Below are 72,089 nucleotides of genomic sequence, written 5' to 3'. Positions count from 1 at the left end.
AATTTTTCGGAAATCTTTTTTTTTATTCAGTAATAAAAAAATCTGAAACCTTGTAGAACATTTGACTGGGAGTAACTGTAAGATACTATTACTTGCCTATTAATTTATTTGGGTAGCTGAGTAGCTGAAGATACTATTACTCGCCTATTAATTTATTTGGGTGATGCATTTTGGTAGGAGTACCTAAAAATCATTCTTTCAACGCATGAATTTTTACAAAATAGGTTTATTATAGGAAGTTTCAGATAGCTACGAATTACATATTCTGGTTGCAGTTGAAAATCGAAATAGTGAACTTGCGCCTTCGATTTTTCTCCTATTTTTAACGTGCGCAACTGGTGTAGATGATGGGCAAGTTGATTCTCTAACATGTACACAAGATGCGCATTAGTTGCTCACTCTGCAAATAGGGAAAAAACGAAAGGCGCAAGTTCAATAGTTCGATTTTCAACTTCAACCATAATAACTTTCGTGAACACACTAACTAGTTTTGATGTCAATTTTGAGACATGAGCTACGCACGGTGGTTACAAACACTAAAAAGATGGTTAGAATTATTTTGTGGTTTTCAAAGATGTTTCGTGATAAAGTCACTTCAGCAAAGTTTTATTGAACTTGATTACCCATCAAAATTGAGTTCCTACTTTGAGACAACTTTTTCTTATTAAACAACAAAAAATATTTTTTCTTCGACCTTGTAGGGTTACTGTGCCCTAATCCATCTTAGCACATCTAATCATTCCACCCATTTGACCACATTAGTTAGAGCAGTATCTGCTCTCTCTATTCAATGCAATAGCTCAAATAGGACGAATAAGAGTGCTTCCAGCACACCTCTTTCTCTTATTCTCTTTCTCTTGTTCTTCCCTTGCTTTCCGTCCCCATCTATTACGTCACCATTTAGTTCTCGTCTCGGTGAGCCGTTTAGATCCTGATTCCATGAGCTTCAGTTTCCGTAAACCCTTTAGCTCCCACCTTTATCACGATCTAGTCCGATAGTTCCGGGCGGTGAACTCATACTACTCCGAGTGAGAGTTTCTTGCCGGAGGAACTCCTCTATCACCGAAATTGATGCACGTTTTCTTGAGCCATTTAGACTCCAGTTTACTCGAGTCTACTCGGATATTTTATGGCGGTGGAACCACCCTACTTCGACTGAAAGATACCCTGGCGGCGGAATTCCTCTCGGTCCCGATGTCTGTCTCGTGAGTCAATTTTCTCCCAGCTCTGTGACGATGTAGTCGGTTAGTCCACAGCGGTGGAACTACCCTACTCTCACTTCACCTACGGTGGATTTGTCCCGATTTCCGATGCTCGTTTTCGTGAGCCATTGAACCGCCTCATCACGATCTACTCGATCTAGTCCCCGCAAGTTAACATGGCCTACTCAACGGGCCAGCCAGTAGGTGCCGATGTCTGTCCAGCGATTTCGGGTGGAACATAGCTTTTGGTGGAATTTTTCCCTAAGCTGATTTTTTGTTTCACGGCACCTTTCTAGTCGGTCTTTCTACTTTGATGGTTTCTTCGTTCACTTCCTCTGCAGCTCGGAAAGTACACTCGTAACTACTCTATTGACATCATTCCAGATCGACGATATTGTCAACTGTCACACCAGGGATACCCCTTCGAACCTTGAGCATTCGAAGACCATGTGTTCCGGTGTCTCTTGCAAGTTCACACACTCCAGGCAAACGGGTGACGAAGCATGTCCAAACCGATGCAGGTACTTCCGGAAGCATCCGTGCCCGGACAAAAACTGCATTATAAATGAGTTCACTTCTCCGTGCTATATACCCAAACCGACACATTTGGGATAAGTCGATGGGTCGGTTTCCTTTCTCCGCGTTATCCTACTCTTGCTGCCACTAACCAGTGAGTCCGCTCCGACCAGTCTCCTTGCGTTACGTGTATTGCTAAGCTGGTAGCATTCCAGGTCTGCAGCCAGAGTGATGCAGATGGGGTTAATCCCGCCTCCGACGATATCGTTCTGTACGCACTGGCGACACGAACAGCTATTACGCTAAACGTGCCTGTCAACTTCGTCCGGTTCCACTTTGAGCTCAGCGCCGCAGTCCAGGCCGGTATGTCATACCTCAGTATTGAGGATGAGACACGCCAGGAGACGTCTCGTGCTGCATCTTGCTCCTCTGTTATTCGGCATAGGTAGTTGACATGGTTATTGTAATTTAACCGATCGTCGACCATCATACCTAGGTGCTTCAGCGAACGCATCGATGGGATAGATTGTCCCCCTACGCAGATCACAATCTGATTTTTTTTACGGTTGCTGACCAGCACTACCTCCCCCTAATAAACATCTTATGATTCAAGAGCCTAACGACCTGTTCAGGGTATCATCCAAACAATATGTGGAATCGTTGGACTATATAGGTTAAAGTTTGTGTATAATATTTTTTTATTAGGGCCGTCTTGTGGTGAGCCAGCTGCAACTTGACGTCAGCCATCCAGGTTTCCACGATGCCTATTGTCTCTGCCGTCAACATCTCCACCTCCTCAAGGGTCTCGCCGGTTATCGTCAGGACAACATCATCTACAAAGCCGACGGTCTCTACTCCCATGGGCAGTTCCAGTGTTAACACTCCGTTGTACATTATATTCCAGAGCGATGAAGCAAATATGGAGCCCTGAGGTACTCCCGCCGTGACCCCAATCGACCTCTTCCCCATGTTTGTTTCATAGACCAGTAATCGGTTCTGGAAGAAACTTTTCAGAACCTTGCACAGATAGTCCGGAACCTGCATTCTGTGAAGCGCTATGGCAATCGCCCCCCAGTTGGCACTGTTGAATGCGTTCTTCACGTCTATCGTTACCACCGCATAGTAGCGATTATCCCTTCTCTTTTGCTTCGATGTTCTCTCCGCGCTCGCGATGACAATGCGGATGGCGCCCGCCGTCGATATCCCTTTCCGGAACCATAATTGCCTCTACGTTCTCACTTTCTGCGTAGGTCGTCAGCCTGTTGAGGATGACCCTTTCCAGAAGTTTACCAAGAGTATCCAGCAGGCTATAGGCCGATACGATGATGAACTTCCTGGTGGTTGCCCTGGTTTTGGCAGCAACATCAGCTTCTAGATCTACCATCTATCCGGGAAGTACCCATTTTCCAGGCATTTCTGTAGGACTATCCTGAACATATCCGGAAACGCCAAAATCGCGGTCTTCAGTGCCACATTGGAGATGCCGTTCGGTCCGGGAGCTTTTTTCGCTTTCAGCCCTTTGGCACTATAAGGAGCTCGTCGTTGGAGACTCGATTGTCACCGTCTCCAGCATTTCCACCGTTTGCATCGACGTACGGTGTAGGAGGCCATGCGGTTGGGTCGTGCTTCGGGAAGAGCCCCTCTACGACAATCTTTATTTTGTCAGCGCACACGTCGATGGACCCTTGACCCTGGCCAACACGACACGATAAGCATTGCCCCAAGGGTTAGCGTCTACTTCTCTGCATAGCTCCTTGTAGCAGGTAGACTTGTTCAGCACTATCTTGCATTTAAAAGTGGCCCTGGCTGCTCGGAATGTTACCTTACACTCTTCTCCGACTGCCTCAGATCTTGCTCTCTGAGCGTCTTCTGGCTTTTAGGTAGGCTGCCCGGAGGATGCTGAGCATTTCGTTCTACCAGTACGTTGAACGCCGGTAGTTCCTCGGCATTGTTACATCACACACTCTCGCTATTGTTTCCAATAAATAGCTCATCGGCATTCGGGATTGGAGTGAGGCTGTCAGCACAAAGTGCTTCCACAAACAAGTCCTTGCCGAAGTCTTTTATTTTGCACTCTCGCTCGTCAGTCCTTACTCTCCGCGTTACAATAGAATTCCGCCGACCAATGGTGTAGTGGATCGCTTGATAGTCACTATGTGTGTACCGCTCACTAACTCGCCAATTAATGTTATCCATCATCGAAGGACTGCAGTTTGTTATGTCGATGATGGATTTCCGACCGTCTTTACGGAATGTGTTAGTGAAACCTTCGTTGCACAGTCTTACATCCAGCTCCGCCACGGCTTCCAACATGCTGTAACCTCTTGCATTGGTCAGTCTGCTACCCCATCCCACGGTCCAAGCGTAGTCTCCTCATGTAACAACCGGTGCTTGTGCCCAGACGACCTACGACTGGTTGTGTCTCGTCGCGGTCTACTCAGTCTAGTCCCTGGAGGTGAATCTAGCTTATGCCGCCGGAGAGTTCCCCAACGAAAGAAGTTTTTCCGATTCGATTCTTCTTGGGTCAACCGGTAGGGTGCCGCGGTCGGTCCGGCGATTCCAGGTGAAGCGTGACGTCCGGATCGCTGACACCCCGGCGACCCTTACCCGGTGCTTTATCGCGGTCTAATCGACTAGCTCCCGGCAATGAATCTAGCCTATTCTGGTGGATAGTTTCCTGGCGGTGATTGCTCTCACGAAACCGTTACTCGCTGTTCATTATGCCATTTCCGCTGTAAAGCAGTCAAAATCCACGTTTTCCCGTCGCTTGTCATTCTGTAGGCGACATTATCCGGGTTGATGCCCGGACCTCCCGTTTCGAGCGTGTCGCTTCGAACCTCGGACATTCAAAGATCGGTTCACACTCCGGTTTCTTCTCGACGTTCTCACATTCTGGGCACAACGGTGACGTTGCGTGCCGGAATCGATGAGGACACTTCCTGAAGCAGACGTGGCCCAACAGTAGCCAACCCACAACGGCAGGTTTGGGATGAGCCTGCTGCGACTTCGCCATCGAATCGATTCTCACCATCTTCCTCACGAATGTAGCATTCGATATCCTCCGCCAGGATGATGCAGATGAGGACGATCAGCCGGAATGTCCTGTTCGGCTTTTCGTGATTCCGCTTGGTTTTCAGCACCGCACCCCAGGCAGGAGCCCCATATCGCAGTATCGATGACGAACCAGTAAATGGCAGACATCTCGTGCTGCTTCTCGGACCAGGCAGCCGCAATGATAAGACCCCATCGTACATTCCGTTCCAAAGAGCAGGACCGGGAACGGAGCCCTGAGAAACGCCCGCTGTGACTCGCATTCACTTCTTCCCTTCGCTCGTCTCGTACAGCAGCACTCTGCTCTGGAAGTAGTTCTTCAGGATCTGGTATAGAAAGGCGGGAACCCTCATTCTGTGCAGCGCTGCTGCAATGGCTTCCCAGCTGGTGCTGTTAAATGCATTCTTCACATATATCGTGATCACAGCGCAGTATCGATCTCCTCTTTGCTTCTGTTTAGATGCCTTCTCAGCACTCTCGAGCACTGTCCGAATTGCTGCCACTGTCGATACTACTTTGCGAAATCCGAACTGCATCTTGGACAGTTCGCGCTTACTCTCCGTGCACTTCGTCAGCACTTCGCAGCAGAATGATTTCTTCTAGAAGTTTTCCGAGTGTATCTTGCAGACATATGGAACTATACGAGGCCGGATCGCCCGGGTGCTTCCCTGGCTTTGGCAGCAACACCAGCTTCTGTACATTCCACATTTCAAAGTTGTCTTCATTTAAATACTTCTGCAGCACCATACTGAACGTGGCCAGGTATGCCAGAATTTCAGCTTTTAGCACCACGTTTGGTATTCCATCCGGACCGGGGGTTTTCTTTGATTTCAGACGCTTCGATGTTCCTGCAAGCTCATCGTTAGTCACTTACCGATCATCCTTGTATGCTCCTTCTTCGCTGTACGGTGTCGGAGGCCATATAGTTGGATCGTGCATCGGTAAGAAACCCTCAACGATTATCCTCAGCTTACCCGGGCACTTTTCGGCTCTCGTCGTCCAGCCCTTCATTTTCGCCATCACGACTCGGTACGCGTCGCCCCAGGGCTTCGCGTCTATTTCTTAGCACAGCTCAATGTGGCAATATGACTTGCCATGCTTGATCTCCGTTTTAAAGTGACTCTAGCTTCCCGAAACACTGCTTTGCGCTCTTCTCTATCTGACTCCGATATTGCTCTCTGAATTCGCCCTCTGACTCTGAGACAAGCAGCGCGTAGCGTACGAAGCGTCTCGTTCCACCAGTAAGCTGGACGTCTGTCTATTGCGTGGTTCCACTTCGTCTTTCACTTGTTGGTCATCCTTCTCCGTGCTGTTGACCGATACGGTAGCGAATTGCCTGGTGGTCGCGGTGCGTGAACGTTTCGCATACTCTCCAATCCATACTCGCCATCAATGAAGGACTACAGAACGTGACGTCGATGATAGATTCCCTCCCGTCTCTTCGAAATGTGCTAACGGAATCTTCATTGCACAATCGTACATCTAACGTCGCTAGAGCTTCCTGCAGGATACACCTTCTTGTGTTGGTTACTCTACTGCTCCACTCCACAGCCCAGGCGTTGAAGTCACCACTATCGGCTTTAGACCGATCAACTGCTCGGTTAACTGCTTCAGCATTTGGCTGAACTGCTCCACTGTCCTTGGAGAAGCGTAACAGCTGCACACGGAGACGCCGTAGATTTTGGCGATCACAAAGCCTTCGTATGACTATCTTATGTCGCCTCACAATGTATGGCATACCTGTCCCAAACGGATTCTCAGCTACATTAATAATGTACTACCCGGTTGGAACGACACATGTGGACAAACAAACAACTCGGTTCCAAGTACATTGGATTCGAGCAATTTGTAACATGTAGAACAAACAGAGGCAACCACAAAAGTTAACCTGAATAGTGGTCGCAAAAACAAAGTTTCCCCTATAAAAAAAGGTTTCGTATAAGATTTCTACTACTTCTTGAATGGGAAATCTACCCATAACTTGTATCACAGCCGTTCTTAATCTTTCCGCCACCCGGTTACCGTTATCATTGGGGACCAGATACGGTTTTGCGATCAAAGCGACGTCACACATAGTTTCTGTCGTAGACTGCCTAACAGTTGATGTGCGGTTTCACAATGATTTCGATTTAGACCTGGGTTATCTCCATTACCGTTGGCCTGCGGTCGCCATCTTGTAGGCAGGGCATTTAAAGCCACTCATCTGATGGTCGTTTCCGTCCGTTTGAGTGCAAAGTATGCACTTCGGCCTCTGCGTGCAGTCTCGCAAGATGGCCCGTATCCTCGTATTTCCAGCACATCCCGGATCTATTCGTGCCTTTGCAAGCCGCTGTCAAACGGCCAAAGCTCAACAACTTGAAGCATTTCTCCGCTTGTTTATTCACTCGGGCTTTCAGCGGGCATCTCTGCCATCCAACCGTAACTTTGCCTACCTCTAGCGCCTTGTCGGTAGCGGTTACTGGGAAATGAATCATCGCTGTCTGAGTTCCTCCGTATCCCCTCTTTAACCGAATGGTCATGTGCACCTTGCCCAGGTTACACTGCTACTCAGTGCACCTCTCAGCTCGCCTTCCATCGTGATTTCATCAAAGTCCCTGCACAAAATCATCATCCCCGGGTTAAAGGCTTCAGTTTCTGCCTTTTCACCCCTTGATTTGGTAATAGTCTCCTGCAAGATTGAGCTGTTAATCGTGGGTTCCTTCTTCAACTCGAAGGGCATCTCACCTTTTTGGATACGCCTGATTCTTACCACGTTTTCCTCAAAAACCCTCAGCTCCAGGTCCTCTCTGACCTTCTTGAGCAGCGCTGCATAGGTCGTCGCGTCATTGGCTTTGACGAGCACAGCTTCTTCCTTTGGCGCTTTCTGATGAGCCGGAGGTTATTCTTTCCTCTTCTGTTCCCCTTTTCGCTCTTCCTTCTGCTTTTGTTGTTTCTCGTGTTTCTCCTTCGGACCTACAACGGTACTCCAGCTTTCTCCCCGTTGGGTGACGTCCTTTCCTTCGGCAACGACAGCGTTTTCGAGCATTTGCCTCTTAGACCCGCCTGGTCTTCCGTCTCATGGCGAGGTTCTTATCCTCCTTGGAGTCACGGAAACTGGCGTGTTCCAATCTGCTTTTCCTTACCCTGCTTCGAAGGGGCTAGGAAAATAGTAGCATTAGCCAACGTCAATGCTCGCTCAGCTGCATCATTAAGCCCATAGACTCCTGTCCTTCCTGTCTCTGCAGCCCTCTTGTGTGTATGTGTATGTATGGGACTGCACTTGATTGTTTCGCTTTTGCTATCGGGCAATAACTGTGCTTTGCTAAAATAAAGTTCGTTCTTGATATCCCTTCAAAGTGTATTCTGTCAGTTTGCTTGTAGGTTCACGAGAATTTCGCGATTCCTAGTCTCTGTTATTTTAACATACATTTTAATTAACCTCAATATCATTTATAGAAACTTCTAGACATTTGCAAACTACACCACTCTGGATTGAAATTTCTATCAATCTACAAAATTGAGGACGGACGAAAGATATACACGCCGGAATGTCGTAAATTAATAAAAGACGCAATGGTGGACCATTTCTTGAAAATTGGCCGAGGTCGCATAGGCTCCAAGGATTTTCAACAAATGGTAAGAATCATTTGCGATGAGCTCCCTGAGGAAGATCCTCGCATTTGGTTCACGCCACGATTGGACACAAAGGGACCGACTGGATTGCTCTTTACAAGATACAAGTACATGCTGCAACATGACCCACTCCTGAAAAGAGAGACGAAGCTGATAACCAGTCCAGCTACTACGAGCAAACCCAAAGTGGCTGTTTGGCACAACATGCCTTCCGACGAGCGGGATGCTTGTCTGGGTATGTTATCAAATGTTCATAAAATTGACCTTATTAAAAAACATTTGATTTATTTCCAGCCGCAAAAATGAAACTGAATTCGACACCGCTAAGTAATCAAGTGGAAATAACTGCCGCATGGATGGCTAGCTTCCAACTACGTCGATTTGAAGCTATATCAGGAAAACTAATTTTTTCAGAGTGGGAAGTGTTATCCCTATATAATACTCACGAATTGGTAATGTCACAATTAAAAAATATTGTTATGTAAACGATCGTGGACGAATTTAGTTTTATATTTAAGTTAACTAATCGAGTCTTTTGCAGATATCCATGGATTTCGACATTATCCACCCAGAGGCCAGTGACATTCACAATAAAGTGCCGTTATTTGTTCGGCACTTTAAAAGCATCCATCAGAACTACAGCATGCTGATCAGCGAAGATAAGCCTTTGTTGTATGCTATGATGGATGCTTTTGAACCCTCTTTTGATATATCAGGTTGGTGGATTATTTTTACCACAGATAACAGACTTTTCGGCTTGTTAATCGTGACTCGCTGGTTGGATTTGTTCTAGTTTAAACATCTGTTATCTCCGATTTAACTGTATAATGTACTATGCTAAGATGCTAACTGTTTATTATGTTTTAGATAGAGCCATTTTCCTGTCATTTTTTACACTGCCATTGTTGTTGAGACAAGGTTTTATTACACATGGAAAAAAAAGAATGCGACCGACTCTTATTCAAAGTCGACAAGCATTCATAACGCTGCTGGAGGTAGGTCAATTATAGATAATAGAGGTCAATTTAAAAAAAAATCATTTTTTTTAGACGGAAGCAAAAATAACAGAAACAGTTGAAGAGCGGCGGAGAGTTGCAAGAGCCCTGGGCCATAGAATTCAGCCATTCATTATCGCTGTGGGAGCGATGACCAGTGCCTCTCGCCGTTACCATGTGACACTTGATAATATGATGTTTCCTTGTAGGTCTATAGTACAGGCGGTCGACTTGCTATTTAAGATCCACAGTGTTTTGCACATCGAATACGCTGAAGAATGCAGATATGTCATGAAATTTTTACAGCTGTATTTTTACGGCATTTCATACGAAACAGACAGTAACGATTCGTCAGTAATAGCCTTAATGACTGATTTAAACCGCGAAACAGAAAATGAATGTATAGATGAAGAAACTTAACTGTTCGTTGGTTAGGAGGTAGTCGTTGATATGCCATGCATATTGCAATCCAGCGTGGCTTTCATCTAACAGAAATGATGTAGTAAGAAGATACGGATTTTAAGTTTAAGTAGTTTATCTACGATCGCTTCGTTTGTTTTTATTATTAATGTTTTTATTATTATTCGTTTGTTTTTATTATGAAGTTTATTTTCATTTGTTTTTTACGCTCGAGCAATGAACTTTTATAAGAAATAAACCAATAGTTGTGGCCTCAGACTGTGTTGCGAACTACTACAATTAACGATTCGAATTCCTTAATTGTTTCGATATTGGTTAACTGCAATTCGAGAAAGTGCGTATCCGGGGGCTTGTATTTGTTCGGAAAAAGTATATACATATTGCATAGATCATTGAGTACGCTTTAATTGGAATTACATCTTTCAAGAGATACCTGGATGGCCTGGAATAGAGATGGGCGAAACAGTTCACTTCGAAGAACCATTCCCGACTGAACAGTTCTGTAAAAAGAACTAGTTCAGATGAACCGTTCTTCCGTTCAGCTGATAATTTACTTGTATCTAGCGAATGTCTCTCAAAACATTCGATTCTTGGAGAGGAACCAAACAGATGCTGCCCAAACTATTATACCCCTGTATGCTTAACAAGTTCATCAAGGGTAGCGATTTCTTCTTGATGTATAACTAGAGAAATAGAGAATGTGATGAGTCGTTCTTCGCCGGTTCCATTCTGGGAGAGCACAGAGAGCGCTTTGTGGGACGGCAAGTCGGTTCATTTTAATTCGTTCGCCTAAAAATCGGTCCGAGAAATTCGCCAAACGGCTTTAGGTCAGGTTCAGTTCATTCGCTTTGAAGAGAATTGAGAACTACCGTTCTTTTAAAAAGAACTTCCGTTCGCTCATTCTCTTCGAAGAACCAGTTCACTTGAACCGTTCGCGAACGAATGGCCCATCTCTAGCCTGGAACTTTAAAATCTATTCTTTATTCAACTGAATTGGAGACCATTCATAAATTACGTAACGCAAAAATTGCCCAAAATTGATTTCCACCTCCCCCCATGTAACAAATTGCCAAACATTTCTTAATATCCTTCTCCCCCAGTGCGTAACAAATTCTTTTAAAAACATTGTTTCTCCTGTGAAAACCTGTTACGGAACACCTAGCCTACTCCCCCTCCCACATATGTCACATTTTGTACCGCCCCCTCCCCCTATGTGTTCCGTAATTTATGAATGGTCCCTTGTGTGAACTTACATAAAGATATACCGGATGTATAAACTATGAAATGCTCAGTAGTCATGTTTATAGATTTAGGGTCCTATTCTCACAGCCACGTTACCTAGTGACTATAAGAAAATTTAAATTGAATTTATAGGAAGAACAACTTGTTAAAGTTTTTCAAATTTAGTTTAGTTTAGCATATGTAAAATTGCATGCAACAATTGTGCTATACGCGAAAGACCAACCGTCTGTTGTCCTTAGGCTACCTCAATGCTTTGAGTTCAAAGATGATTCGTCTTTGGCAGTTACTAGGATAGAAGTGAGGTAAGTGTGGAACAGGTTGAGGGAGAGAAAAATAACATGGCGATATTAATATGTATCGTGATGTGATTTCATGAAATTCACAAAATGCCTACGAGATGGAATTTAACATCATCTATTGAAACATTCTCATAATTTACTCATTTAAATTGAAGTTAAGCCCAATTTTTAATGAAACATAGTACGAAAAATATTGGCATTACTTTTCTTTGAATGATTGTATGATGTTTAGATGTTAAGAGAATCCAAATCAAGCAGCCTATACATATTTGTACTAAGACATTTCATAAAACAATTAACCCATATAGTCCAACAATTCCACATATGGTTTGAATGATACCCTGAACAGGTCGGCAGGCTCTTGGATGATAAGATGTTTATTAGGGAACATATGAGAATTTTTCAACCGATATTTTAATCACCTTCACCAAGACCGGTTTTTCCTAAATCTAGAGAAACAGCTTCATGCTATACATGGACAGAAAGGGTATTCTGTTTTTAATAGTGAAATGCAAGTGCATTTTCTTATTTTATAATTAATATCAACAGACACAGTGTGGTCCTAATGATAATTTCTTAATCTATTTAAAAAGTCAAATTGTAATCTGCTACGTGGAATGTGAAGATCGAACTCGGATGAAACTCTGTTGAAAGTCCGCTGCAAACCAATGATGGCACCGTACACTCCATAGTTAGTCCGGCGAAGAGGTAATCGGAGGAATAAATTATTGCGAAGGGCGCGAGGGCGAACGTTCATGTTTATCGCACTGAGAAGCTCGGGGCAGTCAATTCGATCTTGCAAAATATCCGAAATCGTCATAGCACGGAATAGATCCCGTCGCACTTGCAATGTATCGAGTCCAATAAGCAAACCCCGGCTTTCATAACTTGGCAGCTGGTGAGGGTTGCTCCAAGGCAATCGACGAAGGGCAAACCGAACAAATCTGCGCTGTACTGCCTCAATTCGATGGACGCCGTTGAGATAATGAGGGTTCCACACAACTGAACAATATTCCAGAGTTGATCGAACGAGTGAGCAGTAGAGAGATTTCAAGCAGTAAATATCTGAAAAGTGCTTAGATATTCTCATTATGAACCCCAAACAGCGTGATGCCTTTGCGACAATATAGCTGATATGCTGTTTAAACGTCAGTTGTTCATCGAGAAAAACTCCGAGATCTTTGACGCAATTCGCTCTGTCAATTGTGGATTCAGCTAGACAGTAATCGAATCGAATTGGCGTTTTTTTCCTCGAGAACGTAATGACCGTACATTTCTTGGGGTTTAGGGTCATTCGGTTGATCTCGCACCATTCCGCAAAGGTTTCCAGTTGGCGTTGAAGGAAAGCTGCATCATGAGTATTCCGGATTCTATGGTATAACTTGAGGTCGTCGGCGAAAGACAACCGTGGTCCTTCTAAACAAAAGTTAACGTCGTTGAAATACAGAAGAAAAATCAATGGACCGAGATGGCTGCCTTGCGGAATACCAGATGAAGCACAGAACTCTTCGGATACACAATCACCTATCTTGACTGCTAGACGACGATCACTGAGATACGATTGCATCCAACGGAGAATATTAGTACCAAAGCCGAGTCTATCCAATTTTGCCACTGCAATAGCGTGATTTATCTTGTCAAAAGCAGCTGAAAGGTCCGTGTAGATAACGTCAGTTTGAAGGCCGTCCGACATAGCATCTGTAACATATGTTGTGAACGACAGAAGATTCGTAGATGTTGAACGTTTCGGCATAAATCCATGCTGAGTCTCGGAGATATACTGTTTGCAGTGGCTGGAGATGGGTTCCAACACAGCCATTTCAAACAGCTTAGGAACTGCGCTTAGCGTTGTAATACCACGGTAGTTGTCAACTACCTTTTTATCACCTTTTTTGTGAACTGGAAACATGAAGGAGGATTTCCAGAGTTCGGGAAATACTCCGGTTGTTAGCGACAATTGAAACAGATGACAAAGAGGTTCAATTAGACCGGCAGAGCATTTTTTTAGAATAATAGTTGGTATACCATCTGGGCCTGCCGAGGTTGAAGCCTTCATTTTCCTAACCGCCAGTTGTACCATATTATTGTCGATATTGATAGAGTTCAAAGACTGGTATGATTGAGGTATATTGAGAGCCGCGCGTGAAGCCTGGGTCGGTGTCAACTTCTCGTTGGAGAAAACACTCGCGAACTTTTCAGAGAATAGTTGGCAGATCTCCTGTAAACTAGAGCTCATACGTCCTCCATAGCTCATCGTTGAAGGCAACCCGGATTCCTTTCTTTGCTCGTTTACATGCTTCCAGAATGTTTTAGGTTCGGACTTCAACTTACGTTGCACGTTTCGCAAGTAATCGGCATGGCAACGCTTCGATGTCTTTTTATAGACTTGGTTAACATGAACGTAGTGATGTCGCAGCACGTAGCCCCCAAACTTGGAGTACTTCTTCAGAGCGGCTCTTTTAGTCGCTTTTAACCGTCTCAGCTCGGCAGTGTGCCACGCTGGGTGCTTAGATTGAAGGCCACTTCTTTTGGGTACATAGCGATCGATAGCATAGCTCATAACATTGGAGAAGGTCTGCACTGCAACGTTGACATCATCATTGTCGAGAATTTCAGTCCAGTGGATATTCGACAGGAAGTCAATAATGCTATTATAGTTGGCTTTTCTAAAATTATAGCTGACGGTGTCAGAAGCATTGCAGTCATGCTTCACTCGAATGGCTTCAAGCAATATATGCAGGGGAGGGTGGTGTCTAACAGTCTTTACCAGGGGGAACGGTGCTGCGGTAACTTTTGGCGCGTAGTCAGATTTGCTCGAAAAACAGAGATCAAGGATTCTGTTGTTCTCGTTCACCACATTATTCGTTTGGCGCAGCAGATTTAGACTGTAGCAGTCAAGCAAACTGGTGATACCAGCATGAAAAGATGACATTTCGGGATCAGCGAACATAAATCCGTCAGAAGCAGAGCGCCATTTTAATCCGGAGAAATTGAAATCACCAACAATCAGGATCTCATCAACCGGGCTTGCTTGAGCGGAAATCCGTTCCAGTGACTCAGTATGTGAATCAATCAATGTCGAATCGCGAGTGCGATCCGGTGGAAGATAAACCACGCAAAGATAAAGTGCGTAGCCAGCCAGTTTGATTCGCACCCACACCTGCTCGACACAGACCCCCAAAGTATCGTCAACCAGTTGCGCTTTCAATCGACGATGGATAGCCACAAGTACCCCGCCGCCGGTAGCCTTGAGACTGTTGCGTGAGCTGCGATCAGTTCGGAAAACATCGTAGTTGGCACCAAATGCTTGCACTGACAGAGTGCTATCGCTAAGCCACGTCTCTGTGAGGGCGATTATGTCGAAGCATTCATCTGAACTTGCTACCAGATAATCTTCGATTACTGAATTCATACCACCGGCATTCTGGTAATATATTTGTAGGTTTGAATGCCGCGATTGATTGTCGTTGGTATCGATTTGGAAGACCCCTTCACCACTCCTGCACACAGGACCGTGACGACTGGTGAACGCTGGCTGCAATGGCTCGACTGTGGCAGGGGGATCAAGGGCTTCCATAGTGCTAGCTGCAGTGCGTCCCAGGGTGCGATGAGTCATACCAGCATAGCATAGAGTGCTTAGTCCTTCTGTGATCGTTGTAGAGCCGAGTGTGCTGTGAAGAGACGAGCTCGTTACGATGGGATCCAAATTTTGTTTTTGACATTGAAGATTCACAGCGGCGGTAGAGTTGTGTTCATCAGCAGACTGTAAGTGAAATTTACATTGAGGGGGTGCAGCATCTTGTATTGCTTCGGAAGGACATATACCATTCTTGGCTTTACCTGACACAGAAGAAGTCGCCGATTCGCCAGGTAGACCTGAATCGCTCGCCGGGATACAAGAAGTTGGACAGATGAGTTTATCCGGAACAGCTTGGCGCTACTGTCCACCACCAGATGGATTCTTCTCCGCCGCAATCCTGATGATAGGTCGTTGGATTTTTGAATTGGTCACAAATTCACGGAAGTAGATGTTCTCCGGCCAAGAATCTTTGGACAGAGCCTTATCCCTGTATGATTTGCTAACGCCAACTTTGAAAGTAATGAAGCTCAAAGATGAGAGATCCTTGTCCTTAGGAACTAGACGAACTATTCTCGGTTGCAGATTCTCCCCCAGACAATCTTTCACAAGGGTAGAAACTTCGTCATCCGTCGTGCTGGGATCGAATGCTGACAAGTAAACCCATAACAGCTCCTCAGGTGGTGAAATTGTTTTTATTGTTTCAAACGCAGCTTTGGATCCACGAATATTAGGAATTTTTGTTTTGGGCGAATCATCTTCGCGTTTGCGCTTAGGCGTGTTTGAAACTGGATTATATTCAGCAATTCGATTCCAAGGCGTTATAATTGGGGATAGCGGTTTAGAGTCAACTTTAACCGAGAGTGCTTTGACGACATCTTTCAAATCAGCTATGTCGTTCTTTATAGATTTCAGAGAATTGTCGTCAGGCACTATATCGCAACAACGCGAAGCCATTCTACGGAAATTATCATTCGAGAATAAATCAGCACAGCCATTACACATCCAGAATAAATTCCGTGGGTGGGTTCCCAGGACGTCACGAACATCATAATCCATCTTGACGCATATCATGTGGAACGAATTTCCGCAGTATCCACGACATGTGATTCGATCAGAATCATTAACCACTTTCGAGCAGTTGTTACAAGCCATGCTTTGATGTAGAAATAACGCCTAGCGGGTATGCAATATGCGCAGGAGACGTAACGTGCGTCAATGGAAGCAAACTTGCACGCAACGTGTGACAACTCAACTACCCACCAGCAGATGTCGCTTTTGGCGAAAAAAATTGAGCGTAACGTCTGTGCAGTGATAATGACAAGTGAAAACAAAAATCTCAACCAAAAACAATCACTTTCACGAATCACAACGGCAGATATAATCGTGCTTGAAGTCACGAAATTTCAATGCACACGTACTACCGAATAAAACGATATACAGATAAAACGAGAATAAAAATGATCGCGAGTGTAAAACACTAAAAAATCAAAAAAAAAAAACTATCAGCTCTACTGACGACCGTAATATAGCAAACAGTGATGCCATTACTATTCATGTATTGAACATGATCTTGCCATTGGTGATCATGTATTGAACATGATCTTGCCATTGGTGATGAACTATTTCATAAAACGTAATATTAATATTTTAAAGCAATTGGTTGCATTTATCACCCCAGTCTTAGCATGTATAGGATGATCAGATTTCATATTTCTTTTTAAAAAATAGTGATGATGGTGAAGAAATTGACCTAAAACACAATTTGTTCACATCACTCACGCTCATTACATCTATTTAATTGTTTTAGTTCCATATAATAGGGATCTTTGAGCGTGTGCGGTTTAAGGCATTTTCTGATGCAGATTGGTGCCATGAGTTAATATATCAATCCTTTTTCTATTTTCGGGCTCGAAACTATCGATAAAAAATTGTTTAGTTTGTTTCCTTTTCGGACAATAACACATCCAAACCCATGCGACTTGCACGACTCTACCCAGTTAAGCTCAGCCGGAAATGAACTGGAATTCCGGCTGGTTCCAGTTCGCATTCCGGCTCCAGTGACACAACCGATTCTAGTTAGAATCGGTTGTGTCACTGGAGCCGGAATACGAACTGGAACCAGCCAGAATTCCAGTTCAGTTCCGGCTGAACTTTACTGGGTATAGGTTGCCTCATCAGATTTACACGCCACCGAAAAACTACCTAAAATGAAGTACTTTTGACTCAATCTCATAGTATCGTGCAGGAAGGTAAAATTAGGTAAACCGTGTTGAAGGTAGCTTCCATTTAACTACGGTAAAAATCATAACTCAACCTTGAGTTTAATTTACTTAAATTTAAGTTGGATTTACCTAATTTTGAGTATACCCCAAACAACTCAAAAGTACCTTACTGCACGGAAGACCTCGACTGCGTCGAATCTCTCGTTTTGTTTTTGACAACACTAATAAGTGCGAAAGCGACGCACAGCTCAAAAGTACCTAAATTTAAGTTAAAAAAAACTTATTCTGTAGGTTATTTTATGGTTGCGTGTACCATAGTTTGCAGATTAAATTTGGGATGGCAGGCTGCTAGCGGATTGCAAAAGTACCAGATCATGCTGTGTGGGGTGCTGTCCCGGTTAACAATGAGGCGAACGAGATATTTGCAGATACGTCATTTAGTAGGACTGTTTGTTGGTTGAATTTAATTTGTTTTTTTTTTTTAATTTAAGGATCAGAAAAGAATAATTAAGGTTTAAAAATGATATGAGTGTACTCGTAAGGACACCCGCTATTAATACATATGAAAAACTGACACAATTTTTTCCAAATTAAAGATCCCTATTGTAGCTTTAAACCTCATTCTTACAAAAAAAAAGTTCACGATGTAAATGAGGTTACGTTAGGGTGTGTGTTGTAATGACGTGTTTGGCAAAGGGTCGATTTCTTCATCCTCACTTAACTATATATATTTCTTCACTTTATGCACGGCACAAAAAAAAACGATCTGCTTCGATCGAGAGCTCGGAAACGAATGGCTTAATACCTTTGATACCAACGCAGCTGAATAAGTGTCTTGCGTCCATCCCAATCTCAAGATGTTCTGTATCTTCTGTGTGAACACATTGTAATGTCGTTTTTGCTTGACCCCGAAACTGAGCCAGGTTGCCACCCCAATCGCTGTCTGTTCATACATTTTGACAGCAGTTGGGGTTAGAACCTGACTGAGTTTCGTTTCAAGTAAAAACGGCATAAAACAATTCGCGCGATAAGGTAATTTTAATTTGTCGTCCTTTTTCCGCTGCTGGAAAACGATAGAGAGGGAATAATTATTTTACCTAAAATTAATTAGACGATGTTTCGGCTTTTGGGAATATTATATATTTTTGGGTAAAATGGAACTCCCTCCCTTTCGTAGTTCACCGGAGGAAGAAGGATGCACAGATTTAAAATTACCTACTGCTAGGTAATGCAAGTTCTCCATATATGGAAACATCACATCACATTGAAAAGTCCATGTCATAAGATACGTGTGTACATCCGACAATTACCTATGAGCGTGATTATCTTTGAGCTCACTCATGGTTGAAAATATTACGGCTAGAATAAAAAGAGTATAAATTTTTTTGTCGAAATCGTTTCTGCGAAGACTGTCTAATATAACAACATGTTTCGTTGTCCGGGTTGTGAACACCAGTACTTTGATAAAAATGTGTTGTTGGACCATTTAAAAATTCACACAACCTTACGCGAGTTCGTCTGCAAGTGCCTACAAAAATACGATACGTATAATCGCTTCAAACGACACTTTCTAAAGTGTGGTTCTACATCAGCATCACGGAACCAACGTTTTGGAAAAGTAAACAGTGACAGCGGTAGACAAAACAGCACATGTGCGTCGACAATTGGCCATTCACCAATGGAAGGATCGAGTAGCAGGATAGATTCAACACAAACCTATTCATGTGACGATGCAGAATATAATGTAGACGAAGAAAGTTCGAATTCACAAATTGAAGATGTTCTAGTTAAAATGTTACTCAAATTTATGTCAGATTCTGTTTTGAGCCGGAAAAAAGCTTTGGAGTTTGTTTTGGAATTAAGTAGTTTTACATCAGATTTACTGAAAACCATTGGGAAGGATTTACTATGTTTTGTAAACCAAGATAAAATAGAGTCGTTCAATGAAACTTTAAACAACCAAGCCGAAAAATTCTGTTTTAAGACCGAGTCACAAATTCAGGCGTTTTTGAAAAGTAAAAATTTGTTCGCTGATCCAGAAGTCGCAATCGTTGATAATACTTTGGTTCCTGTAACAAAAAAAGCCGAAAGAGTTCTTGAACGGAAGGCACAAACTATAGTCATACCAAATATCAGAACTTCTTTGAAATTGTTTTTCGAGAGAAAAAATCTTTTAGAACTGACTTTACAATACATGTCCAGACTGCAGTTAGACAACAGTGGCAAAATTAGTAATTATATTCAAGGTCAAGCGTGGAAGGAAAAAATTGGCAATCTCGATCCGGATAAAATCTATATACCATTATTTTTGTACAATGATGATTTCGAGCCAGATAATGCATTAGGAGCGCACAAAGGGAAAAACTCTCAATGTGCTTTTTACCTTTCGAGCCCCGTTATTCCTAATCGTTTCAAAGCAAAGCTTAGCGGGTTGATCCCTGCAATGTTCCTAAATTCAAAATTGAAGAAGACAAATCCTCATCGTGTATATAACCTGTTGATACAAAAACTTATTGAAATCCAAAACTCTGGGCTTGCTATAAAAACAAATACTGAAGTTATTACGATTCATCCACTGTTATGCGTCTTTACTGGAGATAACCTATCTTTGAACTATATAGGGGGTTTCACTACCAGTTTCAGATCAGATCGTTATTGCCGATTCTGTTCCTCCAATCGAAACGAAATGCAAGAGATGATTGAGGAAGATATTTCGACCCTTCGCACTCATTCGCAGTATTTATACGATGTCGAAAGAAACAACACGAGAGAGACAGGTATCAAATTTTTATGTCCGTTTATAGACATACATACTTTTAACATAATCCATGCTTTAAATTTTGATCCCATGCATGACTTCGGAGAAGGTATTTTGCCTTATGCTGTTTCGTTAGTTTTATCAAAACTACTTCAGGATAATGGATCAGAGACATTCACGTTGGAAATAATTAACAAGAGGAAAAGTTTATTTGATTACGGCATGTACAAAATAGGCAATATTTCTGAGGATATATCAGAATCGAATTTAAATGAGAAATGCTTAAAAATGTCTTCATCTGAAATGTTTACATTCGTTGATTTTTTACCACAAATGATTGGCGACCTAATATCCAATGAAGATATTACATGGAATTATTTTCTCAAACTAAGAGAAATCGTTCAATTCTCGTTCAGGCCTAGTTTTTCACAAGAAGATATAGATAATTTTAAATATATGGTTAAGGTACACCATGTAACATTTCGTGAAATTTTTAATGAACCTTTTAAGCCCAAAATGCATTTTTAGTACATTATCCTTCTGCAATTGTTAGAAACGGACCTTTACATCAAACTGATGGTATGAGGGGCGAAAGTAAAAACAGAGACGTTAAACAATATGCAAGAGTCAATTTCAACAGAAAAAATCTTAGCAAGTCAATAATGATCAAAGAAGCGTATAAGATTGCTAATAACTCTCTTATTGTTTATAATGAACAGGATTACTATTTAGTTAACTCTAACACAATATATGTTAGCCAGTTACAAATACCTGATATACAATACGAAGAAACTGAAGTTTGCCAACATTCAACCATTGCAAGATATAATGACATAAAAATAACAGAAAAAACTTGCTTTAAAGTTGAGGAAGATTTTGTGAAGGTATATAATATTATAATATTGAGAAACAATATGTACGCAATAGTAAAAAAGGTGATAGTTGAAGATTTTTGTTACAATATGCAATGTTATTATGTAAAGATAGACCAGTCATGTCCTTCATTTTTGTATGACCTCAACGATATAAAGAATTTTCCTCAAACACTTCACAAATTGAATAATGGTAAATTAGGTTTAGTTGAGCCAACAAGAATGTTTTAATTTAGATTCATACGTACTTATATATTATGTAACCAGTACTCGAGTATATAGAAAAATAAAACATTTTTTGAAATTTCTTTGTATTTTTGTCTTCGAACAATTTTTTGGACGTCTCAGTGGGTCGTTTAATACAACTCCGGGATGTCAGGTAATATTTTGTGAAATCTGTTGGCAGCCTATATAATAATCTGTGCAAATCTGTGTTAAGGAAAACGTACAAATTTGTCCCAAAACAAGATGTGGTGACTTTTTAGTGTTCACACGATGCAAAAATTGAGCGAGAAGTCAAAAATTGAGAAATCTGTGATAGTCTGTGCATTATAATAGAAAACTGTGAAAGTCTGTTCATTAAAACAGAAAACTGTGGAAATCTGTGCAGCATATTGAAAATCTGTGAAACACAGATTAATATGTGCACCTGGCATTCCTGATACAACTTAACGAATAAAACATTTTTACTCAGAGACTGAGTATATTGTATCAAGTTGTAACTGTATACACCGAGCAAAATTTACATTGAATTTGTGAAAACGTCTTATGACTTTCAGACATAAGTATTTTAAATGGATTTTATATGTCTGTCTTATGATTAAACGATTTTTGCATGAGGAACTCATCACATTCGACACATTGCTCGTTAAGCAATATCCTTTCATCCTATGTGCATTTTAACTGAACTTTATTGCGAAACGGTAGTGACAAATCTTGTGCTCGTATTGACGTCCAAGTCATCTTGTTTTTGCTCTTTATGAGCCTCACTATTTTGTTCCAGGAAATTGGCATATTCTACCGCCGACGAAAGAGTAACAAGTTCAAGGTAAATGTGCATGTGTAAATACAGGCGATGTTCGGTTTTGCATGTACACATGTTTTACATTGTTTGCATTGGGTACACTTGTGTGGGTTTATGGGATGACGTTGGGCCATTGCATCGTTTAGCGTAGTCTCCAGCAAATAACATGCATGTGTGTTGTTTTGGTGCCCTTCTGACAAACTTTCCCCATATGAAGATTGTAATTGGTGGTGGCTTTATGTCCTCACTTCTAACTCGTGAGCTGTTTCTGATTTCGAGTCGGAAATTCCATTTTTCACTAGGGCATCGTTCAATAAGCTTCTGGAATGAAAACAACATTACATTTGTTGATTTGGTAAGTTTCCAAGAATGTTTCTCTACCGTCATGCTCAAGCTTGTCTTGGAAGTTCCTCTGTGGTTTTACGCGCAGATTTGTTCTCAATCCGTACACTGAAGACATAATATGCATATTATGCTTGTAGTTAAGACTGCGACAGATGTAGTATACTCTGGGAATGAAAGACAAAATTTCACTTCAGGAAGATATTTGCAACAACAAAAAAGTACTCACTTCTAAGTAGCATAGAGATGGTTGTCAAAATTTCTCCTGCATAACAAACGTGGCACACTATACTGAAACTCATCATTAGCGTCATCCTGAAATTGACCGTTGATATTTTCCAGCAAAATTCTTGTCGGCAGTATTCGGAAGCGTTTAAGAATCATTCTATAATCATGCAAATTTCACCCAACTTTTCGTTTTCTTCTACCATAATCGATTGATTTACAGATAACTTATCAACATTGAGTATATAATATTCGACTCGATCGTCGTCCGTTCTGTTAACTCTGGAAGGATTTAGGTAAGAGGCAAACTTATATTGGCGCATGTTGGAATTCATGAACCATTTTATGCGTCTGACAAGGGATCGTTTTCTTGCAGAACTGTGCCAAACAATCGAGCCACTGGTACGAACGCACCTCTGTGAGATTTTACAGATGAACCAACCAGAACTTTTAATATATGTCCGCGTACCATGCAACGTTGCTCCTTACCAGCATTGGCTGCAACGGAAGGTTCCAATTTTTAGCAAGGTCTGGTGCTCCAAGTCACCCTGAAACGTGCGCATCAGCTCGTCAATTCCATTAAAATTTTCGATGGAATCTACTATGGAACTGCTCTGTGTGAGACAATCATACGCAACATATTCCTTCTGTTCTCCTGTTGTGAGATTTTACATACATTTTGTTCCTGCACAACCGTCCTCTACCCTCATTTCCACTTTTACATTAATCTGTCCCCACTGATTTCATTTCGCGCGAATTATTTCATCGCAATGCCGGATTTGGGTCTGAAATTGGTATTGGTATATCTGTTTGAGGAACGCATCCCATGAGCCGCAAACCCCGTTGGTAATCCATCCAAGATGCAAATCTTCACTTCGGGGCAGTAACGAAATTTCCGCTGGGAACAGTAACACGACGTTTCGTTCCGAAAAGCATAACTGATACAAAGGCTCTTCAGATTATAGTAATTGCTGAGGAAAATGGAATACGACTATGTATGCTGATTTGAATCAGAGTTTTTGTACTTACGTAGATGCCTTGTAGCTTCACTACGGGTCCGATTTGGTAATTGTCTAGTTTAGAGACTTTATGTTTAGAGGTCCATTTTTAATGCGGTTTTTTGCTAAAATGGTGTATTTTAACCTCAATAAACCGAATCCGAGAGCGGAAATGTAAAATTTATTACCAAAGTTTGATAAATTGAAAAAATAAGTTGTGCTTAATAACGCTCATAACAATGACATATTGCCATAGCAAGTAAGCTTATGGAGCGGAGCTGGTGTGATGCGGCTTTGCCGCATAGTCGAGGCCAAGGACGAGGCCGGACGAGACGATGACTAACTCCGGCGGAATAGTAAGCAAACCTGTGATCCCTTCGTTTGCCCGGTTTACTCAAACATAGGGGCTATAGCTAGTTTAAAGCCGACTGAGCGGTAGCGAAGTCGGACAGTGCGCCAAAAAGCGATGTGGCGTAGCCACATTCGTCAACCATTTTGTTAATTGAGACAAATGTACCATGTTCGTACAAAAATTTCATTATCTCGTCTTTGCCCATTACAAATAGTTTATCTGCAGTAACTTGGCACCCGCTACACGCACTTGGATCGTCCGACATTTTTCGCGATTTAAACCAAATATGATTAAACATAACCTCACATTTATACAAAATAACAAAATGGTTGACGAATGTGGCTACGCCACATCGCTTTTTGGCGCACTGTCCGACTTCGCTACCGCTCAGTCGGCTTTAAACTAGCTATAGCCCCTATGTTTGAGTAAACCGGGCAAACGAAGGGATCACAGGTTTGCTTACTATTCCGCCGGAGTTAGTCATCGTCTCGTCCGGCATGGCCTCGACTATGCGGCAAAGCCGCATCACACCAGCTTCGCTCCATAAGCTTACTTGCTATTGCAGCATGTCATTGTTATGAGCGTTATTAAGCACAACTTATTTTTTCAATTTATCAAACTTTGGTAATAAATTTTACATTTCCGCTCTCGGATTCGGTTTATTGAGGTTAAAATACACCATTTTAGCAAAAACCGCAATAAAAATGGACCTCTAAACATAAAGTCTCTAAACTAGACAATTACCTCCGATTTCTGTAACTGTGTCTCAACCCTCCCGCAACTTGACGTTTGGCCTAAGTTGCATGAAACCACCGTGTTTCGAATGATGTCGCCACCATAGAACTCCGTCCACAAATTGCGATACTGTAAATTTCTATGCAAGAAAATAATTCCGTGACGTCTTTTACGAACTTGTTTTCTTTATTTACATTCGGAAGCGGTAATCAAGATGATAATTTCAAAATAGCGTAATAGTTTAATATAAATACAAACAAGTTAATTCTTAATTTTGGAGTTTCAGAAAAGGATTACAAATTGTGCAGAATGTAAAATGCATGATTTGATTTGAGTGCGCTTCTAGTGAGAACTTTTTCTTCTCCCGTCGCCCTTGATCTTTCGCATATTCTCGAAAGTTTGTCGTTAATCTTAAATACATTTAGTATTGTGGTTATTATTTTTCACTTCGTGTTTAACAAAGGCGGGATTGACTTCGATTGTTTATTCCTGACAGCATGCGACATTTACGGTGCAAAGGTTTCCACAAAATTCAGAACTGATGACAGCTCATTTTCTATCGGAGAGGGAGAAAAACAGTCCAGTATCATTATGTGTGTTGTTCACATTGCAATGCAAATATTACTACCTAATATCTTAAAACCAAATGAATATGCTCACTCACTAGCATAAACGCCGCTTGTTTGTATGCTGATGATTCCAAAAAATCATGAATCATTTAAAAATAATGCATCGGAATAAAGATGCATTATTTTTATAATAAAACAACACCAAACCCAAAAAGTCTTCAAAAATTAATTATCGGAAGTAAAAAATCTGAACAAGAGAATTTTCAATTTGAACAAGTTTACGCTTTTGTTAGAAATTGCTCTTGAATAAAGATTGATCCGCCATTTTAGACCCACAGACCCAAAAAAAGTGGTTTCAACGATTTCTATAGGAGCTGTCAAGTTGTCCCCCCTCTGCTGTGTCTACATCCATCGATTATCGAAGGGTTTTCGTCGTTTTCGCAACTTTTAAAGAATGGGTAGAAAAATGCAAATCGAATTGTTTTTTCTTCTGCAAAAAACAACAAATGATTTAAGTACCATCTACATGATCCGTCAGTCTTTCGTCGCCGGTACAAAACGTCAACGGAACGTCAAAATTAGCGACATGAAGTTCCTAGGGAAACATTCAGACACGTAATCATCGGCATGGAACATTTGATGTACTGAACAATTGAATGTGTACATGAAGAATGAATTCAACTTATTCTGACGGAACAGTGACGTGGCGTTGACGTTCTGTCCCGTTGACAAAAGCTGATGTATCGTGTGAACGTACGTTATTACGCCGGCTAGTCGCCTGTAATGTCGCCATCTGCTTGCGTACAAGTAGACCTAGCTGTTATTTCGGTGGCTGGGTTGGATCGTTTGTGGCTGTCTGGAACGACATAGAGCAGATATTGAGCCAGGCGTTTCCAAAATTGATCGATTGTTTGTTCAAAATAGGACGATGCTCTCGGACGGCGGATACAACTCAACCACTACACACACAATATGTAATATTACCAATACAAACAAGTGGACCGAGCGCATCACCCATACACGCGAAAGGAGCCGAACTCTACACATACTGACAAATTCTTTGCTTGTGTGATGAAAATACATGTGCAGCTTTTGCAGTTTGTCATTCCCATGCTTACTATCTTTTCGGGAAGATGGGTTTAGAACCCGAATGCGCAATTGCATGGTTTATTACCGTAAAGATAATAGAATCTTATCCGAAAGTAATGGAAACTTGCTCGTCGGATTTTGGGTGTACCCTAATACTGGAACATTACCCCGGAAAATCCGGATTACCAAGCACCAGATCCATTCATCCGGTTCAATTTTGTAAATCGAAAAGTGGACGAGTTCCTGAATCCAAAAAGATCTAAAAGTGTCCAAATCGGATAAAGGAAACCATAATTATGAGCATTTCAATTTGTTAGTACCCTGGTACCCACGTTGGCCTGTTAAAGATGTTTTTTGTTGGACACATAACAGATAAGCATTATCGTTTTTTCGTACTCGATCTTGAGCTTGACCTTGTGCTTGTACGACCACTCCTGGCTGCTAGTCAGTTATCGATCTGGACTAGCTGAAGTTGCAAAGGGAATCAGTAAATAATTATGCTTGGAAGTAATGAAACATCTTTCAATGGGCAACTCCTGATAATCCTACAGTGTTTTATTGATCAATACCGGCGCCGGCCAGGCCCGAACGTAGATCGCGGAAGGAAAGGGATGTTAGTTCGATACTTGCTTTCGCTAGAGGCCGTATGTACTACTGCGCACTCCACAAGTATCACGGAATGAGGATATTTGTTAGTAACTAGATATCGACCCATCAACTCATGGACAGTTTTGCCGTACTCAACCTTATAGACAACGGGTTGATAAGAACGGTTACCATACCCGAATATGCTTTTTCTACATACATTTTGACAACATACAATTTAAGAACCATACAGTTTATAGCAACGTGCATATTTTAGATCTAGCGATGGCTAATATATTATGGCGAAGAAAAAAATCTATCCATTCGCTTGTTTAATTCTATCGATTGATGAAGTTTTATTTTGTTACTCGCCAGCTTCTGAAGAAACACTAAGTGTACTGTTGCTTTATCCAATTGAGCTATCACCATAATATTATAAGACGAGGTTTTTCGATCATGTTAATCTACAGGTTTTTGGAGCAGGGTAAACAGATATACATACATATAATAAAGACCACCAGTGCAATATTAACCCCTGGCGCAATAGCACAATGTAGTAAACAATTCATCAAAATAGGATTCACGGAAGATATTGGAACTGGTAACTCAAATATGCTAGTTTAATAATTCAATAATAATGAAGGAATATATCAGTAGTGTTCGTAATGTGGTGAGTATTATATGAATGGTTTGAAAATAGTGCAAAACGGGGAGTTATTGAACTTTTTTCAGTAACTAACTTGTTTGTCTTGTTTGTTTGTTATAAAACCTCCAACGCAAAAAGTATATTTTGTATTTATTTTGGTTCCATTGGAAAGGTGGGAAAATTTCCTGTTAAATAGTGACCTCATATCTTTCTGGTAATTAGCTTAAGTAATGTTTTTAGAAATAGTCTAAAGTTATTGTTTTTGATGAGATTACTTACCTTGCTTACCGTTCAGGCCTTTTTGTCTCTTGCTGTATGCAGAAGTCGTCTCCACTCCACTCGGTCCATTGCTGCATGTCGCCAGCCTCGCAGTCTTCGAAGGGTCCGCAGGTCGTCCTCTATCTGGTCGATCCACCGTGCTCGCTGTGCGCCCCGTCTTCTTGTTCCTGTAGGGTCGCCCTCAAGAACCATCTTCACCGGGTCGTCGTCCGACATTCTTACGACATGTCCAGCCTACCGCAAACGTCCTATTTTTGCGGCATGCGCGATGGATGGTTCTTTCAGCAGCTGATGCAACTCATGGTTCATTCACCTGCGCCACGTTCCGTCTTCCATCTGCACGCCACCATAGATGAAATGCAATACCTTTCGTTCAAAAACTCCAAGGGCGCGTTGGTCCTCCACGAGCATAGTCCAGGTCTCGTGGCCGTAGAGGACCACCGGTCTAATAAGCGTCTTGTAGATAATCAACTTCGTGCGGAGGCGAATTTTGTTCGACCTGAGCGTCCTCCGGAGTCCAAAGTAGGCACGATTTCCCGCCAAGATCCGTCTCTGAATTTCTCTGCTGGTATCATTGTCGACGGTTTCCAGTGAGTCCAAATACACGAAATCGTCGACCATCTCGATTTCGTCACCGTCAATCCGAACTCGAGATGGGAAATTCACATTGTCGTCTCTAGAACCTCTTCCTCTCATGTACTTTGTCTTCGAAACGTTGATGGCAAGTCCAATCCTGCTGGCTTCAGCTTTCAGTCTACTGTACGTTTCCGACATCGACTCAAAGTTCCGTGCCATTATGTCAATGTCGTCGGCGAAGCCAAGAAGCTGGACGGAGTTCCTAAAGATCGTTCCACTCGTGTCTATCCCCGCTCCCCTTATTACACCTTCTAACGCAACGTTGAACAGCAGGCACGATAGACCATCACATTTGATGAGATTGTTGTTAATATTCTCATAATAATGTATTTTGAACACAACAATACCTATTATACCAGTAGCGTAGCCATGGATGTTTTGGGAGTTAAACATCCCCCTCTAAACCAAAATTAATTGTATTGAAAAAAATACTTAATGCTGACTAATTTAATGAAAAAATCAATTATAATAATAATTTTGGAAGTATATCGACAGATCACTTTATTGAGAACCTATTGTTTTAGGCATCATGAGGACTTTTGGATTTTTTTTTTTTGAGAATGCATAGAGTTGAGATTTAAACTCAATCTGATTAACAATGACAATAATATTTTGGAAAGCAAAAAATGAAGAAAATGACCGTTTGTCCTCTAGAAGCGGAAAATGAATTCCGTTTGTCTATAGCAGGTCAAAATCCGTTTTTACATGCATTTGATTTTTGTTGTATTATCAATTATATAAAAAACCTCTAGGCAGGATTGATAATAATAATGATTTCAAAATATGTCAAGTCAATGGCTATTAATGATGCATATTTGAATAGTGTAATAACATTTTATATAAGAGTACTCGTTCTGGAGTTTTGAGCTTTTATAGCGAAGAAAAGTAAAATTAATGGGCGAAAACATTTTTTCGGCTACGATCACATTATTTCGAATATGTCCACTTTAGAAGTTTAGTATCTTCAAAGAATATTACAACGTACAGCAGCACCTCTTCAAATAAAATAATTTTGGCAGTTAATCATCTTAGAAGTAATATATAAAGTATTTATTATTCAATCACATTTATTTCGTGATTTAATGGTTTCAGCATTTTTTTCGAAAAAAATTGTTGAAAGGATCAGGAAAACGTAGTGGTAAGCCGACAAGGTGTACGCAGATCACCTGAGTTCGATATCCAGCCACCGCACATACATAAAAAATTCTAACCTGACAAATGAATCGAACGACCCTAAATTTAAAGTCTCTATAATCAAAACAAAACAGACTTTGTTCAAGATATTCCATAAGTGATTTTATTAAAGCCATGAATGCTTCGTGTATTCAGAATATCGAAATGTATTAGACTTTATATGAGAGAAAACCTTTACCAAGTTATCGCGAAAAGTGAGCTAAGTTCATGATTTTTAAAAGTTTTTTATGCAAATTTTATTTGAAAAAGCTAAAGACAGTTCGTTGGTAACACTATCAAAGACAGAAAAAAAACAAGTTGAATTCAGGGTCGGGGTTATGGCCCATCCCTCCAAGCGTGGTTTTGGCAGATGTTTCAAAATTTTAAACAAAAATTCATTGCAAAAAATCGAAAACTTTTTAATGAAAAAGGAACCGTTCAAGTTTACGAGAATGTAAATACATACAATTAAAAAAATATGAAAACCGGATGAATAGTTTTTGATCTATCACGTTCACCGCAACGGTATTTTTCGAAAAACTTCATTCCGAGATAATTGCGTTTGAAGTTTTATATTAACCCTTTGCGACGCAGTGGCACGTATACGTTCCGCATACTTTTCCATAGTTTTTATTGTATTTCTAGTTAGCGTTGACATATGAATACAAATTCTTTGTTTTAATCAACTCTTAGGGATGTAAGGAGTACAACTAGTATAAACAATTGTGTGAATTTGTTAATAACATATTTTTTCCGAGGCCGGAGGGCCGAGTCTTATATACCAATCGACTCAGCTTGACGATTTGGGACAATGTCTGTGTGTGTGTATTTTATCGAGGGGGAATCTTCAAAAGAGACCGACTTGGCCGTGGTACTGTCGGATTCTTGCTGCAGCTCTTTCCCCAGCAAGCCAACCGACTAAACCTTAGCCTCCTGTATCTCCGTATCCTTTTCCTCCCGGGACCACCGTTGAGTATTACTTCGGGAGGGGATTGGAGGGCCGAGTCTTATATACCAATCGACTCAGCTCGATGATTTGGGACAATGTCTGTGTGTGAATGTAACGGAAAAACTCTCATTCGTGTTTCTCAGCAATGACTGAACCGATCTTATCCAAACCAAATTTAAGTGAAAGACCTGTCAAACAGTAAGAACGCTATTAATTTGTTTTTGATTCTGATGTTTAGTTTCCAAGATATGAATGTTTGAATGTGTAACAATGGCGTTTTTTGCAGTTTTTTAAATTATCTGCCGAAATTGACAACATAGATTAGCACTTTATATATTTTTAGGCAGCTTTTACGAATACCTTTCGAACAAGCTATAGATTGTTGAAACTATTATCCAAAGAGATATTTAACATACGGACGAAAGATTTTTATCATTTCCCATTGCCAGAAATATGACCAAAAACATGTAATCTATTATTAAAGTCAAAACGGCTTATTTTAGGTCAATAGTGTCTTCGGAGAATTTAATGGAGGCAATATGCCCCTTCTTTTGGTATTGTGCTTTTGCTGATTAATCCCCACTGATCCTATGAGTGAGATATTTTCACAAATTTTCTTAAAAGTGATTATATCGAAATGACTTCAGCAAATTTGTACCTCTTACTTTTGCAAATAACTTTACTTAAGACTTCAAATATCTATTTTGAATACTTTAAAAGTTATGGCTTGTTGTTTGTGGATTACTCTTTGTGGCCTATTTATTGTTCAATATAGTAATAATCCATTGAAATAAGCCAAACATTATTTCGATAAAACGAATTTTGTATTTCATTTTTCTATCTACAACCGCTAGAAATAATCACCGAACACTTCTAAGTTGTCTGGAAGGAACTTGATTACTTATCAGTGCAGAAATGTTCATCTGTGCGAACCTTCTAACTGCAATTTTTCTAACTTATAACCATCGGATCGATCTGAAACATATCGGAAAATGAAAGCGAAATAAATAACTCCAAGCAACGGCGTACCCAAGAGAAGGTTTTGGGGTTTAACACCATACAACTCCCACCCCCCCAACCCCAAACAAAAAAAATGGATTGAAGTTGAAAATTTATTGATGCTGACTGATTTAATTTAATATTGCAATAACAATTATCTGATCCGTACATTGATAACCTGTTGTTGTAAACATCATGAGGACTTTTGAAAAAATTGTCGGAATGGGGTCCTGATATATATAACTGATCTATTGGTCTTGATTTCACAGTCGTCTAATAGCATCAACATCAAATTCCTGCCTGAAAACATTCCAATAGAAAATTCCAGAGTTCTGTAATCAATCATAATCCCCAGATTTCTTTTCAAATTGAGCTCGCTTTTGTAGAGATGTACTGTAATAAGGGTCTTTATTTAATAGAAAGCGAAGTTAAAATTGATTTAATGTCTGTGAAACCAAAAAAATGCATAACTTTCAACATTTGCTAAAAATGTTTTTGCCTTTCTCATTCACTCTAAAATTCGTCAATTTAATCCCGCCGAGTGTCATATGCCAATCGACTCAGTTCGTCGCGATCGAAAAATGTCTGTGTGTATGTATGTGTGTATGTGGAAAAAAATCTGACCTCTGTTTCTCGGAGATGGCTGGACCGATTTTCACAGTATCAAATGAAAGGTACAACCTTCCCATCGGCTGCTATTAAATTTTTTATTGATTGGACTGCCGGTTCCGGAGTTACGAGTTGAAGAGTGCAATCACACAGCAAATTCCCATATAAACTGAAATGAAAAATTTTCAAAATCAAATTTGTATTTTTGAAGCCAAAGGACTTTAAAATGCATGAAACATTGAGATTTGATGTAAACTCTAAAAAAATGTTTGACAAAAATTGACTTTTTTGGACTTTGGTACATTTTTGCCTTTCTCAAATAGAAAAATTATGCAATCACTTAAAAATCGTCAATCATACCGGCCCGGAGGGAGTATGCAGTGAGGGGTTAATACTTTAAAATTAAAACTAGTTTAAAATTTCTTAACAAGTTGAAAATTTTCCGCAAAACCCGGACCTCCCGGATCCTTCTCCATGATCCTCCACTGGTTTCAAGCGATGTTTCAGTATCACATAGTATCTCAAGATCGTGGCTCTCGATCCATTGTATGTATGTGCAAATCGTACTGAACATGTAATATTCATTTCCACCATTGTATTGAACATAACCAGCCTTGGAATCGTAGTCTGGACAAATGAGAAAAGCACAATTGCATCACTAGGTGGATTAAAACAGGTTTTTATTTTGGGAATGCGTCGAGTTGAGACGAAAACGTAATATGATTAATAACGAGGATAACACTTTCCGAATGTAGAGAGAAATTTATGAAAAATGACGATTTCCATTCGACTCTAGCAGGTCCTGATCGATTTTGATGAGCATTTGATTTTTGTTGTATGACCAATTATATGTATAGGTCAAATGTTCAAAAACAGTAATTTATGGTCAAGATAGCATCATATTGAAACCGCCAATTTCGGAGGTCTAGTATCTGCGATGAGTTTTACAAACGTTAAACAGCGCGTCATTTGATAAAATTATTTTGACGGTATATCGGCCAAGAAGTATTTATGGTGAATTTTCTCAGGTTAATATTCATGACTACAATAAAGTCTCAGCAAATTCGCTAAAGACACGAACTCTGTTACTATTTTCTGGAAAATTAATTCTGCATAATTTTAAAGCTTCAAAATTTACGGTTTCGGAATTATGCCGTTTGGACAGCAAAATCGATTTTCACCAAACTCCCACCAAACCGAATTTCTGGCTACGCCGCTGACTTCAAGTAAGTAGAAACAAAGTCGCTCTACACTCGTTCACAAGAAACTTCTTCGAATGCTGAATATCTATTATAATACATTGAAACACCGATTTTATCAGCCAAATATATGTTTGATGGGCTCTAGCAGACGAACAAGACTGAATTCGAGTAAATTCTTCGAGCATGTTTTCCTTATCATGAAGATGGAAATATGCAAAAATAAAAAGTTCATCATAATCAGAAATAGTTATCAGACTACATCAAGGGACGGGAAGAATATTTTAACAGCTTCAGTTTATTATAAAGAAAAAAATGCCCGATTTAGTCATAGTCCCCATTTTGTCAGCATAAAATACACCATGAGACTGATAAAAATGGGTCTTTATTGTATGTATTATTCACTGTGTTTCACATTAATAGGTAATAAGTTTGTGAAAATTATAAACTATTTGAATTTTTTTAATAGTTTTATTTTTTATTTAATTTTTATTTTTTCATGACTTGCGGTGAGCACGATCTCTCGAATTGCTGAACTGAAAATTATGGAATAGAAATTAATTTTTAGTATTCTTTACAGATTGAACTCGCCGCGCAGATAGCTCTGAATTAGACCCGCTGGTGCCCTAAGACGATTTCGCTAGATTTTCAGAGCACTGTGCACCCAGTGCATTAACGCAAGTGACGGAAGGTTATCAAAAAGTTTCGTGAAAATGAAAATAGACCTTTCTCGTCAAAAAATTTTATATGCAGAACAGCTTCCGTTTTCATTGCTGGATCAATTCTGAATACTGTCACGTTAATTTGGTGTCTCTAGCTATTGAAAAAATCAAAAATTCTTCGAACTGCCCATTTTACTCTGTATTCTGCTGTCCTATTTTACCTCGATTCTTCATACTTTTTCACCATTTGGATGAACTTCGAGTGGGGAATATGAAATAAAGTTACGGCGGGTAGCCTATAACAAAGCTCCAGTAGCCTACCGCTCGCCGGCATCTATTTTAATCTGGATATTCGCCGTTTCGTTTACTGGGTATGAACTCTAAGAGTTCATTCTAATTTGTCAAAAACATTGTTTTGACGTAGATGAACCCCAAAACAGTGTTGCTGAATATACCGATTTATCGATATTTAAACCTATTTTTAATTTCAATACCAATAAAGTTACTAAAAATACCGATTTCTTTTTTCTTACCAAAAAATAACGATTTCCATATAATAAGATCAATTAATATTACGTATGGGCCTTTTTAGAAAATGGCTTCACCTTTACACATCAAACCATCCGGAAATTGATTCAGCAATCTGCCAGGTTACTATCAAAATTTCAAATGAAGCTCAACAACCGATTCTGAAATCGATTGAGCTCGGTAGGTTTCATTACATAACATTAGAATGATCTATAATTTAAAACCAATAATTTGCAGGTAACTTTTGGTTAGCATACATCTTCACAGCGATAAATACACACTAAGCCAGCCAAAAGTTGTTCGGTAATTTCTTTTGACGACTACCACAGTAAAGTGATATTTTTACGGAGCTGTCAGCAAATTATTTAAAAAATTGCGGTAAAGTTTTCATTTTTAACGATTTTCAGTAATTTTTCGAATAATTTGCTGAAACCCGCAATATTTTTCACTGAATTTATCAGCACTTCTGTTTTTTTTCGGTACATAAACATTATCCAGTAAAAAACTGACTGATTGTTCGGCAAAATTGTACCAACATTACCGAACCTCGTCAAAAACTTACAAAACAGGGACAGCAAATCATCTGTCAAATCGCCATTTTCAGAGGAAACTACTGACTGACCAGTATTTTTTGACGTTTGGATAGAACGGATTGCGGAGAGTTCGGTAACAGAATTGTTTTACTGAATTGATTACCGAACGGTTTGCTGTTCAAAAACCCAGTATAATTTTACTGTACCCAGTAATTTAAATTAAGTGTGTACCTATTTTTTTTATTTAGAACTATACCGATATTAGATTTGTTCCAGTACCTAGTACACTCAAAAAATAAATCATGTTGCTTTTACATGAAAACATATGTGAATCTCATCCACCGCACTTTTCACGTAAATTCTATCTGGTGGGCCGGTAAAATAAAACCAGTTTCAATATTTGATTAATCAGGTGATAGTTACGTATTTTTGACATAATTATTAACGGAAATTCACGTAACATATACATGAAACCAAACGTAACAATTATGTGAAACAAGTATAACAATTATTTGAAGCCAAACGTAATAATTACGTGAAGCCGTATATTGCAAGCAACTATTCTAAATTATTACTCATTACAAAAAAACGAAAGCGGTTTACTTCGTTTTATTTAAATCTTTTATTGCAATAACTAAATATAAAATACATATTTACTCTTAATTATAAATTGTGCGCCTAGAATTGTAATTTTTATTGGTAAGATTTTTTCAACCTTATTTTATTTGAGTGGATTTGAATAATGAACAGTAGTTAACTTGAAAATTGTACTAGCGAGATTCATTTTTTTGCCGCAACGAATAAGCTTATGGATTCATTAGTATGTCTTATGGTTTTCTTGATGTTGCAACTTTATGAACTTCGATTCGTCAGTTATATAAAATTCGTTACGTATTGCTATAAAACTCGTCATTCCTTATGCATTTGAAAATATTTATAAATCTTATTTAAAATATTGGTAATCTTGATGCAATTAAAAAAAAATGGTCGAGTTGCATGAAAATAAAATGGAGGCGCTATTCGCAGCGCTGAAGTACTTTCTTATCGCTAGTCGACTCGTGTATTGTATGAATATGTCTTACAATTTATTCTTTATTTTAGAATGTTGCTGCTGATGTAATAGTATCTAGAACTAAATTAACGGACTTGTGTTAGCCATACTGATTCTATTCATAAACTATGACCCCAAGTTTGACAGGAAGCGTACACTGAAGCTCCGTTGACTGACGATTCGTCAATTGAGCTGAACTAAATGCGTTGTAGTACCTGCACTAACGCAGGTATACCACACGTCAGTTACCATCAGCGACTCCGCTTGTTTCTTTAGCATGTGATGGCGTTTTTTGTTTGACTCATCTAATTTGCCGGTTTCATCCTTCTGTTGTTACAATTTCTTCAAGTCCGTGCTCTGTATCATGTTACAAATTTTCAGTTCCTTGAGAAAGTTTTAACTAAATATGGTTATCTGTAAAAGAGGGATAAAATAGTTGGAATGCATATCTTTAACTTATATGAGGTGTTTGTTTACCTGCACAATAGCACAACATCCTAATCTGCCTTGCAGACAAGAAATCCAAGACGATCACATTCCGAAGACCGTATGAGTACCATTCCAGCACGGGTTTTCAGAGTGGGCCATCACCGTTTACAATGTTGGATCTTGAGATCATCTCGCGGCTCTTGGACAATCCTACATACATATGTCGCTACTGTGGCATCCACAAACCAAGTTTTATTGTGCACCATAATCACAACTGCTACACTGCCGCTCTACGCATAATTGTCCCATGTGGATATGGAATCTCATAGCACATGGGACATTTATGCGTATAGCGGCAGTACATCGTGCTCCTATTGCCGCTAGCATGTGACACTATGTATGTCGACCACATTCAATGCATCTGACCCTAGATATCGAAATGCGTAGCTGCAAATTAGAGCTGGAACATTTTAATTGAATATCTGTGAAAGACCAAACAGAATGCTGTACAAAACTAAAGATTTCAAAATAACGGCCGTAGTATGTTGCTCACTTACCAGCCTCATTAACTTTCGCTAAAGGTTGCACCCCCATTCCGGTCGTTTGCTTTGTCAACATCGCTGCAAATGGTATTTAACAGTTCATTGCCAAGCACCATGTACAATACCGGACCAAAGAATTCCTCGTTACTATTGAATACCAAGTGAAGTAATTCCTACAGTGCAATTAGAGGTTAGATTTTGCATAATTATAATATTAACAGTGGAACATCAATATTACCTGCTTTTAATTAGAAAGCAAAGTTGCGACACCGCCTGCCAGTCCACGTTGAACGATTGCAAATATGAGTATCCACGTAGCACCATAAACCGTTGGTAAGCCTTTCCGGTGATACAGTGGTATCGGCCACAGTGTATGTAAGAAGAGTGACGGCTAGTGTCAAAAATCGAACAAAACTCGGCAATCTTATGAATAGGGCATAAAATTCCCCTTTCTTTTTGGGAGAAAATTCGGACGAGCCATCCCAGTAAGTCCAGCCGGAAAATGAGTCGGAATTCTGGCTGGATCTATACTATTCCGGCTCCAGTAGCATCAGTGATGTTAATTAGAATCGGTTATGTTACTTGGAGCCGGAATACTCCGAAATAGCCAGAACCAGTCAGAATTTCGGTTCAATTTCTAGCTGTACTCTAATGAGACTCGACAACCTTGACCGTTGTAGTCACTCTTCGGTCCAGTTTTGTTTTGCTGAAATTTAATATTGGCTTGAAATCAACTAATAGTTTGGTGTCGTTCGGCTTGTGTTGAAATGTTCCTCGCTTTAGTTTTTTTTATGTTTGCTTCATTTGGATCTTCGAAGGTGTAGAAGAGTTCCATCATATTTGTATTTGGTTCTACACTTTTTGCAGGTGCAAAAGATCGTCAATCTCACAAGCATACTTTTTGTCATCTAAGAAAACGACTCGGGATGATTTTTCATTATCAATCTTTTACATATAAACAGTGAAATATCATTCTAATTTTCGAGCAATTCTCGCATCTGTTGGATGATTTAAAGTCGCTTTTCTACGTACGCTTTTATCAATAGTCTCATTTATATTGAGAACGGATATCTCTAAATGATTTACACCTCCGTTGTAGCCAGTGGGGGCAAATTAGATGCATTTTAGCTTAACATTTTCCGCACACCAAGCAGAAATGACGTCGCCAAATCAACCAGCAAGTAAACATTCGACCAATGCACATCCGGACCAGTTATTTTTCCTCCACCAGTGATTTCAATTTCCTCCATGGACCAAACCATTACATAACGATCCTTTAATGTCATAGCAAAGCAAATTTCGATCTTGTATACTCTTGGAAAATATCGTTTATGCTATCTTGGTGTACATTTTCCACGTTTGTGTTGAATGTGTCATTCGGGCGGGATTCCAATCGTGTTTCGTAGAGTAGCGGTTATCATTCCACGCTTCAACAGAAACCGTAGTACTTCGAAACAGCGGTGTTATAGATGGCGTTCTTTTGCTGCAGGATGCTGTAATTTTCAAACGTCGTATTCAACTGAAAGTGATGAAATTAAGAAAACACTTGAAAAAATAACCATCATCCGTTTAAACAATGGAAATATTAGTATTTGGACGGTTTACTATGCTTATATCGTGTAATATAGGCAGTGATTATTTACACCGTTTCAGTGACGGTTCAGTTCCGTGCGCAGACACTAATATTCTAATAGTATTCTAACTAATAGTATTACCATTCAGAATCATCACCTACATTCTTGGATCGACTCGTGTCCCCCCAAGGAAAGCTTTCTGCCGGCGTGGTCATTGAAAATTCTCAAAAAGATCTACACACCACCGTTTGTTTCATTCATGATTAGAATTTCGCTATCAGCAGTACACTAGAAAAACGTGTTCCGGTGTCAGCAACTTGTACCATGAAATCTAAAAATAAGGAAAGCATATTAAATCACTTTTTGTACTGAAAAAACCTTAATTACTACTTCTCTGTTTTTCTTCAAGTAACAAAACGGAATAAAAATAAAGTTTTGTTTATTACGGAGCAGAGCTGCCAGATGATATTGTTGAAAATCTGTATCATAGTTATAAAAAAACCTTTATTGGTCTGTATTTCAATAAAGCAAAAGAATTTTGATAATTCATGACAATTTAAAAGTTTGAAGTATTATCTGCTATAAATTCAAGTATTAAAAAAGGAATTCAAAATGAATAATTTTACGTTATCTGTACATTCCCGGTTCATTTTTTTAAAGGGTCCGCCAAAACAGCATCAATTCAAATTTCAAAAAATCTGTATGAATATGAATTGTGTAATGAAAATCTGTATTAAATCTGTAATCTATATCATGTCTGTATCTGCGCTTGAAAATCTGTATAGTACAGAAAATCTGGATAAATGGCAGTTCTGATACGGACCAAAAAAACGTCCACCTGTTATGTCCGGCTTGCTATCCAAATGGAAAGGAAGTAACACAGTAACAAATTATTTTCTCTGTTTGCACCGGAGTTCTTCCTGTTTCTCCTGGTACTGGATCAAACATCTTTACCCACTGATCAAATAAAACCGCAACAAAACAATAATCAAGAACCGTTCACTTTTTCGGTTTTTATATTTCTAACTAACGATAGAATCGGTAAAGAAAGGTAAGAACGAATAGAAAAGCAGGAAGCAAAGGGGTTCTCTTTTTTGGAAAGGAAGGAATGGGCTCGCTTATTTTGAAAAGGGATCCTCAGATCCCGATTTAGTTACCTTATTGTTAAACCGCTGTTCTTGGCCGCGTCTTTGTTTATCTTGCTTTGATTGGAATTAAAGGAAGCAGGGTTTACGTCAACAGGGACTATCTTCCATCACCTATCGTTGCAGTGAATACTTTCTTCAGGCTTGCTATTTTCAGAGGGTTCCTTGGCAACCGATTTCAACTTGGTTCCGTTTCTTCTGGTACATTTTTTTCCGTTGGCGGAAGTGGCAGCTTCTGCAATCGTAATTGTAAATGGTATTTAAGTGCTGCTAAATTGAAACTTTATTTACCTGCAATGCTAACATTGTTCGCCCGCTCATGAAATATCGCTAGCTGCCACAAAGAATAAATTTTCAGCCATCTTCTCGTTGCTTCACACAGGACATTCACGTGAACTGTGTTTTAACGTTCAACGTTGTATCACGTAAATGTGTGAATCAAATAATTCCTACAGGATTGTCAAATGTGTTTTAAAGGAATCACGTAATGCACGATGAAAGATGGAAAATATTCATTTACGTGAAAATTCAGATACAATCAAAGTGAATTATTTTTTGAGTGTAGAAAGTGGAAGTACTCCGGAGCAAACAGAGAGAAAATCGTTCCTATGTTCTCTTCTCTATTTTCTTCTTCCATTAGCAAACCGGAGTAAAAAGCAAGTATTTTTTGCTTCTGTTTGCTCCGGAGCAACTTCTGTGTACTAGAACAAACCTATTATACAAAACCATCTGACAACGCTGCTCTAAAGTGAAAAGTGCTCTTCAAACATCGATGACATCTTTTTTGTTTTTTTTCTGTTTTCTCTACCTATGTTATGTCTAGGACGATTTTTCAGAAGGGCGTAAGAGCAAAATGTAAACAAACCGGTTTTATGCTTATGATTGAAGTTAATGCTATAAATTACCGTAAAAATTTAAAAAAAATGTAATAAGCATTTTGGAACGCCTTATCAAGATTTTTTAAAAACGGCTTATTTCAACATTATGGGATGTGGAATCGAGTTGTTGTTACGCCCTCTCTTTTTACTTTAATGATTCTGTCAATATAAACGAGGTATTATACGTTAATTTGAATTAACAATACTCGTAATAGCTCACTTCAACCTAACAATCTAATCAATTGAATAGATTAAAATATATATTACGTAATTAGTCTGAGATTAACATTATAATAGGTTAGTCTTCCATACGCCCTGCTTTATCGACCGTTTTTCATCTGCCAACATTCATGCGCCTCTCTATAACCGCCGTAAATTGAAAACGTAATGCTGTAAAGCCCGTCGTTTTCACTCTCGTGCGTGCTATTAACTATTTATTTTTAGAAGATATAAACAGGAAAGTATAAAATATTTTTGAATAGCATTTCGGAAATATGGATGTTTTACTCAGTAAGTATGTTTTATTTTAAATAAGGGAGCTACAAATTATGTTTATTATTTTCAGAAGCTGTGGATATGTTAGAAAGCGATTTGGAGGGACGCCTGTGTTCAGTACCAGCTGTTTGGTTCGAGGAGGTAGCTAGCTCATCGATGCAGTGCAGGAATCTTTCATTCGCAAATGTGCATACCTCAACACCTCTTCCAATGGATCTATCAATGTCTAGCTTTGAAGAGACTCCACTCGACTTATCGGTGAACAAGTATGAATCATTCCACACCTCCAATACGGAACCTCTGAATTTGGCATTGCCTGCAATACATGATGTTGGTATTGCCGATCGTGAGAACAACCTTATTTTTCCAAGTGATCGTGGGGCATTGAACCTTGTCAGCGATCGGCACGAAGCGAAAACAATGGAAGTTGGTGGGTCAGTTCTACGAGACAAAAGCAGCGTTTTAGGAACAAACTTACGGTTCTGCTTATCCCCACGGCGAAATGATTACTCTACACGCAATCCACTGATTCCTGTTATAGAGAATGGAGCATCGGGATCTCAACTACGTTTTTGTTTGTCTCCTCGACAAAAGACAGTCGGCCCACTGTCGAACGATCACGCTACGGACAGTATTAGTAGTCACTCGTTTCGTCGTCCGCTTTTTCCACCTTTGGCTTCAGGATCACAACTACTAGCAGACATTAAACATGGGAATATTGGCGAGAAGGCTGATAAAGAAACTAGAAGAAACCCATTGACAAAAACACACGAGTCGGAGAGCGACGATGAGGACGAAGATGAGGAAGAAGGCGACACAACGATTATCAACGAGTTTACGCTGTTCGAATATTTCGAACCGTATCGTAACCAGTCGGTTGTTGGTCACGAAGAAGACGACGGAATTGATAACGAGGAAACAGATTGTAAGTAGCTATGATTTACATTGAATTAATAATGATTTACACATTTTTAACAGTAATAGCCAGGAAACGTACATCTTCTGGAACAGCTTCAGTACCGTCTCAAAGAGAAACCAAATGTGGTGAAGGCAAAGAAAATATAAACTTACAAAGTACGGTGCCGGAAAATCGCTCACGAACTGAGTATGACGGAGGTTTGTATTTATAAGTTAGTATATTGTACACTGACATTAGCTGGACTGTGCCACTGAGCGTTCTTGTCATTTTATGTTTTTGCCTTTCTCATATAGAAAGGTTATTCAATTGGTCGGAATTTCGGTTTTACACCGAGCCCGCAGGGCCGAATCTCATACCATTCGACTCAGTTCATCGAATGAATGGAATGAAATAAAAATCATGTTATTCATTGAAACTTCTTCTTACGGGTTGCTGTTATGGATCCTCTTAGGTATTTCTTTCTTTTCTGGTTGCTGTTTCAAAAGCAAAAATCGCATTTCAAAATTTCATGTCGTAACTCTCTAATACGAGCATTTCACCGTTTTCAGACCTTTTGTGTTATCGTACATTAATGTTTCGATTATATCACTATGCGTTTATATCAATACTCGTTTATATCACCCTCGATTATATCATGGTTTTATCTCGATTATATCACGATTTTTGAAAAACAGACAAGGCACACTACGTTTTGATCCAATTAAGCCACATGTTGTGTCCTGGCACTTTTAGGATTTTTTTACAATTGATTTGCTTATTTACACATAGGGTAAGTCGAAAGAATAAAGAAGTCGAACTTTTTTATTCTTTTATCTTAAAGTATAGATTCTTAAGAAAGTATCTTAAATTTTTATAGATCTTTAAGTAGTAGAAGCAAACTTTTAGCGCTGTTCATCTTGTTCCTTTAAGTGAAGACAGGGCGTGGCGTGAAACTTTAAACGTGAATAATCTCGAAATCATGTTTTACCAAGACGTTGTTGCAATGACTAAGATTGCCGAAATATTCTTCGACCGATTTCAATTTTAGTTTTAAATTCTTCGTAACTTATTTGCCGTGTCCTTAAGAGACCGTCGTTTGGTGTAGCAGGTAAACAAATCGACTTCTTTTTTAAATTGTTGATAACTAACAAGAAAATCTAACAAAATAATGAGAAAAACAAAATACGCCAGATATGGTAGGTATGCCTAGATATGCATTTTTTCTTGAATCTATGTGAATACTTTTCTTTTGAAAAGTCATTATTAACAATTAGTGATGGGACTATTTCTATGGATGTTGAAACAACGAGAACTGAATCGTAGTCTCTTCGAATACACTGATTTTAATAGTCAAGATATTTCTCCAAAACCTTAATGTGGCAAATTCCTTCAAGTTTAGTTTTGGGTTGTTCAACTATTTTAAGAAACGGTATGTGCTACGTAATGTGAAGCTGTGTGGGGAAAAACTATCCACTGATGCCAGACCGTTTTACCCAATGTGTTGAAGAAAGATGGCAGACCCTGCCCTAATCAACGGCATCAAATGGGTAGTGTGATTATATAAGTATGGCAAAAATAGGCTCATTACCCTACTTTGATTTATTCTTTTGACTAACTTGACCTTTTTATTACTTTTTGTTTATAGAAATACATGGGTTAATGCTTGAATGTACTTTTTTGGTTTGTTTTGAATATCACGCTTCAAATATATCACGCTATAATACAGACCGACCGTGATATAATCAAAACATTACTGTATTGGTAGTTATGAACGAAGCAAAGATGTTGATACGAATATATACGCACTCCATTGATTGTTGGTCGTGTAATTAATGAAATAGTGAGGCACTCCATAATAGGGTTAAAATAGCTTCTTTACCATATAAACGGACTGAACATTCGTTTAAATTTTTTTTTAACTTTTACTAGCAAGAAACAAACAAATTTATTTGAAAATATTTACACTACTTATCTTGTTGTCACTTTTGCTACTTCTGTTGTTTGAAATTTATATCTAGCCGATGAAAAACCTATATATTATACCATAAATCTTTGCAGGTTTTCGAGATCCGGGTTTCGAGGATATAAACATAGATGCAGAACGGAAAAAAGAATCTAAGAAGCTTAGGATACTGAACAAAACGAACAAAGAACGCGGGTTAGAGTACATCCGGGCAGATGGTACTAAAGTTCCAGCTCGTGCCATTCAATGTCCATGCCACTGCTCGAAACTTAAATGTGTAGAGAAATTCGATGATGAATTGCGAACGAAATTGTTGAGCAACTATTTACAGCTGACTTTGTCTGGCCAAAATCAGTTCCTCAGCAATCATATCGAAGTGACGTTTGCGTCGTACCATAGAGTAAGTATTGGTAAAACAGTAAATCTGTGCTAAAGTAGATGCTGAATTTCTAAGTGTGCTTTATACCAAATATAACTTCACTTTTGCATACAACACCACCCAGTTAAGCTCAGCCGGAAATGAACCGGAATTCTGGCTGGCTCCAGTTCGTATTCCAGCTCCAGTGACACAATCGATTCTAGTTAGAATCGGTTGTGTCACTGGAGCCGGAATACGAACTGGAATCAGCCAGAATTCCAGTTCATTTCCGGCTGAACAGGGCAGCCTACATTTCTCTGACTGCAGAAGACGAATCAAATAAACATAAAATAATAAAGCTATCGTTTTTCTAGGTACTGAATTCTAAACGGGTATATAGTCGGAAGTATTTCTTACCAGGTGCTGGTGGGAGAGTCCGTGTATGTCAGAAAATGTTTATGTCTACTTTTGACATTAAGGACAAAAAGTTGCGCTGCTTGGCCGCCAAGAAGGTGAATGGGATGGGCATTGCCGCTGACGACTATCGTAAAAAGAATAGCTCTAGAAAAGTAATAACGCCACAAGCTCGAAAGTATGTGGAAAATCATATTCTTTCGTTTCCTGCATACACATCCCACTACACACGAGAGAGTTCTTCTAAGCTGTATATTTCCAGCGATCTTAATATTACTAAGCTGTACGAAATGTATTTGAAACGATCAGAGAAGGACAACGAGCGACCGGTTTGTTTCAATACATATCGTTTAGTTTTCAAAGGCTTCAATATCGGCTTCAGAAAACCAAAAGCAGACACATGTTGTCAATGTGATAAGTTCAATGTATTGCTTAAAATAACAAAATGCGATCGAGAAAAGGAATCCTTGTTATGTGAACAGGACGATCACCAAAGAAAAGCTAAACTTATCTACGATTTGAAACGAACAGACATAGCCGAAGCCAAGCAAAATGTTGGCGTGTACACCGCTTCGTTTGATCTGCAGAAATGCCTGCCAACACCACACCTTATGTGTGGTCAAGCCTACTACAGTAGGCAGCTGTATACCCTAAATTTAACAGTATTCGAAACCTTTTGCGGCAGAAATGAGGCCCGCTGTTATCTGTGGGACGAATCGAAAGCGCGGAGAGGCGCCCAAGAGATCAGTTCTTGCTTGTTGCGTCATTTACGAGATGTGTTAAATAAGAACCACCAGCAGCTGCGTGTTATAAATCTATACTCAGATCGATGCAGCGGACAGAACTTGAATATAGTAATCTGTATGATGTTTTGTCTACTGACCGAGGAAAATTACCGATCTGGCAGGGATATAATAATCAAGCACAAATTTATGCTAAGTGGCCACAGTCACATGGAAGTTGACTCTGTCCACGCCGCCATTGAGAGGGCTAAAAAACGTTGCTGCATAAATATTGAAACTCCAAGAGATTGGGCAGTATTTATAGCGCAAGTAAAGCGGAAAGTTCCCATAAAGGTTGTAGAATTAGAACAGCCCGACTTTCTTGCACTAAAAAAACTAGATTCAAGGTACAAAACACCAAAGGTAAACTCAAACAATGAAGCTATAAAATTCAGAGAAATTTCCTTATTCGAATATCGCGCGTGTAATCCAGGTGTGGTGTATTACAAGCTTAGTGCAGATGATACAGAATATAAATGCTTCATTATGCTAGACCTGTCCATAGTGGACAAGGTTGATAGGCCATTTCCCATTATTCCACCAATCGAAACGCTGCCTATTCAACTGCCCCAGGAAAAGTTACAAGATTTAAAAAACCTTTTGCCTTATATTTCGAACAAGTTATATTATGAAACTCTATTGAAAAACTTAGTGGCACCGAAGCAAGGAAGAAGAAAAAAGATAAATATTGAATATCATTTCGAAGCAGATATGGAAGAAGAATGGGCGGTAGAGTATTTGGAACCCATTAACACAAGTATGGAATAAACGTTTGTAAGTAGGGGTTTGCCCACTACTCGGGTTCTTGTTTGCCCGGCGTACCCTTCTTTTCAGGGCGGCCTAGGTGCCTCTACAGAATTTCGGATTTTCGTCACAACAAAAAAGGTAAACAAAACAAATAAATTTAATTTTACCGTGTTTATTTCCTCCAACTCTCTCCACTGCTGCTGCTGCTAATCTGCTACTGCTGGGCGGAAAGGCGGGTGGTCTCGTCCGACCGGCCGGGACAGCAACGGCCGAGTTCTCCCGATTTGAGTTGACTGCTCCGGCAGCGGTCCTTGACAATTAGCTAGGGAGGTGAGCTTAGCTCCTTTGTTGGAACCTCGCTAGCGACGATGGCGAATTATCGCCGGATCTACTCGCTCCCCGCGAGAGATCCCAGAAGTCACCGCAGTGTACTTCCCAGGGAGCACCTTTGGCCACCCTGCTTCGCTCTCCTTGACGTTTAGCTGTGAAGGAGAGCTAGGCTCGTTCGGCTGATCCTTCACAGCGAGAGCGGAAAGGCGTCTTCTGGGTCCTTTATGGTTAGCCGGGGAAGCGAGTGGCTCCTTAACGCTTAGCTTCCCTAATCGGCGACCCGACACCAGACCAGAGTTCTCGAACCACGAGCCGGTACTTTTGCGGGAATTTACTTCCGCACACACGCGTTATTTGGCGGGTTGGACTTTCCAAAACAAACCGGTCACTACCGAAAACAAACCGAACTGCAACGTGGTCCGAAACTAACTAACCTTTTTTCACGATGGCCGCCTTTTCCACTCACCCAAAACAAACACCAAAACCAGCACCAAAAAACAGTACCGCCGCATAGCTGTCATCGCTATGTGCAGCATATCCAGCACACTTATTGCAGCAAGAGGAGAGCGGTGGCCTAGCTAAACCCTATGCTACTAATTCACAAACATAAAACAAAATTTTCTACACCTATCTGATTACACAAAACCGTTCACAAACGCGAAACTATATAAAAATTTACAAACTAAATGTGAACGGTATCGAACAGCGGTGAGCATAACTTTAACGTAAACAATACACTCTACGGAGTGTATACGCAAAAAAAGGGTATATTTCCACCCAGTGCAAAATTGTTACCCTGGCGGGTTACAATCTCGCCCACACCGGGTGGAAAAAAAAATTGGAAACAATTTTTTTCTAACCTAACACCTAACACCGATACAATAATAATGAACGAAATGAATAAATAAATAAATAAAGAAAAACTAACTACACCTAATCATTTCTTCCGCAATTTATCAATAATTCATGTCAAAAAAACTAATCGACCGGCGGTCCTCATTGGTGAAAAGTTTGCCTGTGTTTGGTCTGATAATACTGACAGCATACGCGAAGCGAGAGGCTATCAGCCATCGCCATTACTCGGCTATGGGTTGAACCCTAAATCCAATCCGAAAACAAGATCGGTAACAACTCGATATTCCTAAAATTCTGCAAGTGGCATTGACAATTTTCAATGTTTCAACTTGCAGGGGAACGGTTGTCGGCATTATATTGTTCTTTTTCATCGACTGTCCAAAAATGTCTTTCGTGTCCTAACGGTACCAGTACTACAACCTTGTGCTGGGGTTTCTATCCAAATACATTCATACATTATCCCATTCATTCATCCTCAATCACTGGCCTACTCGATCATTCACATTCCGATAAGCACTTCGAATTAACCCCAAAACAATTTTATCTTATCATTCACACATGTATTCATTCACTCTGTTCGATTCCACACTCGTACATTCACTCATACAATACCGCTTAACACGTCATCATTTCTCCCACTCACAGACATTCCGGACAAAAGTTTGTATATTCGTCCCTTTTCGCCTCAAAACGCTTCGTACTTGGCAAAAGAAACGTTTGAGAGGGACCAAAGAATGTCTTTCGCATAATTTAAAAATATCAAAATGATTCCCGCTGGAATCAAACGAACCATCCCAGGTTTAACCACAAACCCAAAATTATGCGAAATAAAATTTTATTATTTGATTCGAAATCGAAGACGCGGTATCGTTTTACCCCATTCGCTCTTCCACTCACACTACTCTGATCCAAATCGGGCTACACCTGCATGATGCAGAGCATTGATGCGAACATCGGGGAAACTGTCAAAATTGATGATGATATTTTCATCCATCTGAATGGATGAATGAATCATCGTCAAAATATAAATAAAAACAAAACAGTTCGCGAAATCGGTTCGCAAACTGTTTTTATTATTCCGTTTACGGTCGGTCCCGGAGTAGTGGAACCACTCACGCGAACGAAGTGTCCCCGGCGAAGAGGGGAAAGGTGGTTTTTTTTTATATATAGTGACCCAAATAAGGAGAAATTTTATATAATTTAGTGCACCCGTAGGTGCGAGTGTTCCCCACAGAAAGGGGTTTTTGAAAAATTTTATGTTGCCGAACACGGCAGAAGAATGATGTGTATGCATCCGGCGGTGAAAAGACGGTACGATAGGTTCGTTTTGTTTCTTCCAAACACTGGTACTGGTTTGGTAAGAAAGTTTTGTTTACTGTAACCGTCTCGACCGCCGGAGCAAAGCAAATTAGTGGATCATTTGGTTACCTCACTGCGCGAGTGGGGCGCAAAAGAATTTTTTTGTATTTGTTTGCCGAACACGGCAGGTAGTGTATTTAGATGCGTTCGGTGCCCGGGAGAACGGCACGGTATAAGATTAATGTTTTTTTAGTGGAGTATTCCACCCTACCGTAGTCGTCACCGGGGCCGGAGCATATATTTCGTGCGAGTGTTTGTTTACCACACTGCGTGAGTGTGGCTCTGAAAAATTGCAAGAAGGTGTTGAAGAACCTTCTCGCGGCAGAGTTGGTCTTCCGCAATAAAAATAGAGAAGACGGAGAAATGTTTACTGTGTTTTTTATTCGGACCAAAGTCCGTGTTGTTGCCGTCGGGAACTGACGGCTGCTTTTGGAAAACTCCCAAGTGAGTAATCCATATAAAAGCATACCGTCAGTCCACAGACGGCACGGAAAAGTTTTTATGCTGGTTTAAGGAGATTTGCTGGCCAAACTCCGAGATTTTTACCTGCTAAATCCTCCAGCTCGTAGGAGGATACACCCCTTTTGGTGATAATTTTTGCCGGTAAGTATTGTGGTCCAAGTTTAGCATTGTAAGACTCGAGTGCATTCGACAACTTCATGTTTCGACGGTACACCATTTGTCCCGTTTCAAAAGGTTTGGAGAACTTTCGATGACGCAAGTTGTACTGATGTCGAATGCCCTCGCTTGCCTTTGCCAAATTCTTGACCACAATCTCCCGGATTTTGTCTAACTGTTGGTGTCTTGTTTCTAGGTCACCCTCACCGGAAACCCTGCTGAAATCATCGGCAGATGCCATTTCACACCCGTGTATAATGAAATGAGGACTAAATCCAGTGGAGGAATGAACGGTAGTATTTAGGATGCGCTCCACATCACTGATGTGGACATCCCAGTTGCGCTGCTCGGTTCGAGCATATGCCCGGATTGCGGTGTTTATCGAGCGATTTGTTCGCTCCACTGGGTTAGCCTGCGAATGATAGCGGGAGTTCAGCCAATGTTTGACGTTGGTTTCTTTTATGAATTGACTGAACTCCTTCGAGGTGAAAGTGGAGGCATTGTCGCTTAGCAGAATTTCCGGGCTACCATGGCGATTGAACCACTGTTCGCGTAGTATCGTACAGAGTGATGTACTAGCGATTTTGCGAACGGGGGTTAACATGACGTACTTGCTGAAGACGTCGAGGACGACAAGCAAGTGTTGATTGCCACGTTTGCTTTTTGGAAGAGGACCAATATAGTCCACAGAAACCATTCGCCATGGTGCATTAGTCGCACGCGACTGACCCATTTCGGGCTGGACTGGGACGAAAGGAGCTTTGATTTCCTTGCACGTCCCACACTCTCGAATAAACTTTCGTACTTCAGATCCCATACGAGGCCAGTAATATCGTAACTGCACTTCGTGGATCGTTTTATCGTATCCCACGTGAAGCAAATTTTCGTGGGTACGTTGAATCAAATCTTGACGGAACTCGGGTGCTGGGACGAGTTTCCAACTGAACCGCGAGTCGCACGGAACAACTTTCGAGTTTACATACTTGAAAAGTTGATCATTTTCTACTTTGAAGTCGGCATAGTCGTCAGGATTTTGGATAACTTTGGACTTCATGGAACAGTACCAGTCTGAGGTGGACAAAGCGGAAACGGCTGCTACGGCCCGGGATAACGCATCTGGAACGACATTGTCCTTGCCTTTCCGGTGCTCAATAGACATGTCGTAGAGTTGCAATTCTAAACTCCAACGACTCAAACGTGAACTGGTTTTCCATTTAGTCTTCAGTATCCATGTAATCGCTGACGAATCAGTGACCAGTCGAAAATGATAACCTTCCAAGTAACCTCGAAAGTGTTCAACCGCCATTATCACCGCCAGACCTTCCTTTTCAGTTGCATGATAGTTCCTTTGGGGAGTGGTCAGTTTGTGCGAAAAGTAAGCAACTACTTTCTCACCCTCGGGATACTCCTGCACCAGAACAGCAGCGACTGCTACGTCACTAGCGTCTGTCTGAAGAATGAATTCTTTGGAGAAGTCTGGTGGGACTAAAACTGGAGGAGTGACTAGAAGTTCCTTAATTTTAAGGAACGCGAGTTCTGCCTCGGAGTTCCAAACTAAGCTCTTGGTTTTCGTTTTGAGCAGATCGCTCAAGGGAGCAGTGACCTCACTGAACCGATCAATAAAGCGGCGGTAATAACCGCACATACCGAGGAAACGACGAAGTTTCGTCACGGTAACCGGTCTCTCGTAGTCGAGAATCGGCTGAATTTTGTCAGGATTGACCTTGAGTCCATCCCGATTCAACAAATAACCAAGAAACTTTAGTTCGGGGACTCCAAAACGGGATTTTTCCAAATTGATGGTTAGGTTGGCTCTTGCTAGACAATCGGCCACTGCTTTGAGCAACTGTATGTGATGCTCGAACGTTTCGCTTACCACGATGATGTCATCTAGGTAGACGAAAACGTAAGGTTCCCATTTACCTCGTCCTAGAACCTGGTCCATCAGTCGCGCCAGAGTAGCGGGGCTGTTGACGAGACCAAATGGTAGACGGGTAAATTGGAACATACCCCTACCGGGAACACTGAAAGCGGTATATTTGCGACTATCCTTAGCCAGGGGTACCTGGAGAAAGGCCTCCTTCAAGTCTATGGTAGACAGGTACTTCGCCTTGGGTAAGCCGCCCAATATTCGCCCAGGGTGGGGCAGAGGGTATGCATCTCGTACAGTACGCTCATTGAGAGGCCTAGCGTCTAGACAAAGGCGAATTGAGTCGTCTGGCTTCGTGACCGCCACAATATTAAGCGACCAATCCGAATCAGACTCCTCGATAATTCCCATAGACCGCCATCGGTCAACCTCTTCCCAGACCTTTGACAGTTTCTTTGGGCTCATGTGATAAGGATATCGGCAAACGGGTGCCGCACCTTGGAATTCATCTTTGATGACAATCCTGTGCTCTGTGAATGAGGTTGGGCTTAGCTTTCCGGGCTCTACTGCCTGGAAACACTTCTTTACTTCTTCTACGCGCGCTAACTGTTCCGAAGTGAGTATCGACTCACGCAGTACTTCATCTTCTTCATCGTCTTCTGATTCCTGACCTGAGTTCAACAGAGCACAGTTTTGTATCTCAGGAGAAATCCCAAAGGCGCGCCAAAAGTCCATACCTAGAATGGAGTTGACGGTCAGATGCTCTACTACAAGAGTGCATAGGACCTTTGTCAAATTTTGAAAAGTATACGGGAGATACGCTTGTCCAATGATTGGTAAGGATTGACCATTTGCAGAACGTAGTTCGAATGGTCGTTCCAACCTTTTCAATGGACTTTTCGAAAACTTTCGGTATAGCTTTTTAGTTATAATCGTGGCGTTACTACCACTGTCGAGCAAGGCTTTGAAGGATTTGCCGTACACAGCGACAATTGCAAATGGACGGTTATCGAACGGGTCGTCAAGGACGATGGTTTCGACAGACAACGAATTATCATAGTCCTCATCACGAGCCGGTCGAAAACTGTCGTAAATCTGGGGATGGATTGTTAGTTGTTCTTTGGAGCGCTGCTTTACTGCCAACTGCGACTTCAGTTGGTTCTGATCCCGTTTTTTAGGCAGTAAGGGCAACGAGAAACATCAAAACCTTTAAACGCACACACGATGCAGAAGACCCGCTTTGGTTTCCGACATCCCTCATGTTCGTGTCCTTTGTCTCCACAATTGTAGCAGACGCCGAGCACGGGAGGACGATGCTTTTCCACCAAATACTCCAGACACATTATAGGTTTCTGCGGTGGTTCTGTAGGTTTTTGATTGTTTCCCTCGAGATTCTTTCCATCCTGATTCCCTTGCTGTTTCTTTTTCTGGTTTTCAGGAGGCTTACTTGAACCAAGAACTGCCGGTTGGGCATTCTTGTTCCAAAACGTTTTGGATTTTGCGTTGCCGTTATTCTGTCCACCTCCCTTTTGGTTTTGATTATTTTGTTTTTGTTTGTTTTGTGGTGGATTATCAGAATAAGCAGCAACTTCCCGAGAAGAACCGAAAACTTTCTGATAAATCGGCGTCTTGGAGGCGTCGATCGATTTACCAAGACTCATCAATTCTGAGAGCGTGTTCACTGGCCTTAGAATCAGCATTTGTTTATAATCGGCTTTCAGGTTCCGCTTGAGCACGTCGAGTTTTTCGCTCGGTGCCATTGGAACCGTCATAGCACGAAATATTTTTTCCATTTCCAGGAAGTATTCCTGGAAAGATTCGTTACGCATCTGCCGACGCTGGAGAGCCTTCATTTTGAGCGTAGCATCAAGTTCAGGATGAACAAAATTTACCTTGAGCTCGCAAACAAGATGGTTCCAGTTAAACAACCGGTTTTGCGCACGCATAGCTTGATACCAGGTCAAAGCATTGCCAGTGAACAAATGCATCGCAGAATTGAAAAGTTCGTCTTCGCACATTTGCTCACACGCAGCGTAACTCGCTACGGTGTCCAAGAATTCATTTAGTCCCGTTCCTTCATCAGTTCCAGCATACTTCCGAATTTTCCAATCAGCGACGCGTTGCGGGTTACGCGAGTAATTTCTTGGGGCTGCCATCGATCCGTTTCCTGCGTTGGTAGATATTGAAAACTTCGGATATAATGGTCCCGCCAGCTGTTCGGTCAATTCAGGAACGTAAGGCTGGTTCTGAGTTTGGTACGGGGCTGTGAATCCGGTATTCTGTTTCGGTTTCTCGATTGGAAGTGATGGACATATATTTTGTTGACCCGAGAATCCTCGCTTCAACACAAATTGATCGGGACTGGGCGCCAGTGTTGGGCGAGGAATCTCTGGTTCATCAAATGAATCGGGTACGTCCATCAAACGCAAATCTTCCAGATCGGTCTGCAGATCCATCTCAGGAGCACTTTCCTTCTGATGTACTAGTGCCCGAAGTTCACTGACGGATTCACGAAGTGAGACAACTTCTTGAACCGTCTTTCTCAAAACTGACGAAATTGTTGTCAGTGAAGCAATCCCGCCCATTAGCGTTTCGGTAGCTTTTGAAAAAGCATCAGACCCCTGAGACGCTAGGGCTTTATTATCGTCGGATTGCTGTCGCAATTGTCGAATCTCGTCCCTCATCTCGCACAAGACACGCAACAGGTCGTCTCCTACGAGCTGTTTGGAAAGAGATCCTTCGTTATCGGAAGGATTGGATCCCTGTGGAATTGCAGGTACGTCTGTACTCAGCAAATCTCCCAAAATTTCTCCATCATCCCCTTCTTGGTTATCGGGAGGAAGTGCTGCCTGTTCGTCACTGAAATGACTGGCATAAACTGCTAGAACTTCCTCCAGCAACCCCGAAATTTCCTGGTTGACCTCCCCTGCCGCATAATTTCGGATAACTTGGAGCCTAGACCCCAAATGAAGCAACCGTGTTCGGTAAATCTCCTTGTTTGGGCACCGGTACTGGAGATCTTCCTTGATTGTTAATAATTTACCAAGGCAGATCTCCTTTTCTTCACCCACATCACCCCGGAAATTACGAACTAATTCCCTCCGAGACGACCGCTCATGCGACAAAATTCCCCGAAGACGCCGCTGCCGCTGGACACCCGAAAGATCCGAATCAGGAGAGATAAAAATGCTTCGAGATAGCAACTCAAAATCCAGCTCATCGAAATGTAAATGATCGACGCGCATGAACACACACGCTTGGTTGAATTTCTCCAACGCCATCATAACATGCGCTATATTGGAAGAAATCACCAAGCACAAAGCATGTAAGTACTGGTACGGTAAAATTTCTGATTTTTCGCCCACTAACGATTCCCTTAAAATTTCAGGAAATCAAGCTGCTCCAAAAATGTCTCAAACCGGGTTGAGAATTCAAGGCGATTGGCCACCGCAACCGAATAAATGACAACAACCTTCAAACTACTCGTCCGGCAGACCAAACACAAACAACGCAATCCACAAATTCGGACAAAAAAAGAAAATGCAAAAATCAAAAAACAATACCAAAAATGTAAATAAATAAATAATACGACCGCGGAACAATATTGCGGAAGAAACCTCACCACTGTTCTACGAAAATCCTCTATTTAGTAGAAGCACCCCACACTCCGGAAGAAAAAAATATTTTCCAAAATAGGAAAATATTTTTTTCAGTGTGTTTTGCGCTGTGCGCCAAATGTAAGTAGGGGTTTGCCCACTACTCGGGTTCTTGTTTGCCCGGCGTACCCTTCTTTTCAGGGCGGCCTAGGTGCCTCTACAGAATTTCGGATTTTCGTCACAACAAAAAAGGTAAACAAAACAAATAAATTTAATTTTACCGTGTTTATTTCCTCCAACTCTCTCCACTGCTGCTGCTGCTAATCTGCTACTGCTGGGCGGAAAGGCGGGTGGTCTCGTCCGACCGGCCGGGACAGCAACGGCCGAGTTCTCCCGATTTGAGTTGACTGCTCCGGCAGCGGTCCTTGACAATTAGCTAGGGAGGTGAGCTTAGCTCCTTTGTTGGAACCTCGCTAGCGACGATGGCGAATTATCGCCGGATCTACTCGCTCCCCGCGAGAGATCCCAGAAGTCACCGCAGTGTACTTCCCAGGGAGCACCTTTGGCCACCCTGCTTCGCTCTCCTTGACGTTTAGCTGTGAAGGAGAGCTAGGCTCGTTCGGCTGATCCTTCACAGCGAGAGCGGAAAGGCGTCTTCTGGGTCCTTTATGGTTAGCCGGGGAAGCGAGTGGCTCCTTAACGCTTAGCTTCCCTAATCGGCGACCCGACACCAGACCAGAGTTCTCGAACCACGAGCCGGTACTTTTGCGGGAATTTACTTCCGCACACACGCGTTATTTGGCGGGTTGGACTTTCCAAAACAAACCGGTCACTACCGAAAACAAACCGAACTGCAACGTGGTCCGAAACTAACTAACCTTTTTTCACGATGGCCGCCTTTTCCACTCACCCAAAACAAACACCAAAACCAGCACCAAAAAACAGTACCGCCGCATAGCTGTCATCGCTATGTGCAGCATATCCAGCACACTTATTGCAGCAAGAGGAGAGCGGTGGCCTAGCTAAACCCTATGCTACTAATTCACAAACATAAAACAAAATTTTCTACACCTATCTGATTACACAAAACCGTTCACAAACGCGAAACTATATAAAAATTTACAAACTAAATGTGAACGGTATCGAACAGCGGTGAGCATAACTTTAACGTAAACAATACACTCTACGGAGTGTATACGCAAAAAAAGGGTATATTTCCACCCAGTGCAAAATTGTTACCCTGGCGGGTTACACGTTCTTGTAAAAAAATGCTTTGTTTTATATATTTTATTCATTCATTCCTCACAATTGATGAAGAATTATAATGAATAGTTCACACTATCACTGACTTCGCAAATACGATATATTTCAAAGCAGGTTTATTTTCACTTCGATGTATGTGTTCGATTTTCTCCATGGCGCGTGCGATACACTTCTTGATTCACACCACATTCTAGCGAAATGATCCTAGCGATTCTTCATAGAAAAGCATTCCAATTAGCATTAGCGAATAACCAGCGTAATAACATCTCATACTGGCTGACTCTTTAGCTGCAACGCATTACAGATGTTGATCGACATAGGAGTCGATTCGTGGCTGGTCGGTTGTTACCAATTCTTCGATAACCACAATGAATTATAATTGTACACAGGATCATACCACTAGTTTAGAACGGACTATGGAGTCCTTCGAACCGAAACTTATGTTTTAGTCACCATTTCATTGGTAGTAAAACTATTTTTCAGCCATCTAGAAAATACAATTCTCTATAACATTTGACTATTTAACCTTTCTTCTTTTGTTTACCTGGAATAGTGCCAATCGCGTTCCTTTTTTGTTTACCCCGAATGAAGTCAATCCGGTTGGCTCCCCAAAACCATTGTGTTGAATTTTATACAGCACTGAATCCATTTTGAACATATATTTTCACAATATAATAAAACGCCGTTAAACCGCACTAAAATGAAAACAAGACTTATGTATTGGGCCGCAAGAGCGTTTGTGTTTTATTTAGAGGCTGCTGTCAAAAGCCTCATCAGCATAATACGATTGTCAAAGGTCGGTAAAGAAGGTCGCATAATCGTGAAACATCTCAAAAGGACGCAATACACATTTTTGCGCTTTATGGAAGAAAAACGTTATTTTTATTGGAAATGCAAGCTTAAAATGATGCATTCATCAATCGTGTTTATTTTAATCTATGAATTAGATATCCAGCTTTCACAGCAACAAATTGAGAATTAAAAACATTTCGAAAATTTTCAATGTCGATTTTCTCAAAAGCAAGCAACTGTACTAACGCCCTTCTGAAAAATCGTCCTAGATGTGTATTTCATCCTGCCAAGGAATTCAAACTGAAAAATGAAAAAACTACAGTTTAACTTCACCAGGCACAATCATCAGAATGAGATGCATAAAAAAATAAACCCAGAATGGTTTCATTTTACCGTCCAGTATGAAAAACATTTCAAAAATGATAATTGTGTATGCCAAAAAGGTTTTGTGCGGATCTGCGAATTAGGTTTTTGTAGAATAATTCGACCAAGGGCTATGACGTAGCAGCGGTGGAGAGTAAGTCCAATCATACGGTTTCATCCCACCCCGGGAGCAGATGTGCGCTGGCGAATGTTCTCAGCCACCTGGAGGAGGAAGTTCAGCGCGGAAGAAATGTTACCAGACTTCGCCGATCTGGTATCTGTACTTTTTTTGATAATCTCATAGAGATTGGGTGTGCAGATGGGCGGTTCGGGGAGGGAACGACTGGTAAATTTAAGGTAAATTGTTTGGAGTCATTTGTTTATATTACAACTATTGACGGACATTTCATTGCAGGATATATATGAAGCTGAAAACACCCACAACAATGGGGTAACTAACATAAAGCTCGCCGGTGACAAAGTGATAGTCGCACGGTTGAGTGAACGAATCGATTTTCTAAGACTGGAAACGTACACGTAAGGTTGTCAGATCGATTGGGGATTTACGTCTGCATATGGGCGAAGTAAGTTCTATGTTTCAAGCAATTTTTTAAGCTCACCTAGGGCGCAGACAGATTTTACTTGTTCTTTTAAAATACTGTATATTCTAAGTCATTTAATTTTCAGTCTGTAATGAGTATGTCATCAAGTGCCTTAATTCTTATTCTTTTCTAGCCCACGTACGCACCGGTTCGGCAGGAAGCATTAGTTTATTTCAGCAATCCGCCGGCTCAAATCCGTCCACAGCGTTGCCAGCTCAACATCACGCATCCGAGGAGGAGCTTCAATGTATCCTGGAGTTTCACCAGCAGGGTCACCGGTGACATGTTTGGAAGTGTCGGGCGGTACAGTCATTACTGGCAGCCAGGGCCACACTGTTGAAGTGTTCCGGCTCGATAGCCACCTATTGCAGTTCACCCTAAACGGCCATTGCGGTCCTATCACATGTATTTTCATAGACCAGTGGCAGGCCGAGATGGGCGCATCTGGTTGCCAGGATGGTGTGCTATGTGTGTGGGACTTGATACGGTGTATGTCAGCCAAATTTACGGTATGGCCTAAATCTACATAATTAAATTGATTGGTTATTTATAGGTGCCTGTATGTACAAAATTTAAGCCCATGACGACTCAATCGTCGCACTTGCCTGTTCCCCGAGTTACGCAATATCGCTCGGACTGAACGAACGAATACGATAGATTTCAGGGTCAGCCGCTCAACATCATGACCGTCAGTCATGCATATTCATCGCTTGTGATGCTGACGCCGTCCCTTCTCGTGACTGGAAAGCCAGCCCGAATAGAAATACACAACAGTATTACAGCATTTTTTATTGTTATATTACAACGAAAAACAATGTTATTCTGGAAAATTTACAATGGAAATATAATCACATTTGTTGTTTCTACATCCAATTTCATTGTAAACCCGATTTTTACATGGAAAAAGGGGGGTCGTTAAGGGATGTGAAAATTGATCTTTTCCCATACATTCTGAAATCAAAAACATCGATTTACATTGTTTTTCCGTTGTAGATTTTGGAGGCATGAAGGACTGCATCATAAGTATATTGATGTTACAACAAAAGTTGTTGTTAACAAATAAAACTGTTGTAAATTCAACGTGTCTACGATCGATTTCGATATTACTTTCTGTTCGGGAGCTTAGTCGAAGATAACTTTCGTAGAAAAATATTCAATCTAGTCTCATCACATTTAGGTTCACTAGTTGTATGGGACGACAATACTGGAGATGTAGCTCGGGAAGTCAGGCTTGACTGTTCCAATTCACAGCTAAGTCCGAAGATTATGCTACCTGCCAGTGGTTTGGTAATTTGAGACTGCGGAAATCAAATGAGAATCGTTCGTTTCCCACTTGTGGCGGCGGAAAAGTGGTTCGGTCCGGGGAATCGTAATCGACCAGCTAACGAAAACAAATGTACAGCAGTAGCCTCTGAACGAAGCCATTGCTAGCACGAGTTTTTGATTTGGAAGGATAGTTGCTGAGGACCATTCTCACAATAGTATAAAAGTTCTAACCTCAAAAACAGACAACAATAAAATGTATTTCTTTCCGAGTTGATAATATTACATGATCAAATGCGCTGATGGGTTAGGCTTTGGATTCGGCTATATTCCATCGTCATTGAAGTGAGATCATAGAATCATGTTAATTTGACAGACTGCTAGTGTTATTAGTAGCACAAACAGCTAGCAGCCAAGTTAGTATTGTTCTTTCTGCTTGCAACCAACCTGGTTATATTGATGTCAATGCTAAATTTGCTGTTACAGCTGTATGGTCGCTATACTGTCCCATGTGTTATGGGATTTGCTATTAACATGGGACAGTTATGCTTAGAGCACCAGATTCTAAAAGCGACCAATTTTGGACAATCACTGGAGACAAAATCACGCGTAACAATTAATAATAAATTAAGTTGTTGCTGAGTAATTTTTGTTGTACATGAATAAAACATACCGATTTCCTCGTTAGCTATGGCTAAATACCCATTAGGAAGGTTATGAGTTTATTGTTGTCGCATTTATAATCATTTATAATACTTTTGAGTGATCGATTTTAAAGATACGACTCGCACTTTAACCACCCCTTCACCGCGCCATCAAAATAAAAATAAGTCATACTCCTAATGAACTAATATTTATTAAAACATTTACCAAATAAAAACATAGACCTGATAGTTCGTTTGCAAAAAAAACACCGAAGCACAGTGAGTTGGTGTCAATGCTCTATCTTTGATCCTAGTGCTGCAGGATTGGGTCAACATTTATACTATTTTTATTCGATCAACTTCAAGGAAAAAGTATCACGTGAACGCTATGTATATGGACTTCTAAATTTGGTAATTGTTCCGAATCACACTCGGCCTGGCCTTGGGTACAAGATAACTGCTTGATCTCCCACGAGCATGGTGCTGCCGGAGTATTTGCCTCGCCCGATACCGGGGCAGCCTGTCCTAGCGAGGCTGCCTCTTGTGAATCGGAACCGCTGAACATTCCGATGAGGGCATGTCCAACAGTGTTACCGACAGAGCCGATCGCTACACTACCAACAAATAAAATCGCTTTCTTCAACGAATCGTGGACAAGAAAAATCCAAATGCCAAATTTAACGGAACATTGCCTAATGACGTCAAATAAAAATGAAAGCCTAGCGAGCTTGTCAATACAAGATATTCATTTAAAAGTGAACCAAATCAAGTTTCTCATACTGTGGTCGAATGAAAAAAATTCCAAGTCTATGTAAACAAGCTCTGCGAAATGTCAAAAAAGTGAGGTTAAACATTTTCATCCAATGTTCTACAGCGAGAGGTTCATTTTAGTTTATTTACATTGCTGATGAATTTTGTACTGCGATTCACCACTTCATTTACCGCGTTGCCAAGAACTTAAGTGAAAATATTCAAAGCAGTGCTGCCTAAACGCACATTTTAAGTCCCACCATTCTTGCTGAGGTGAAAAAAATATTCAACATTCTTGCATATTTCAAATTTTAAAAAATCATGATAGCTCCTAAAAATCTCATTTTTACGGAAATGTTCTTATAAATGTGTAATCTTTCGATTAAAAATAGGAAAAACAGGTGTTAGGTCGGATGAGAAAGGTCTATTCCAGTAATGATGATGATTTTCCCAAACGGTTCGTTTTCGAGAGGTTTTTATTTGTTCTTTGGCATTAGAATTAGCGATAATAATTCAAATCAAGGATACTACTGGGAAGTCATCTTTAGAAAAAGTCGATGTCGAAGTAAAATTTGGAACTATGCAGAACTATTGCAGAGATAGCGTGATATCAGGAGCTGCGATTTCATTTCAAGCTTTTTTGTGAAAAGGGCGATGTTCACGCACTTCACCACTTTTCTTACTTTCTGGATCTTTTAGAAAACTTTGCCGTTATTTTCACCTGCTCGATCAAGACTTTCTTCCTGTTGTGTACACTGCACTTCCACTTTGAGACCGCGAGCGACTTGATCGATTTACGGGACTTAGGATTTCGCGAAATAAAAAACTCGTAAGATTTGTATGACCGACACCAGCGATTGCTTTTTACTATCTGAATTTATTGTATGTTGTTTGTGTACATTTTTCTATGTGTGTTTATGCTGCGGCTGTTTGACAGCTATGTTATGGTTTGCAGAATCCATTTCTGCTTAGGGTTTGCACAGTGGGCTGACTGTGCGAATCGTACGGTAAGTATTTTACATTGCATTTTGTATATAATATTTTAGGATTAGTTCGCTTATTCTTAAATCTAGGTAAGTATTTACAGATATTTACATTGTATAAAATTTCATTTTCTTTCAGGTTCGTATTGGAGAATTAGAGGTGAGTATTGAACATTCCGGCCGCCAATGAAATTTTAAGGAATTTAACGGGCATTAGCGGCAGAAGTTCGAGCTTCTTGCGATGACTGACGTTCAACGGGATATGGAGATCTGGATTCGTCTTGCCGGTACAGGCCTCCTTACAGCTTCCAGGATGATTTTTCGAGGTGCGTCGGGTCCGACTGCAGGATACTGTCCGGGAGTGGTGTGCTGTAAAGAAGGAACATCTGTACGCGAACTGTTGGTTTAACAAATTAGGATGGGGTACTTAACTCGAGTCAAGTCCCAGCCGGGGGTTCTAGGAACCCACACGGCGAGGCTTGGTTCTTTACAGGTGAACCACGAACCGCTCGATACCCCCGAGCTTGGGCCAGGATCTCGTCTGGCGACTCATTTCCCCGAGTAGGGTCCGGGAGCTCGTCCGGCGGCTCTGTACCCTGAGCAAGGGCCGGGATCTCGTCCGGCGGCTCTGTTCCCTGAGCAAGGGCCGGGATCTCGTCCGGCGGCTCGGTGTCCTGAGCAAGGGCCTTCATTTGGCGTTGTTGACGTAGGGCTGCTAGTTGGTGCGGGACTATGTGCTACGATGGGTGGCGCTACTTCAACTGGAAGTAAGCAGAGCTTCGGGATGGCGCGTTGAACGATGCCGAAGGTCGACTTCACGGTGGCGACACGAACAAGGCCGTCAGGGCCGGGATGAACGCTGAGCACGCGTCCCAGGGGCCATTTCAACGGCGGTGCTCTCTCATCTTTGAGAGCGACGATGGAACCAACGGCTAGATTGTCCATGGCTTCTGTCCAGCGGTAGCGATTTTGCAGGGTGGCGAGATACTCCTTGTGCCAACGACTCCAGAAGTGCTGAGTTAGCTGTTGTACTCGTTCCCATCGAGACAACCTGGATTCAGGAACTTCACGGCAATCTGGATCAGGTACCGCATTCAACGGACGACCAATCAGGAAATGTCCTGGAGTCAGAGCAAGCTCATCGAATGGATTGTCCGGCAACGGCGTGATTGGGCGAGAGTTTAGCATTGACTCGACCTGAATCAATGCGGTTTGCAGCTCGGATTCGGTTAGGTGGGCATTTCCGAGGATTTTGCGAAGCAGGGTCTTCACGGATTTCACGCAGGCTTCCCAGATTCCACCGTATGTGGGAGAGCGAGGTGGGATGAAGTGGAACTGTATTCCGTTGTCTGCGCATTCGTTTGCTACGGCATCTTGGTGAACTTGAGTTCGGAAAAGCTTCCGCAGTTCTTCCAGTTCTCGCTGTGCTCCAACAAAGTTCGTGGCGTTATCGCAGTAGATATGCGCAGGCTTTCCTCTACGGCCGACAAATCTTCGCAGGCTCGCAATGAAAGTGTCAGTGGTCAGATCCGACACAAGGGTATACGGTGATGTAGGCTTTGAAGAATGGCGATCTCTTATTTCGGAGTGACGTTCTCACGTACATTGGTCCAGCCAAGTCAACGCCAACAGATGGCAGATCCTCCATCAGCTGCTGCAACGGCTTGGGTTTGGTACGTGCACATACCATGCAGCCGTGAACAATGTTGCGAACCAAGTTCCGTCCGCCGAGAGGCCAAAATCTTTGGCGCAACGAGGATAGCAGTAAGCTGGGACCGGCATGGAGCGTCTTATGGTGTTCTCTCGTGGCGATCATGTCGGTGAGACGATGTTTGGGGAGGACGATCGGGTGTCTTCCGTCGACAGGTATTGCAGCATTGTGAAGCCGGCCGCCGACACGAATAATGCCGTCTACGAGTGTCGGGTGCAGATACCGTAGGTTGGATTTACGGTTTACTTTTCCGACGGTTTCAAGTTGGCGTACCTCGTTGGCAAAGTGCTGTTGTTGTATGCGACGGACAAGATTGAGCAGAGTGCAATCAATGTCAATAGCCGTCAACGGGCCGACAAGAATAGGCTAGTGATTCTTACGGTGGAGACAATTAGCGGCGAAACGTCGAAGAAGTGTGCCGATCCGAAGTAGCTGACGAAGACTGGAATAGCGATCGACGATATCTGACGGTTCTACGCTCACGACCGGAAGGGCAATAGTCTGTCGGACCTCCGGTTGGTCTGAGTTTGAAGTCGCTACGACGTACTTCGCTGGCCAAGGAGCGAATATTAGTTTCAGCCACTGCGGTCCGTTCCACCACAGTGCACTGGCAAGGAGTTAATCGAGGTCCATTCCTCGAGAAACGAGATCAGCGGGATTGTCTTCGGATGGGACGTGATTCCAAACGGCGTGAGACGTCAGCTCTTGGATTTCAGCCACTCGGTTGGCTACGAACGTTTTCCATGTCGATGGAGTTGCGGATATCCAGTTCAAGACGATGGAAGAATCGGTCCACAGATATGTGGTTGCGGTGATGTCGATGCTGTCCTGAACTTGTTTCAGAAGTCTGGACAGGAGTTGAGCTGCGCATAGCTCGAGGCGTGGAATGGTTTGAGTCCCCATCGGAGCGACCTTGGACTTAGTAATCACCAGGCGAACTGTACAAGGGCCCTCGGCAGGTATTGACCGGAGATAGATGCATACGCCATATGCAGACTCTGAAGCGTCGCTGAACCCGTGAATCTCGAAGCGGTCGTAACCCGGACGTAACACATGGCGAGAAACTCGAAGGTGTGCAAGTGCTGAAAGCTTCTGGTGAAATTCCTGCCATTCGAGTGCAAATCCGTTAGCCACTGGTGTGTCCCAGTCGAGATGGAGTTTCCAAAGACTCTGCAGCATGATTTTTGCCTTTGCAATGGTCGGTCCAATCAAACCTAAGGGGTCGAAAAGACTGCTAATCTGAGAGAGGATCGTTCGTTTGTTCAGAACCGTGCATTCCTTCCAATTCGGTGTCTTGAACGAAAGAAAATCGGTCAACGGTTCCCAGCGGAGGCCAAGTGCAGTCACGGAGGACTCGTGGTCCAAATCGAGTAGTGTTTTCGTCTCTCGGAGCTCCAACGGAATGGTATCAAGAATAGCTTGACAATTCGAAGACCATTGTCGGAGAGGAAGTCCTGCGCATGCGAGCATTGCAATGAGCTGGTTGCAGGTAACGGCGAGAGATTCAGCATCGTCAGAACCGGACAGCAAATTGTCGACGTAGAAGTCGTGGCGGACAGCGGGTTCCGCCAGCGGAAAATGTTGCCCTTCATCATCGGCGAGCTTCTGCAGCACCCTAGTTGCCAAAAATGGAGCACTGCTTGTACTGTATGTGACGGTGCGGAGCTGGTAGCTCTTCAGTGGAGCCTCGGGATCGTCGCGCCAGAGAATTCGCTGCAGCGGTTGGTCGGTGGGATGGACCAAAATCTGCCGGTACATTTTTTCAATGTCCGCAGATATCACGAACTGGTGGATTCGAAAACGGAGGACAATCGTCACGAGAGTGTCCTAGATTGTGGGACCAGGAAGCAGGACATCGTTCAGCGACTTCGGAGTTCGAGCGGCATGATGCGTCGAATACGGTACGAAGCTTTGTAGTGGTGCTGTCGAGTTTCATCACAGCGTGGTGTGGAAGGTAGTATTGCGGTTGCGCGTCGATTTCATCGGGGCCAATCTCCCGCATATGTCCCAATCTCACGTACTCGTGGATGAACTGCTGATACATCGCCTTCTTATCGGGACTCGAACCGAGTGAGCGTTCTAGAGAGAAGAAGCGGCGGGTGGCGTTGTATTTGTTGTCCTTTAATTGCCAAAGCAGCTCGTCACGCTTGGGAAGCTTGACGACGTAGCGGCCTTCGGAGTTGCGGGTGGTGTTCTTCAAGAAATGAAATAAACACTCTCCGGAGACGACCCAACCGAACTCTGTATTCTGCAGAAGCGGTAACTCTTCCCCGAGCGATATCCTGCCGTATCGAAGAATTTGGAAGAAATGGGCGGCACCCAGAATCATGTCGATGTCGCCAGTAACAGCGAATGTTGGATCTGCCAGCTCCACGTGCTTTGGAATCGGCCAGTGGCGGGCTTCTACCGTCGACTGGGGCAGCTTGACGGTAATAGAAGGCAGAACGAGCATGGAGCATTGTACGGAGAAGGGAGTGACTCGAGAGAAGATGGTTATCGTGGCCTGGTATTCAACCAGCGTTGTAGTGTTTCCGATTCCGCTTATCGGGATAGCATGCGGCAATCGGATGCGAGGAAGCTGCAGTCGTTCGCAAAGAGCCCCAGAAACAAAGTTGCGTTGGGAATCACAGTCCAGCAAGCAACGAGCAGTGACGATGCGACCTCTACTGTTACGTTCACTAGCGCAGTCGGAAGGAAAACGGTTCCAGGAATCACTTCACCAGTATGTGATGCCTCTCCTTGAATGAGGCCCTTCAGATCAGAAATACCAGGTATATTTCCGAGAAGTCTGGAAATTTTTTCGAAAAAGTCTGGATTTGTCTGGATGGCCAATTTTTTTTTAAATAAGCTTCATTTTACATCTATGAGCTGTATTTTTTGCAATTTACTAATGAGCGACCGAAAATAAAACTCACAAGGATAGAATATGCTTCGTAAAATCCGTTCCAAATTCATCAGAATATAAAAATCGGAAATAAACTTCAAGCGTAAAAATCAGACGGAAATTCTTCAGCATAAGAATCGTTTAAAAAATGTTCACCCGCAAAACTCGGTAAGAATGAGCCTCCAGTATAAAAACCGGTTAAAATATATAAATCGGTCGCAGGAGCATCCGTATATACGTATTTTCAAGATTAAAAGTCGGCTAACAAAAACTTATTTGTAAGAATCGGACATATTTTCTTCCAGTTTTATACTGAAGGTTTTTTTATCCGACTCTTGCAGAGGAAAGTCCCAGTTCGATTTTTATACTTGAAGTTTTATATCCGGTTTTTATATTCTAATATATTTGAAACGGGTTTTACGAAGCATGTTCTGTCCTTGTGACTTTTATTTTCGGTCGCTCTAATGATACGTTAAAAATATATCTCGCCTTTCTGAAAATTCATTAGTTGTGCCTCCAATCTGACCGATTTAAAGGCTTAATTTACAGCATACAGCATATGAATTAAATTCGAGTCTCTGAGCTTTCAGTATCTTGCATTACTGAACTTGAAGCTGATTAAAACTCAACAAAATTTATTCACATTTAGCGAAAAAAAAACTTTGGTACGTTGTGTTTCCAGTATTTCTAAAAAGTTTTGTTTTAGAAATCGTATGTCAAAAAGCAGTTCAAAAATCAACTATGCATTCTTGTAACTCATTTTATTTTCGAAATTGTCTTGATTAATCTGGACAAATTATGAAATTCTGGATCAGACAAACATAAATCTGTATGTCTGGATGACACTTAAAAATCTGGATGAATCCAGATAAATCTGGAAGGTTGGCACCCCTGCTTCAGATAGTGCATCTTCTCGACCGCACTGATGTCGCTCCGGGAACCTACTGCGGATTCAAATGAATCGCGAAAAACACACCAGCAGTGCTGGGAAAATCACCAAAAATCAAAAATCATCAGTGATAATTATCACTGCTGATTATGCTGTGCTGTGATCACAACCATAAAAAATCGCTAGTGATTTTCTCTGAAGGGATAATGTGCTAGCAAAAAATCATTGCAACAAAATCACCGCCTGTGATCACGGCCTGATTATGATTTTTTTTTGATCAGGATTATGAAGTTGAGAAAATCAGGTACGATAGAAAAGTTGCAAAATCGGGGTTGATGGTATTGTACATGATTATTGTAAGAAACTCCTTATGATGATGATTTAGCCAAATGATTTTGGGAGTGACAGCGATCCAGCACACATGTAGGGATGCAAAATAATCCAAATGCTAACGATTTCAGCTTTTCGGGAAAGTGTTTTATATTGAAGGACAAGTTATTGGTAGTTGAAAATCAATAGTTTTGCACAGTTTCAATGCACAGGGGTGTCCGCCGATGTGTCAAAATGGAAATTTATCAACTTTTCGGGAAAGTGTTTTATATTGAAGGACAAGTTGTTGGTAGTTGAAAATCAATAGTTTTGGACATTTTCAATGCACAGGGGGTCCGCCGATGTATCAAAATGGAAATTTTTCAACTTTTCGGGAAAGTGTTTTATATTGAAGGACAAGTTGTTGGTAGTTGAAAATCAATAGTTTTGGACAGTTTCAATGCACAGGGGGGTCCGCCGATGTGTCAAAATGGAATTTTTACAACTTTTCGGGAAAGTGTTTCATATTGAAGGACAAGTCGTTGGTAGTTGAAAATCGATAGTGTTGGACATTTTCAATGCACAGGGGGGTCCGCCGATGCGCCAAAATGGAATTTTTTTCAACTTTTCGGAAAAGTGTTTTATATTGGAGGACAAGTTGTTGGTAGTTGAAAATCAATAGTTTTGGACATTTTCAATGCACAGGAGGGTCCGCCGATGTGTCAAAATGGAATTTTTTTCAACTTTTCGGGAAAGTGTTTGATATTGAAGGACTAGTTGTTGGTAGTTGAAAATCAATAGTTTTGGACATTTTCAATGCACAGGGGGTCCGCCGATGTGCCAAAATGGAATTTTTTTCAACTTTTCGGGAAAGTGTTTCATATTGAAGGACAAGTCGTTGGTAGTTGAAAATCGATAGTGTTGGACATTTTCAATGCACAGGGGGGTCCGCCGATGTGCCAAAATGGATTTTTTTTCAACTTTTCGGGAAAGTGTTTTATATTGGAGGACAAGTTGTTGGTAGTTGAAAATCAATAGTTTTGGACATTTTCAATGAACAGGGGGGTCCGCCGATGTGTCAAAATGGAATTTTTTTCAACTTTTCGGGAAAGTGTTTGATATTGAAGGACTAGTTGTTGGTAGTTGAAAATCAATAGTTTTGGACATTTTCAATGCTCAGGGGGGTACGCCGATGTGTCAAAATTGAATTTTTTTCAACATTTCGGGAAAGTGTTGTATATTGAAGGACAAGTTGTTGGTAGTTAAAAATCAATAGTTTTGGACAATTTCAATGCACAGGGGGTCCGCCGATGTGCCAAAATGGAATTTTTTTCAACTTTTCGGGAAAGTGTTTCATATTGAAGGACAAGTCGTTGGTAGTTGAAAATCGATAGCTTTGGACATTTTCAATGCATAGGGGGGTCCGCCGATGTGCTAAAATGGAATTTTTTCAACTTTTCGGGAAAGTGTTTTATATTGGAGGACAAGTTGTTGGTAGTTGAAAATCAATAGTTTTGGACATTTTCAATGCACAGGAGGGTCCGCCGATGTGTCAAAATGGAATTTTTTCAACTTTTCGGGAAAGTGTTTGATATTGAAGGACTAGTTGTTGGTAGTTGAAAATCAATAGTTTTGGACATTTTCAATGCACAGGGGGTCCGCCGATGTGCCAAAATGGAATTTTTTTCAACTTTTCGGGAAAGTGTTTCATATTGAAGGACAAGTCGTTGGTAGTTGAAAATCGATAGTGTTGGACATTTTCAATGCACAGGGGGGTCCGCCGATGTGCCAAAATGGAATTTTTTTCAACTTTTCGGGAAAGTGTTTTATATTGGAGGACAAGTTGTTGGTAGTTGAAAATCAATAGTTTTGGACATTTTCAATGCACAGGAGGGTCCGCCGATGTGTCAAAATGGAATTTTTTTCAACTTTTCGGGAAAGTGTTTGATATTGAAGGACTAGTTGTTGGTAGTTGAAAATCAATAGTTTTGGACATTTTCAATGCTCAGCGGGGTACGCCGATGTGTCAAAATTGAATTTTTTTCAACATTTCGGGAAAGTGTTGTATATTGAAGAACAAGTTGTTGGTAGTTAAAAATCAATAGTTTTGGACAATTTCAATGCACAGGGGGTCCGCCGATGTGCCAAAATGGAATTTTTTTCAACTTTTCGGGAAAGTGTTTCATATTGAAGGACAAGTCGTTGGTAGTTGAAAATCGATAGCTTTGGACATTTTCAATGCATAGGGGGGTCCGCCGATGTGCTAAAATGGAATTTTTTCAACTTTTCGGGAAAGTGTTTTATATTGGAGGACAAGTTGTTGGTAGTTGAAAATCAATAGTTTTGGACATTTGCAATGCACAGGGGGGTCCGCCGATGTGTCAAAATGGAATTTTTTCAACTTTTCGGGAAAGTGTTTCATTTTGAAGGACAAGTCGTTGGTAGTTGAAAATCGATAGTGTTGGACATTTTCAATGGAGGATAAGTTGTTGATAGTTGAAAATCAATAGTTTTGGACATTTTCAATGCACAGGGGGGTCCGCCGATGCGTCAAAATGGAAATTTTCCAACTTTTCGGGAAAGTATTTTATACAGTAATGTTTCGATTATATCACGGTCGTTCTGTATTTTAGCGTGATATATTTAAAGCGTGATATATTCAAAACAAAACAAAAAGTACATTTAAGCATTAACCCATGTATTTATATAAGCAAAAAGCCATAAAAGTTGAAGTTAGCCAAAGAGAATTAATCACAGTAGGGTAATGAGCCTATTTTTGCCATGTTTCTATTATCACACTACCTATTTGAAGCCGTTGGTTAGAGCAGCGTCTGTCATCTTTGTTCAACGCATTGGGTCAAATGGTATGGCATCAGCGGATAATTTTTTCCCAAACAGCTTCATTTTATGTATCCCGTACATTTTCTTAAAATTGTTGAACTACCCAAAACTAATCTCGTTAAAGTTAAACTCGTTAAAATTTTTGGCAAATATCTTCGAAGAGAATGATATTCGATTCATTCCTCGTTGTATCAACATTCATAAAATAGTCACATCTCCAATTCTTGATGTGGTCCTTCCAAAAGAAAAGTATTCACATCAATTCAAGAGAAAATGCATATCTCGGCATCAGTGGCGGATCCAGGGGAATTGTCCTGGGAGTTCGGATCCCCCCCCCCGAAATTTTTTAACTGATTTAGAAAATTTCAAATAGTTTCTATTTTAATTCATTCTAAACTCAAAATCATTCCAAACCAGATTCGACCACCAAAACTGATTTTAATTAAATTAGTTTATTATTAAATTACGCATTGTACAATGAACATTTTAAAATCAAAATTTCGGATCGCCTCCGAATTTTTTTTTACCATACCTTGCGTTTCTTTGTTTGTCTTACTATTGTGTTAGATTTTCCTGCGGAACAATTAAGCTGATAAAAAAGAAGTCGATTTTTTTATCCAGTACACCAGGCACCCGCTTTAGGACACGGCAAATGAGTTACGAAGAATTTAAAACAATAGTTGGAATCGGTCGAAAGATATTTCGACAATCCTAGTGATTACAACAACGTTTCTAATAAAACATGGTTTCGAGATTATTCACGTTTAAAGTTTTACGCCACGCCCTCCGCCCACGTAAAGGAATAAGATGAACAGTGCTATAACTTTGCTTTTGCTGCTTAGACCTCTATAAAAATTTATGATACTTTCTTAAGAATTTATACTTTAAGATAAAAGAATAAAACGTTCGACTTCTTGACCGACCTCATTATACATAAACCCTTAACGAAATAGTCCGAAACCCACTAATAGGCTCATAACCCTACATGTAAATAAGCAAATTTATTGTAAAAAATATTAAAAGTGCCAGGACACAACATGTGGCTTAACTGGATCAAAATGTAGTGTGCTTTTTCTGTTTTTCCAAAAGCGTGATATAATCGAGACAAAACCGTGATATAATCGAGGGTGATATAAACGAGTATTGATATAAACGCATAGTGATATAATCGAAACATTACTGTATTGAAGGACAAGTTGTTGGTAGTTGAAAATCAATAGTTTTGGACAGTTTAAATGCACAGGGGGTCCATCGATGCGTTAAAATTGAATTTTTTCAACTTTTCGGGCCCTCAACTTGCCCTTCAAAATAAAACACTTTCCCAAAAAGTTGAAAAAAAATTAATTTTGATGCATCGGCGGACCCCCTGTGCATTGAAAATGTTTAAAACTATTGATTTTCAACAGCCCTCGATTTGCCTTTCAATATAAAACACTTTCCCAAAAAGTTGAAAAAAAATCCACTTCGACACAACAAAGTTTTGAAAATGTCCAAAACTATTGATTTTCAACAGCCCTCAACTTGCCTTTCAATATAAAACACTTTCCCAAAAAGTTGGAAAAAATACCATTTGGATGCATCGGCGGACCCCCCTGTGCATTGAAAATATCCAAAACTATTGATTTTCAACAGCCCTCAACTTGCCTTTCAATATAACACTTTCCCAAAAAGATGGAAAAAATTCCATTTTGATGCATCGGCGTACCCCCTTGTGCATTAAAAATGTCCAAAACTATTGATTTTCAACAGCCCTCAACTTGCTTTTCAATATAAAACACTTTCCCAAAAAGTTGAAAAAAAATCCATTTTGACACATCGGCGGACCCCATTCTGCATTGAAAATGTCCAAAACTATTGATTTTCAACAGCCCTCAACTTGCCTTTCAATATAAAACACTTTCCCAAAAAGTTGGAAAAAATTCCATTTTGATGCATCGGCGGACCCCCCTGTGCATTGAAAATGTTCAAAACTATTGATTTTCAACAACCC

At 41.0% G+C, this 72,089-nt stretch overlaps 3 protein-coding genes and 2 long non-coding RNA genes across 11 annotated transcripts; 2 read left to right on the top strand and 3 right to left on the bottom strand.

Annotated features, from left to right (window-relative positions):
- Window positions 1–35,499: 35,499 nt before the first annotated feature.
- Window positions 35,500–40,218, bottom strand: LOC131677933 (uncharacterized). Of its 6 annotated transcripts, none has more exons than XR_009303483.1 (8): window positions 39,934–40,218; window positions 39,655–39,877; window positions 38,885–38,976; window positions 38,639–38,828; window positions 37,162–38,442; window positions 36,939–37,096; window positions 36,430–36,863; window positions 35,500–36,366 (listed from the first exon to the last, which is right to left on the bottom strand). It is a non-coding gene; the product is annotated as an uncharacterized LOC131677933 (long non-coding RNA). The 6 variants fall into 6 exon arrangements; XR_009303486.1 differs by having other exon boundaries at window positions 36,430–36,885; window positions 38,888–38,976; XR_009303481.1 differs by having other exon boundaries at window positions 38,888–38,976.
- On the top strand, window positions 40,218–44,372 carry LOC131677931 (uncharacterized). The gene is made up of 3 exons (XM_058958030.1): window positions 40,218–41,940; window positions 41,994–42,131; window positions 43,972–44,372. Exons 1-3 carry the CDS (start codon window positions 41,097–41,099, stop codon window positions 44,307–44,309), a joined length of 1,320 nt encoding a protein of 439 aa, XP_058814013.1. The 5' UTR covers window positions 40,218–41,096; the 3' UTR covers window positions 44,310–44,372.
- Window positions 44,373–56,892: 12,520 nt separating this feature from the next.
- LOC131677938 (uncharacterized) lies at window positions 56,893–59,112 on the top strand. Of its 2 annotated transcripts, XR_009303491.1 has the most exons (4): window positions 56,893–57,580; window positions 57,639–57,807; window positions 57,959–58,314; window positions 58,379–59,112. It is a non-coding gene; the product is annotated as an uncharacterized LOC131677938 (long non-coding RNA). The 2 variants fall into 2 exon arrangements; XR_009303490.1 differs by having other exon boundaries at window positions 56,960–57,807.
- Window positions 59,113–63,794: 4,682 nt separating this feature from the next.
- On the bottom strand, window positions 63,795–64,934 carry LOC131696262 (uncharacterized). The gene has a single exon (XM_058984812.1). It carries the CDS (start codon window positions 64,932–64,934, stop codon window positions 63,795–63,797), a length of 1,140 nt encoding a protein of 379 aa, XP_058840795.1.
- A 4-nt stretch (window positions 64,935–64,938) lies between these two features.
- Window positions 64,939–65,628, bottom strand: LOC131696261 (uncharacterized). Its single transcript, XM_058984811.1, has one exon. It carries the CDS (start codon window positions 65,626–65,628, stop codon window positions 64,939–64,941), a length of 690 nt encoding a protein of 229 aa, XP_058840794.1.
- Between the last annotated feature and the right edge of the window lie 6,461 nt (window positions 65,629–72,089).

The sequence above is a fragment of the Topomyia yanbarensis genome, chromosome 1 (assembly GCF_030247195.1).
Source record: "Topomyia yanbarensis strain Yona2022 chromosome 1, ASM3024719v1, whole genome shotgun sequence".
NCBI classification, from domain to species: Eukaryota; Metazoa; Arthropoda; class Insecta; order Diptera; family Culicidae; genus Topomyia; species Topomyia yanbarensis.
Note: the sequence above shows the minus strand (reverse complement) of the source record. Positions and strands in the feature narration are given on the sequence as shown.

What these genes read in the sequence shown, in the direction of transcription:
- LOC131677931 (XM_058958030.1), top strand. Translation starts at nt 41,097, where the DNA reads ATGTTAGAAAGCGATTTGGAGGGACGCCTGTGTTCAGTACCAGCTGTT. An exon ending in TGATAACGAGGAAACAGATT is followed by an intron (nt 41,941 to 41,993) that starts GTAAGTAGCTAT and finishes CATTTTTAACAG; the next exon opens with TAATAGCCAGGAAACGTACA. An exon ending in ACGAACTGAGTATGACGGAG is followed by an intron (nt 42,132 to 43,971) that starts GTTTGTATTTAT and finishes AAATCTTTGCAG; the next exon opens with GTTTTCGAGATCCGGGTTTC.
- LOC131696262 (XM_058984812.1), bottom strand. Translation starts at nt 64,934, where the DNA reads ATGTACCGGCAGATTTTGGTCCATCCCACCGACCAACCGCTGCAGCGA.
- LOC131696261 (XM_058984811.1), bottom strand. Translation starts at nt 65,628, where the DNA reads ATGCTCGTTCTGCCTTCTATTACCGTCAAGCTGCCCCAGTCGACGGTA.